The sequence below is a fragment of the Panthera leo genome, chromosome A1, assembly GCF_018350215.1.
Source record: "Panthera leo isolate Ple1 chromosome A1, P.leo_Ple1_pat1.1, whole genome shotgun sequence".
NCBI classification, from domain to species: domain Eukaryota; kingdom Metazoa; phylum Chordata; class Mammalia; order Carnivora; family Felidae; genus Panthera; species Panthera leo.
In genome coordinates, this window is record NC_056679.1 from 92,212,963 (window position 1) to 92,280,183 (window position 67,221).

Here is a 67,221-nt window from a genome sequence, read left to right on the forward strand (position 1 = left end):
AGACAGAATCCCAAGCAGGCTCCACACTGTCCCCACAGAGCCTGATGTGGGACTTGAACCCACGAATCGTGAGATCATGACCTGAGGTGAAACCAGGTTAACTGACTGAGCCACCGAGGTGCCCCACGAACTTTTTATTTTTTACTTCTTTGTTTGTAGTATATGTGAATTGGCTTTTCACCTGTGATCTGCTAACTCACTTAGTAATCCAAGTGAGTTTTTCTTTTTGACATGTTTCTTAGGACTTTTTATGTATACAATCTTATTTGTGAATAAAGGCCACTTTACTTCCTCATGTTTTTTTGTTTTGTTTTTGTTTTTGAAGTAAGCTTTAGAACCAACATGGGGCTTGAACTCACCACTCTGAGATCAAGAGTGATATGCTCCATTGACTGAGCCAGCCAGGTACTCCTACTTCCTTATTTTTAATCTTTATGCTTTCTGTTTATTTTTCCTGACATACTGCTCTAGTTGGCATCTCCAGAGCACTAATGAATAGTATTTGTGAGAGCAGGCATCCTTACTTTCTTCCTGATCTTTGGGGAAAGTCATTCACTATTTCACCATTAATTATTATGTTAGTTGTAAATTTTTTGTAGATGACTTTTATCAGATTCAAGAAATTCCCTTCAACTCCGAATTCACCAAGGTTTTTGTTTTTTTTAAATCATTAATGAGTTTTCAATTTTTTCAGGTATTTTTTCCACATCTAATGAACTAATCTTTAATCTTGTGCCTTTTCTCTTTTATTCTGTTAATGTATTGATTGTTGATATTTCTTTTTTTTAAATTTTTTAAAGATTTATTTGTTTTTCAGAGACAGAGAGACAAAGTGTGAGTGGGGGAGGGGCAGAGAGAGAGGGAGACATAGAATCTGAAGCAGGCTACAGAGTCTGAGCTGTCAGTACAGAGCCCGATATGGGGCTCGAACTCAGAGACCACAAGATCATGACCCGAGCTGAAGTTGGATGCTTAACCGAGTCACCCAGGCGCCCCGACTGGTTGATATTTCTAATTAAAGCAAGCTTGTATTTCTGGGATAACCTGCATTAGTCAGAGATATCCTTTTTGTATATCGCTAGGTTTGATTTGCTAATATTTTTTCGAAAAATGTTGCATCTATGTTCATGAGAAGTTAATGGTCTGTAACAATGCTGTCCAATAGAACTTTCAGTGATGATGTAATAGGTCTATATCTGTGTAGTCCAATACGGCAGCTAATGGGCCTATGTGGCTACCGAGCACTTGAAATGTGGCTAGTGTGACTGAAGAACTGAATTTTACATTTTACTTAATTATAGTTTAATTAGCCACATGTGGCTAGTGGCCACCATTTTGGATGGTACAGGTCTGTAATTTGGTAATTTATAATCTCCTTGTCTTTTAAAATATTTGCATATTCTGTTATCTTATTTTGTTTGTTATCTTATTTTGTTATCTTATTCATTGAACAGGAAAATCATACATCTTTCTGTCTATTCCCTATAGCTACAATTTTCTCTCTAGTCCCTTTTTTTTTTTTTAATTTTTTTTTCAACGTTTTTTATTTATTTTTGGGACAGAGAGAGACAGAGCATGAACGGGGGAGGGGCAGAGAGAGAGGGAGACACAGAATCGGAAACAGGCTCCAGGCTCTGAGCCATCAGCCCAGAGCCCGACGCGGGGCTCGAACTCACGGACCGCGAGATCGTGACCTGGCTGAAGTCGGACGCTTAACCGACTACGCCACCCAGGCGCCCCATCTAGTCCTTTTAATACCTTTAGTTCAGCTTCATCCTGATTGCTTTCTTCATGTGTACCCTCTGTTAGGGTACTTTACGGTCTTTATCCACTTCTGAGGCCTTTGAATTTCAGTATCATTGCAGCAATGAATTTATCTTATTTTTCTTCTGCCTCTTTCCTGAACTCTGACAGATTATGTTTTATCCCATCCTGTTTGCTCACAATTTCTTCCCCACCTGCTGTTATTTCTTTCTTGTTCTAATGCTTCATAGAGGCAATGCTTTATTTTTAATTTTAGAGTAAGATGTTTTTCATAAAGTTTTATCTATTCTGTTACAACTTTTTTTTTAATGTTTATTTTTTAGAGAGAAAGACAGAGTCTGAGCAGGGAAGGGGAAGAGAGAGAGGGAGACACAGAATCTGAAGCAGGCTCCAGGCTCTGAGCTGTCAGCACAGAGCCCCAGGCGGGGCTTAAACTCATAAATCACGAGATCATGACCTGAGCCCAAGTCAACACTTAACCAACTGAGCCACCCAGGAGCCCCTTGTTACAACTTTTTCTAAACATATGCAACTAGCAAAAGACCCCCCCAAATATGCATAGAACAGCAGAACAAGGAGAAATGGACAATTAAAGAATGATAGTTAGACATTTCAAGTCTCAACTTTCAAGAATCAATACAGCAATCAGGCAAAATAGCAACAAAGATATAGAGGACTCAAACAACACTATAATCCAACAGACCTAACAGACATTTATAGAATACTCCAACCAACAATAGTAAAATACACATTCTTTTCAAGCACACAGAGCACATTCTCCAGGACAGACCATATGCCAGGCCATAAATTAAGCTTCAATAAGCCTAAAAGGATTGAAATCATGCAAAACCTGCTCTATGACCACAATGGAAGTTAGATTTCAATAATAGAAAAACATTTGGGAAATTCACAAATACATGGAAATTAAATGTCACACTCCTAAAGAGTTGGTGGGTCAAGGGAGAAATCACAAAAGCAACTAGAAGATACCTTGAGGTGAATAAAATAGAAAATACAACATACCAGGGGTGACTGGGTGACTCAGTCTTAAGGTTAAGCATCTGACTTCAGCTCAGGTCATGATCATGTGGTTCGTGGGTTCGAGCCCCATATCAGGCTCTGTGCTGACACCTTGGAGCCTGCCTGCTTAAGATTCTGTGTCTCCCTCTTTATCTCTGCCCCTCTCCCACTCACTCATACTCTGTTTTTCTCTCTCAAAAACAAGCACATACTAAAAAATATTTTTAAAAAATAAAGAAAATACAACATACCAAAAGTTTTGGAATATAGCAAAAAAAGCACTTAAAGGAAAATTTATAGCTGTATGTTTTGTATTATTTTTTTTTAAATTTTTTTAATGTTTATTTATTTTTGAGACAGAGAGAGACAGAGCATGAACGGGGGGAGGGGAAGAGAGAGAGGGAGACACAGAATCGGAAGCAGGCTCCAGGCCCTGAGCCGTCAGCCCAGAGCCCGACGCGGGGCTCGAACTCGCGGACCGCGAGATCGTGACCTGAGCTGAAGTCGGACGCTTAACCGACTGAGCCACCCAGGCGCCCCTGTATTTTTTTTTTTTAATGTTTATTTTTGAGAGAGAGAACAGCAGAGAAGGGGCAGAGAGAGGGAGAGAGAGAGAGGATCCCAAGCAGGTTCGGTGCTGTCACTATAGAGCCTGATCTCATTAACCATGAGATCATGACCTGAACTGACATCTAGAGTCTGATGCTTGACTGACTGAGCCACCCAGGCACCCTTTTATGTTGTGTATTCTTTTATGAGATGGTCAGTCAGGTATGACCACCAGAGGAGACATAGGGGAGGCTCCAGAAAAAAACAGTCACAGGTCCTAGAGATGGGAGGCTGCGCATGACATGTAGGGTCACATGGGAAAGACACCAGTGTGGTCAGGAGACAGAAGACAGGAGTGAGGGGAAAGTATTAGGCCAGAGCCTCTATCAGGATTTCCATTGGAAAGTCAAGGCAGGACTGGGTGAACAGTTGAAGAATAATTTCAGTGGGTTTTGGGCTTTGGAATGGTCTCTAGTTGTCTGATACCTGGCCCTGGGGTGATTAAGTCGGAGGAATATTGCCTCCTGGGTATACAGGCCATATAGAAGAGGTATGGCTCTGGACTAGTTTGCTTATCAAAGTTATGCCCAATAATTGGCTAGTCCAGAAAGGGGCAATCTCTCCTAACCAGAAAGGTTTGTTAAGGTATCAAAACATCATAAGATACAGAAAATGTAAAATATTTACAATACACTTTGAATGCCTATATGAAAAGCAATCTCTGTTTGTAGAAGGCATGATCTTATATATAAAAAATCCTATGAAATCCACTGAAATACCATTGGAACTAATAAACACGTACATCAAGGTTAGAGGATACAATACCAAAACAGAAAAATCAGTTGTATTTCTACACACTAGCAGTGAACAGTCCACCAAAGAAATTAAGAGAATAATTCCATTTACAATAGCACAAAAATAATAATGTCTTAGGAAAAACCTTGTGCAAGACTTGGAACACTGAAAACTATAAAACATTACTGAAATAAATTAAAGAAGCTCTAAACAAATGAAAAGACATTCTATGATCATGGATTCTTAATATTGTTATGATGGCAATACTTCTCACATTGACTTACAGATTCAATGCAATCCCTATCAGAATCCCATCTAGCTTGTTTGTAGAAATTAATAAGCTGATTCTGGTGTTTATTTGGAAATCCAAGGAACCCAGAATAGCCAAAACATCTTGAAAAAGAACAAAGCTGGGAGGGCCCACACTTGCTGATTTCAAAGGTTATTACAAAACTTTTAACAAAAGTTATTACAAAACAAGACAACCTGGGGGGCACCTGGCTGACTCAGTCAGTAGATCATGTGACTCTTGATCTCGGGGTTGTAAGTTTGAGCCCCATGTTGGGTATAAAAATTACTTAATTTTTTTTTTTAAATCTGAAAAAAAAGACAACATGGGACTGGCATAAGGATAGACATATATATCGATGAAATAAATGATAGAGTCCATATATAAACTCATACACTTGTGGTCAATTGACTTTTTGACAAAAATGCTAAGACAAAGGTGCTAAGGATATGAAACAATTGTAACAAATGTGGAAAGAATAGTCTCTTCAGCAAATTGTGCTAGGACAACTGTATATCCACATGCAAAAGAATGAAGTGAGACCCCAACCTCACTCCATGCACAAAAATCAAGAGCTAAAACTATAAAAGACCTAGATGAAAACAAAGGACAACTTCTTTTGTGGCAAAGGTTTTTGTGATATGACACTAAAAGCACACAACAAAATACAAGATAGAGAAACGACTTCACCAAAATTTAACAACTTTGTGCACCAAATGACAACAATGAAATATAAGCACTCTTAGAAACATCTTTTACACATGTACATATATTTATGACAGTGTGATTAAAAAAAGAAAGTGAAAAGACAACCTAGAGAATGAAAGAAAATATTTACAAATTTCATATCTGATAAGCGACTAGTATGCAGAATACACAAAGAACTCTTACAATTCAACAATAAAAAGGTAAACAACTTTATTTACTTATGTATTTTTTAAGTAAGCTCTGTGCACAATGTGGGGCTTGATCTCACCACCCTGAGATCAAGAGTTGCATGTTCTACTGACTGAGCCAGCCAGATGCTCTGGTAAATAACCTAATTTAAAAGCGGGCAGGGTGCCTGGGTGGTTCCGTCAGTTGAGCACTGGACTCTTGATTTTGACTCAGGTCATGATTCCAGGGTCATGGGATTGAAGCCCCAGTTGGGCTTCAAGCTCAGCTCAAGATTCTCTCCCTCGCCCTCTGCTCCTTCTCCCCACCACTTAAAAAAAAAAAAAAAGTGTACAAAGACTCTGGAGAACAGTATGGAGGTTCCCCAAGAAGTTAAAAATAGAACTACCCTACAGTCCACCAATTGCACTACTAGGTATTCACCCAAAGGACACAAAAATACAGATTCAAAGAGGTACATGCACCCCAATGTTTACAGCACCATTATCAACAATAGCCAAACTATAGAGAGAGTCCACACATCTATCAGCTGACGAATGGATAAAGAAGATGCGACATATATATATACATGAACATATATATATATATATATATATATATATATCCTTTCCTTATCACACTTGTTCTTATCTGCCTTTTTTAAAGTTTTATTTTATTTTATTTTATTTTTACACACACACACACACACACACAATGGAATATCACTTAGCCATCAAAAATGAAATCTTGGGGCACCTGGGTGGCTCAGTTGGTTGGGCATCCGACTCTTAATTTCAGCTCAGGTTCCAGCGCTGCATCGGGCTCTGTGCTGATGGTGTGGAGCCTGCTTGGGATTCTGTCTCTCCCTCTGCTTCTCCCCTTCTCGCTTTTTCTGTCTCTCTCAAAATAAATAAATAAGCTAAAAAAAAATGAAATCTTGCATTTGCAACAATGTGGATGGAGCTAGAGTGTATTATGCTAAGTGAAATAAGTCAGAGAAAGACAAATACTATATGATCCCACTCCTATGTGGAATTAAAGGGGGAAAAAAACAGATGAACATATGGGAAGGGGGAAAAAAAGGAGAGAGGGAAACAAGCGACAAGAGACTCTTAAAGATAGAGAACAAACTGAGGGTTGATGGGGGGGGATGGGCTAGATGGGTGATGAGTACTAAGGAGGGCACTTGTTGTGATGAGCACTGGGTGTCATATGGAAGTGATGAATCACTGAGTTCTACTCCTGAAACCAGTATTGCACGGTATGTTAACTAAAGTTTAAGTAACAGAATAAATAAAAGTGAACAAAGAATCTGGGTAGATATTTCTCCAAAGAAGCTACACATACTGCCAGTAAGCTCATGAAAAGATACTCAACATCATTAGTCATTACGGAACAACAAATGAAGCCCATGATGAGATACCACTTTACGCCTATTGAGATGTGGCTATAATAAAAAAAGGCGTGGGTTGCCTGGCTGGCTTAGTCAGTTAAGCATCTGACTCTTGATTGCGGCTCAGGTCATGATTGTGGAATCGAGTCCAGTGTCAGGTTCCATGCTGAGCATGGAGCCTGCTTGGGATTCTCTCTCTCTCTCTCTCTCTCTCAAAAATAAATAAACTAAAAAAAAAAGGCAGATAAGAACAAGTGTGATAAGTAAAGGATGTGGAGAAATTAGAACCCTTGGACATTGATGATGAAAATCTAAAATTGGTGCAGGTGCTTTGGAAAACACAGGCTCTGGGCTGATGGCTCGGAGCCTGGAGCCTGTTTCCGATTCTGTGTCTCCCTCTCTCTCTGCCCCTCCCCCGTTCATGCTCTGTCTCTCTCTGTCCCAAAAATAAATAAAAAAAAAAAAAAAAAAAAAAAAAACGTTGGAAAAAGGAAAACAGTTTGGCAGTTCCTCCAAAAGTTAAACACAGGGTTGCCATTTGATCCAGCAGTTCTGCTCCCAGGAAATTGAAGACAAGTATCAAATAGACATGTACACACATGGTCACAGCAGCACTATTTATGTTATGTCTGTGAACCCATATGTCCGTCAGTGGATGAATGGATAAACAAAATGTGGTACGTCCATACAACAGAATAGTATTCGCTTGTAAAGAGGAACAAAGTACTGATACATGTTACCACGTGGATGAAACTTAAAAACATTACGCTAAGTGGAAGATGCCAGTCCCCCCAAACCACATATTTTATGACCTAGTGATTATGTGAACTATTCAGAATAGATAAGTCTAGAGAGACAAAATATATATTATTTGTTGCCAAGGACTGGGGAGGACAGTGGTGGGAAAGTGAAGGAGGGACTGTTAATAGATAAAGGGTTTCTCTTGGGAGGCATGAGAATTCTAATTCTAGAATTAGATTGTGTAATGGCTGCACAACCTTGTAAATATCGTGAAAACCACTGAATTGTATACCTTAAATGGGTGAATTGTATGGCTGTTTAAATGAATTCTATCCCAGTAAAGCAGTTAAAAATTGCACAAATCGGGGTACCTGGGTGGCTCAGTTGGTTAAGCATCTGACTCTTGATTTTGGCTTAGGTCATGATCTCATGATCTCGTGGTTCATGGGATCAAGCCCTGGTATCAGCTCTGCTCTACTATTGAGAAGCCTGCTTGGGATTCTCTCTCCGTCTCTTCCCGCCCCTCCCCAACTTGTGCATGCTCTGTCTCTATTTCTCTCTCTCTCTCTCTCAAAAATAAATAAATAAACTTTTAAAAATTGCACAAATCATCTAGAGAGGTTAAAATACAAGTGTGATTTACTAAGGCTGTGGTAAGGAGACAGTTTGAATAGTAAGGGGATTACATACAGTTCTTTCCTCCAGAAACTTACATGTCCAGGAGGCATATGAAACAAACACAATATGGTTAGTAAAAAGGAGGTGAAGTAAGTTACCCTCCAAACTTGAGGCAAGACCCCAAGAATAGAGACTGATTCTTGGAAGAACACATGAGGATAGGTTAGTTACTACAGCCACTTTAGGAGGCATCTGCCTGAGGAAATCTGCAAACATCCAACCCAACAGGGCAGGTGTGTCCTTAGGAACTCTGCGTTTAGCCAAGATTGAAATCCAATCAATTCTGAGACTTAAAGAATAGCTGTGTTTAAAGACGGGGTCTTAGGGGCACCTGGGTGGCTCAGTTGGTTGAACGTCTGAGTCTTGATGATTTCGGCTCAGGTTATGATCTCATGGTTCGAGGGATCAAGCTCTGAGTTGGGCTCTGCATTGAACGTGGAGCCTGCTTAAGATTCTGTTTCTCTCTCCCTCACCTCCTCTCCTTAGCTCTTTCTCTCTCTCTCTCTCTCTCAAAATAAATTTTATAAAAAATGTTTAAAGAAGGGGTCTTATTTATACTCAGCAAAGCAGAGTCAGATAATCAGATCATGTTATTGTCCCTGGCAGGTCTGTCCCTGCAGTAAGATGGTGGTGGCACCCTGTCTGGGCCTGATGACCTTTGTCACTGAGGGTCGATCTGGCTCAAGCAGCCTTCCAGGAATCGTTACACTCTCCCTGGGGACTCTCCTTTAAGGAATTTGTTAACTGTTCACTATAAATTACTGTTTTGGTGTCTCGTTTACCCGTTTGAAGCCATTCCTGAGTTCTGGACTCAAAGTTGAGACTCCGACCATGAATCACAGGAAACACAGCAAGCGGTGTCCTCTGAGAACCCAGCACCTCTACACAAATGGTAGCTGTAGTTCATTCTCTCTTTCTTTTTTTTAAAGGTTTATTTTTGGGACAGAGAGTGTGAGTGGAGGAGGGGCAGAGAGAGAGGGGGACAGAGAATCCAAAGCAGGTTCCGCGCTGACAGCAGCCAGCCCTATGTGGGGCTTGAACCCATGAACCCTCAGATCATGATATGAGCTGAAGTCGGATGCTCAACCAACTGAGCCACCCACGCGCCCCTGTACTTCATTTTCTTTATTAGAGCTCAAAAGAAGACTCTAGGCTAAATGCCAAAAGAGAGACAAAGTGTACCATGAGTTCAGATGTCTGTGTTCATACTGTACTAGGAGTGATCATCAAAAGCTGGGCTAAGGAGTTTGAAATTGATCTTATAGATGACCAGGAGCAATTGATGATTATTTTATAAAGGGGAATCATATTTTTTTGTTTTGTTTATTTATTTTGCGAGAGAGAGAAAGCACAATCAGGGGAGGGGCAGAGAAAGTGAGAGAGAGAGAGAATCTTAAGCAGGCTTCACAGAGCCAGACACTCTGCCAGACACAGAGCCATGACTGTGAGATCACGACCTGAGCTGAAATCAAGAGCCAGATGCTTAAAGGGGAATCATATTTTATTTTTATTTTTTATTTTTTAAAGAAAATTTTAAGTCTATTTATTTAGAGAGAGAGAGTGGGGAAGGGGCAGAGAGAGAAAGGGAGAGAGAAAATCCCTAGCAGGCTCTGCACTGTCAGCATGGAGCCCAACTCAGGGCTTAATCCCACAAACCGTGAGATCATGACCTGAGCTGAAATCAAGAGCTGGATGCTTAACCAACTGAGCCATCCAGGTGCCCCTAAGTCACTGAATCTTAAAGGTCCATTCTCTTTTCCAAAATGATATCTAACCAAAAAGAGGCTGAGACCAACAGAGGAAAAGAGTAGAATTAAAATGCAAAGTTCTAGAAAAACAGTCACAAGGGAGTCATTGGTTTGAGTGTAATAAGCTTATTACCTTGCAAACTTTTGGCTGCATCATCTTTTAAGACATCGGAGGAATCATTAAGATACTTTTTATAAGCAAAAACATTGCAATGTGCCTTCAGTGGGACTGTGCATAAATAGAGAGCAGAAGCTGTTCCTCTGTGTCCTATTCCTGGGGAACAAGAATTGTAATTAACACAGGGATGATACTCAAAACAAGCTCTCCTCCTGATGCCTCCTAAAGAAACTTCCTCGGACTTCTCCAGGGAGGTAGAAAGGAGCTGGCCCTGTGACTTTTTTAGGTGTTCTTTGCAGCTTGAGGGAAAGGGGAATCAAGACAGTTGATTCAGGCACGCTTAGCAAGCTGTCTGTAAGAGGCCCCGAGCTCCACACTCATTAACAAGTTGTGCCCACACCTTCCTCTCCACCAATTTGGGCAGCAGCTGGGGTGAGAATTCCGCTGCCACCCACCCCTCTCCCCCAGCACCTGCTCCTGCTCCCCACCCTCCATAGGAGTTTAACCCTGTGCCTACAAATTTTTAACGATCCTGTCTCAAAGCTGCTACTATCTGGCCTCAGATCCTGGTGGGAAGAGAAGGTCTGGCCAAACCCACCACCTAGAGGCAGCCCCAGTCCTATTATTCTATTCTCCACTTCATCAACCTGGCTTATCAGAGCTGGATAAACCAGCTGTCACTCCCTGAAATCAGACTGTGTTCAAGTCGTCTCTCCCCCCGGCAAGAATGCAAGCCTCGGAGTGTAGGGACTTTGTGTTTGCCTTGCCTTTTTTTGGGGTGGGGGGCACCGGGGTTGCTCAGTTGGTTGAGCATCCGACTTCGGCTCAGGTCACGATCTCACAGTTTGTGGGTTTGAGCCCCACGTCAGGCTCTGTGCTGACAGCTCAGAGCCTGGAGCTTGCTTCGGATTCTGTGTCTCCGCCTCTTTCTGTCCCTCCCCTGCTCGCGTTCTGTTTCTCTCTGTCAAAAGTAAACGTCGAAAAAACTTATTTATTTATTTATTTATTTATTTATTTTTGAGAACGAGAACAAGCAGGGGAGGGGCAGAGAGAGAGGAGAGAGACAATCCCAAGCGGGCTCTGCACTGACAGAGACCTATTTATTTATTTATTTATTTAAAAAAAAAGTCTTTTTAAAGGGGTGCCTGGGTGGCTCAGTTGGTTGAACGTCTGACTCTTGATTTTGGCTCAGGTCGTGATCTCATGGTTCAGGAGATTGAGCCCCACATCGGGGCTTGGGATTCTCTCTCCTCCTCTCTCTGCCCCTCCCTCAGGCACTCTCTCTCTCCCTCTCTCTGTCAAAATAAAGAAATAAACTTAAAAAAAAAAATCTTTAAGTATTTAAAAATTCTGTATATTTTCACAGCAAATTGTATCATCTTCTTTCAACCACAGAGAATTAGCCTTCGGGGTGCCTGGGTGGCTCAGTCGGGTAAGCCTCTGACTTTGGCTCTGGTCATGATCTCATGGTTTTTGAGTTCGGGCCCCATGTTGGGCCCTGTGCTGACAGCTCAGAGCCTGGAGCCTGGAGCTCTGTCTCTCTCTCTCAAAAATAAATAAACATTAAAACCCCCCCCCCAAAAAAAAGTAGTAAAGTAAAATGTAATAAAGCTTTAAAAAATAAATTAAAAAAAACATTAAAAATTTAAAAATATAATTAGGCCTCTCCTATAGGAATGTGGAAACAACTTCAAATTGTAACCCTCAGTGCTCCACATTCCACCTGGTCTTAGGGAGTAATAAAGGCTGACCAAAGTGCCTGGGTGCTTGTCCAGTCAGGTCTGGGGAGACCTCTTCATGCCTCCTAGTCACTGAAGCTTTCCCACTGCCCTTTCCTTTGTCAGCCTCTGCACAACTCATGAGCTCCATATTCTGCATCTAGAAATGGCCTGCAGAAAGCGACCATGACATATGCTCACACAATGCCATCCAGAGGCAGAGGGACTGTCTCTATTCACTGTCACAGAAGAGAGAAGCTTCTTTCCCCAAAGCCGAGAACAAGCATCTCACAAATCATTTGCCCAAATTAGGTGATAATGCTTCATCTGAATCCATCTTGGTGGCCGGGTCAATAGCATATACAGATTAGCTTGGACTGATCAGAGCCTATCCCTGGAGCTGACCGTGGGGTCAACTCAACTCAAACCACAAGACTGAGAGTAGAGGGTGCATCCCTAAAAGAAATCCTGGATGTTGTGAAAGGTGGAAGGGAGAAGGGTGTTGAGGGGCCGATACACAAATTGTGCACTATACCTTTTTGTTTCATGTTTATTTATTGAGTTTTGAAAGAGAGAGCCAAGGAGGGGCAGAGAGAGAGGGAGAGAGAGAATCCCAAGCAGGTTCTGAGCTGTCAACACAGAGCCCAATGTGGTGCTCGATTCCACAAACAGTGAGATCATGACCTGAGCTGAAATCAAGTCAGACACTTAACCAACTGAGCCACCCAAGTGCCCCTGCAATGTACCTTTTCCACTGAAGGTCGGAGGGTCTTCACACAGGTTGTGTGATTTCCCAGTCCCGAGCCCCTGAGGTGGGACATACTTTAGGCCTCCCAGTATGATTTTTGCTACACCTTCAAGCATTTTAGATAACTGAGTTACCCTCTTGCTTAAGACTCAGGATTCAGCTTGTAAAAGACTCTCACTGGGTCTGCTTTTCATGAAGAAATTTCAAATGACAATGAAGGGCAAGCCACAGTCAGAGAAAAGGGCTTTTTTTTTTAAATGTTTACTTACTTATTTTGAGAGAGAGAGAGATAGACAGCAAGTGGGGTAAGAGCAGAGAGAGAGGGAGAGGGAGAGAGAATTCCAAGCAGGCTCCATGCTGCCAGCTCAGAGCCTGATGTGGGGCTCGATCCTACAAACTCTGAGCTGAAATCAAGAGTCCCATGCCCAACCGACCAAACCACCAGGCACCCCGCTCCTTCTCTTTCAATAAAGAAAATAGTCGAGAGTCAGAAGTAAACAGGATCAGAACTGGGATAGGTAGGACATAAGCAGGTCTGGAACACGTGGTGCCCCCTTAGAGGTTCTGCCACCCTTGGTTGCTGGGGTACTTTACAGGAGGTACATGGGTTAGTTGAAAAGTACAGAGTCAGGGGGACACCTAGAGAAGTGTCCTTTTTATTTAAAAGAGTAAAGGGTGGGGGCGTCTGGGTGGCCCAGTCAGTTAAACATCTGACTTTGGCTCAGGTCATGATCTCGTGGTTTGTGGATTCAAGCCCTGCGTCGGGCACTGCACTGTCAGTGTGGAGCCTGCTGGGGATCCTCTCTCTCTCCTTCTCTTTGCCTCTCCCCACTCTTACACACATGTATGTGCCTTGTCTCTCAAAATAAGTAAGTAAACTTAAAGAAAGAAAGAAAGAAAGAAAGAAAGAAAGAAAGAAAGAAAGAAAGAAAGAAAGAAAGAAAGAAAGAAAGAAAGAAAGAAAGAAAGAAAAGTATAGAGACTGGACTGGAATCCCAGCCTCCCATCACTCTCTAGTGGTAGGGACCTTATCCTCCCCGAACCTGTTTCCCCATCTACAAAGTGAGGGGTCTCCTGGTGCCCAGTCACTGAAACGTGGTAGTTGTTGTTATTACTCATGAGAATGTACAAAACAATCCCCTAAAAGTAGAGGTCCGGGTTTGGACCTAAAAGTCACAAATAGCTCATGTTCTGATCTCAGAATTTCCCTAGTCATCTGAGCCAAACTTAGCAATGTCTTCCCTTTTGTGCTTGGCTCATCCAAATTGTGTAAGTCAATAGAGGAGTGTGCTGGCTCTGAGCTATTCTGGGTGAGAAAAAAAGAAGTGTCTACACACTTTAATTCTCTACAGCTTTGGGGTGCCTGGCTGGCTCAGTCAGAAGAGCATGTGACTCTTGATCTTGAGGTTGTGAGTTCGAGCCCCATGTTGGGGGTAGAGGTTGCTTAAATACATCCATCCATCCATACATACATACACTTAAAAAAATTCCCCACAGCTGTGATAGTACCTTGACTAGCAGAAGCTGTGCTTGGACGCAAGAAAATACATCTTAAAAAATGCTTTCTTAGTCTCGCATCCATGAAATACAGCCAGACCAACACTAAACCAGTCTGCACACCTAAAAAACTGATTTGAGGCTTAACACAACAATCTGCACAACCTGACCACAGAACTCAGCAGGTACACGGTGCAGAGAGGTGAATTGGGGAAGAGAGAAGCCACGGAGGGCAGGGGGCTGTTTTTGCATGCAGAGAGAGGACAGAGATGGGGAGAATATGGGAAACCCCCCCCCCCCACCGAAAAGCAGCTAGAGAGAATGTTGAAAAGTGGAAACAGCCACAGAACTGAACTAAAGAGGGAGAAAGGAGAAAGGAGAGGGTTTAAATTCCATTAAGACTGTAAACTGGGGGAGCACAGAGTCTGCAACTCCACAGCTCAATACCTGGTGGTGCTCTGGTGGGAAGGGCAAATCCCCAGGAGCAGAGTGAGGTCTGGGAGGTTCTCTGGCCACACAGGGAAAAGCAGTTCCACTGCTGGAAGGACATTTAGTAGAGACTGTTGAAGCTACCTGGTCCCTGCAGACCCCAGAGAACGGCCACATTCACTGGTGCTGGAACAAGGTTGCTGGGGGTGAAGACTGGTGTCAGATGTGTGTTGTGATTTTCCATAGTCCCTGAAACGCTGATGCTACAAGATCACGTGAACTTTTTCTGGGATGGTCTGGCACCTGGCCGCAGTCTCTGGGCATCGGCAGCACCACAGTCCTGTGAACGTTCCTGGGTGTGGCCAGCACCTGGCCATTGCTCGGTGAGACCCTCCTGCAGAGGGGCGAACAGGTCAGAGCCGCGGTCCCTCAGAAGTGAGGGGTCAGGGAAAATAGCTGCATCTGAGATAAAACTCAGGAGGTAGGTGCCGCCTGGCAACCTGACGGCTTGGTCACAGACAGTGTAAAAGCAGGGAGTGGACAGAAGCCGGAGACAAAGGACAGGTGCTTGATTGCTGATCTGGGAAAACAGAATTCGATACTAGAGACCAGGTAGCTGGGTGACGCCATTTTCACCACTCCCGCGCATGCGCATACACACCTAAGAGCGCCACAACACTCCACCCCAGTAGGCTAGCAGCGCCATCTAGTGGATAACGGAGTTGTTACACTAAGCCCTGCCCAACTGGGCCAACCTCGCTCTTCAGGAACACCACAGATCTCTCTGCCTGCTTAGTTTACGGACTATAAAGTACTTAATAGTTTGACTTCTAGGGCAAAACGATGTAATTTCAATTGTACTTCAGTCTGTTTGTTGGTCCATCTATTCAATTTTCTTTCTATCTTTTTTCTTTGTCGTTTCTTTTCTTTTTCTTGAATACAGAAAGACAAAAAATTTATTTTTATTTTCAATTTTTATTAAAAATATTTTTTCTACTATATTTTTTACTTTTTTGTACATTTTTCAAATTCTATTTTACTTCCATCATTTCATTTTATTCTATTTCATTGTATTCGTTTTCTCAAATTTTCAATCATTTTCCTTTTTTTCTTTTTTCCCCTCCCCCCCTCTTTTTTCTCTAATCTATCAACCTCCTTTCAATAACCAGACCAAAACATACCTAGGATCTAGTATCATCTATTTGATTTGTGTGTGTGTGTGTTGTTTTTAATTTTTTAATTAAAATTTTTTTACCTTATTAATTCTTTTTCTTTCTTCAAAATGATGAAATGAAGGAATTCACCCCATAAGAAAGAGCAGGAAGAAACGACAGTCAGGGACTTAATCAACCCAGATACAAGCAAGATGTCTGAACTAGAATTTAGAATCACGATAATAAGAACACGAGCTGGGGTCGAAAATAGATTAGAATCCCTCTCTGCGTAGATAAAAGAAGTAAAAGCTAGTCAGGATGAAATAAAAAATACTATAGCTGAACTACAATTTCGAATGGATGCCATGGTGGCAAAGATGGATGAGGCAGACCAGTAAATCAGTGATATGGAGGACAAACTTATGGAGAATAATGAAGCAGAAAAAAAGAGGGAGATTAAGGCAAAAGAGCACAATTTAAGAATTAGAGAAATCAGTGACTCATTAAAAAGGAACAACATCAGAATCATAGGGACCCTAGAAGATGAAGAGAGAGAAAAAGGGGTAGAAGGATTACGTGAGCAAATCATAGTGGAAAACTTTCCTAACCTGGGGAAAGACACAGACATCAAAATCCAGGAAGCACAGAGGACTCCCATAAGATTCAACAAAATCCAACCATCAACAAGGCATATCATAGTCAAATTCACAAAATACTCAGGCAAGGAAAGAATCATGAAAGCACCAGGGGAAAAAAGTTCTTAACCTACAAGGGAAGACAGATCAAGTTTGTGGCAGACCTATTCACAGAAACTTGGCAGGCCAGAAGGGAGTGGCAGGAGATATTCGATGTGCTGAATCAGAAAAATATGCAGCCAAGAGTTCTTTATACAGCAAGGCTGCCATTCAAAATAGAAGGAGAGATTAAAAGTTTCCCAGACAAACAAAATTTAAAGGAGTTCGTGACCACTAAACCAGCCCTGCAAGAAATTTTAAGGGGGACTCTCTGAGGGGAGAAAAGATGGAAAAAAAAAAAAAAAAGACCAAAAGCAACAAAAACTAGAAAGGACCAGAGAACACCACCAGAAACTCCAACTTTACAAGAAACATAATGGCAATAAACTCATATCTTTCAGTACTCACTCTAAATGTCAATGGACTAAATGCTCCAATCAAAAGACATAGGGTAACAGAATGGATAAGAAAACAAGATCCATCTGTCTGCTGTTTACAAGAGACCCACTTTAGACCTAAAGACACCTTCAGACTGAAAGTAAGGGGATGGAGAACCATCTATCATGCTAATGGTCAACAAAAGAAAGCCAGAGTAGCCATACTTATATCAGACAATCTACAGTTCAAAATAAAGACTGTAACAAGAGATGAAGAAGGGCATTATATCATAATTAAGGAGTCTGTCCACCAAGAAGACCTAACAGTTGTAAACATTTCTGCTCCAAACGTGGTAGCACCCAAATATATAAATTAATTAATCACAAACCCATTGATAATACCATCATAGTAGGGGGCTTCAACACCCCACTTACAACAATGAACAGATACTCTAAACAGAAAATCAACAAGGAAACAATGGCTTTGAATGACACACTGGACCAGATGGACTTAACATTTCATCCTAAAGCTCCTAAACAATATACATTCTTCTCCAGTGCACATGGAATGTTCTCCAGAATAGATCACGTACTGGGACACAAATCAGCCCTCAACAAGTACAAAAAGATCGAGATCATACTGTGCATATTTTCAGACCACAACACTATGAAACTCAAAATCAACCACAAGAAAAAATTTGGAAAGATAAGAAATACTTGGAGACTAAAGAACATCCTACTAAAGAATGAATTGGCTAACCAAGAAGTTAAAGAAGAAATTAAAAAGTACATGGAAGCCAATGAAAATAAAAACACCACAGCCCAAAACCTCTGGGACACAGCAAAGGCAGTTATAAGAGGGAGTTATATAGCAATCCAGGCCTTCCTAAAGAAGGAAGAAAGGTCTCAGATACACAACCTAACCCTACACCTTAAAGAGATGGAAAAATAACAGCAAATAAAACCAAAACCAGCAGAAGACAGGAAATAAAAAAGATTAGAGCAGAAATAAATGCTATCAAAATCAAAAAAGCAGTAGAACAAATCAATGAAACCAGAAGCTGGTTCTTTGAAAGAATTAACAAAATTGAAAAGCCACTAGCCAGTTTGATCAAAAAGAAAAAGGAAAGGACCCAAATAAATAAAATCAAGAATGAAAGAGGAGAGATCACAGCCTACACAGCAGAAATAAAAACAATAATAAGAGAATATTATGAGCAATTATACACCAATAAAATGGGCAATCTGGAAGAAATGGACAAATTCCTAGAAACATATAAACTACCAAAACTGAAACAGGAAGAAATAGAAAATTTGAACAGACCCATAACTAGTAAAGAAATTGAATTAGTAATAAAAAATCTCCCCCAAAAAACAGTCCAGAGGCAGATGGCTTTCCAGGGAAGTTCTACCAAACATTTAAGGAAGCGTTAACAAGTCTCTTGACATGTAACCTATTCTCTTGAAGCTGTTCCAAAAAATAGAAATGGAAGGAAAACTTCCAAACTCTTTCTATGAAGCCAGCATTACCTGGATTCCAAAACCAGACAGAGACCCCACTGAAAAGGAGAACTATAGACCAATTTCCCTGATGAACATGGATGCAAAAATCCTCAACAAGATATTAGCCAATCGGATCCAATAATACATTAAAAAAATTATTTACCATGACCAAGTGGATTTACCTGGGATGCAGGGCTGGTTTAATATCCGCAAAACAATCAATGTGATTCATCACATCAATAAAAGAAAGGACAAGAACCATATGATCCTCTCAATAGATGCAGAGAAAGCATTTGACAAAATACAGCATCCTTTCTTGATAAAAACCCTTAAGAAAGTAGGGATATAAAGATCATACCTCAAGATCATAAAAGCCATATATGAACGACCCAATGCCAATATCATCCTCAATGGGGAAACATCCTTAAAGGGGAAACTTTTCCCTCTAAGGTCAGAAACAAGACAGGGATGTCCACTCTCGCCACTGTTATTCAACATAGTATTGGAAGTCTTAGCCTCTGCAATCAGACAACACAAAGAAGTAAAAGGCATCCAAATCAGCCAGGAGGCAGTCAAACTTTCACTCTTCGCAGATGACATGATACTCTATATGGAAAACTCAAAAGATTACACCCAAAAACTGCTAGAACTGATCCATGAATTCAGCAAAGTGGCAGGGTATAAAATCAATGTACAGAAATCGGTTGCATTCCTATACACCAACAATGAAGCGACAGAAAGAGAAATCAAGGAATCGATCCCATTTGCAATTGCAACAAAACCCATAAAATACCTAGGAATAAATTTAACCAAAGAGTTGAAAAATCTATACGCTGAAAAGTATAGAAAGCTTATGAAATAAATTGAAGAAGACACAAAAAATGGAAAAAGATTCCATATTCCCTGATAGGAAGAACAAATATTGTTAAAATGTCAATACTACCCAAAGCAATCTACATATTCGATGCAATACCTATCAAAATAACACCAGTATTCTTCACAGAGCTAGAACAAGCAATCCTAAGATTTGTATGGTACCAGAAAAGACCCCGAATAGCCAAAGCAATCTTGAAAAAGAAACCGAACCAGAAAGCATCACAATCCCGGACTTCAAGCTATACTACAAAGCTTTAATCATCAAGACAATATGGTACTGGCACAAGAATAGACACTCAGATCAATGGAACAGAATAGAGAACCCAGAAATGGACCCACAAACCTAAGGTTAACTAATCTTTCACAAAGCAGGAGAGAATATTCAATGGAATAAAGACAGTCTCTTCAGCAAATGGTGCTGGGGAAATTGGACACCAACATGCAGAAAAATGAACCTGGACCACTTTCTTACACCATACACAAAAATAAACTCAAGATGGATGAAAGACCTAAATGTAAGACAGGAAGCCATCAAAATCATCGAGGAGAAAGCAGGCAAAACCTCTTTGACCTCGGCCGCACAACTTCTTACTCAACATGTCTCTGGAGGCAAGGGAAACCAAAGCAAAAATGAACTATTGGGACCTCATCAAAATAAAAAAGCTTCTGCACAGCGAAGGAAACAATCAGCAAAATGAAAAGGCAAGTGACAGAATGGGAGAAGATAGTTGTAAACGACATATCAGATAAAGGGTTAGTATCCAAAATCTATAAAGAACTTATCAAACTCAACGCCCAAAAAACAAATAATCCAGTGAAGAAATGGGCAAAAGACATGAATAGACACTTCTCCAAAGAAGACATCCAGATGGCCAACCAACACATGAAAAAATGCTCAATATCACTTATCATCTGGGAAACACAAATCAAAACCACAAAGACATACCACCTCACACCTGTCAGAATGGCTCACATTAACAACTCAGACAACAACAGATGTTGGCGAGGATGCGGAGAAAGAGGATCTCTTTTGCATTGCTGGTGGGAATGCAAGCTGGTGCAGCCACTCTGGAAAACAGTATGGAGGTTCCTCAAAAAACAAAAAATAGAACTACCCTACGACCCAGCAACTGCACCACAAGGCATTTATCCAAGGGATACAGGTGTGCTGTTTCGAAGGGGCACATGCACCCCAATGTTTATAGCAGTACTATCAACAATAGCCAAAGTATGGAAAGAGTCCAAATGTCCATCGATGGGTGACTGGATAAAGAAGATGTGGTAGGTATATACAATGGAGTATTACTCAGCAATCAAAAATAATGAAATCTTGCCATTTGCAACTATGTGGATGGAACTGGAGGGTATTATGCTAAGTGAAATTAGTCAGTCAGAGAAAGACAAATATCATATGACTTCACTCATATAAGGACTTTAAGACACAAAACAGATGAACATAAGGGAAGAGAAGCAAAAATAATATAAAAACAAGGAGGGGGACAAAACATAAGAGACTCTTAAATATGGAGAACAAACAGAGGGTTACTGGAGGGGGTGTGGGAGGGGGGATGGGCTAAATGGTAAAGGGGCACTAAGGAATCTATTCCTGAAATCATTGTTGCACTATAGGCTAACTAACTTGGATGTAAATTAAAAAAAATAAATAAATAAATTTAAAAAATGCTTTCTCATTTTTCAGGAACAGTAAATCACCCTGTGTCCTAGGATATGTCAAAAGTAATTAACAAAAATTTTTAATGTGTATTTATTTTTGAGAGGGAGAGAGACACATTGCAAGCAGGGGAGGGGCAGAGAGAGAGGGAGACACAGAATCCGAAGCAGGCTCCAGGCTCTGAGCTGCCAGCATAGAGCCCAACATGGGGCTCAAAGTCCTGAACTGCAAGATCATGACCTGAGCCGAAGTCGGCTGCTTAACTTACTGAGCCACCCAGGTGCCCCTGTCAAAGGTAATTAAACTGAGCACCTATTATCTGTGCTAGGTACTTCATAGTTACATCATGCTATTTAACTTTCTGGATTTGGAGACGGAAGCTTGGAAAGGGAAGGAAGCCACACAGCTAGTGAATGGTGAGGTTGGGGTTCTACACTACTCAGCACTACTAACATTTTGGGCCAGATGATTCTTCGTTGTGGGGACTGTGCTGTGTGTGACAGGGCATTGAACAGCATCCCTGGCATATTCCCACTAGATGCCAGTCGCATGCCCATGGTTATGACAACAAACATGTCTTCAGATTTTGTCAAATGTTCCTCCGGAAACAAAGTCACCCCAGGTTGAGAAATGCTCATCCGTGAGTTACACAAGCACTTTCACTGGGGCTGATTCAGAGGAGGCCTTTGGGCCAAGGTCAATGCTGGTAGATCTGTAGTAGGTGAAGAATTGCTTGAAGTCTGAGACTCTCATGGAAATAATTTCTTTCAGTAATTCATCTTCTTTACCTACTGAAGTGCCTTTACTAATTACTGAGGATAAGTAATTACCACATGCCCTTTTTAAATCTGCATTAGAAGGTTGGTTGGAGTTATAATGGCCTCTGGAAGTCTCTGGAATGAGAATTCATAAAAATTGTGGGCTCTCAGGAAGATGTAGAAAATTTGAACAGATTATCAGCAAAGAAATTGAATCAGTAATCAAAAAACTCCCAACAAACAAAAGCCCAGGACCAAGTGAATTCTACCAAACATTTAAAGAAGAGTTCATACCTATTCTTCCAAACTCTTCCAAAAAACAGAAGCGGAAGGAAAACTTCCAAATTCATTCTATAAGGCCAGCATTACCCTGATACCAAAACCAGATAAAGACACCACACAAAAAAGAGAACTAACTATGCGCTATTATCCCTGATGAACATGGATACAAAAATTCTCAATAAAATGCTAGCAAACTGAATCCAATAATACATTCACTGGGGTGCCTGAGTGGCTTAGCTGATTAAGCGTCCAACTTCAGCTCAGGTTATGATCTTGCGGTTTGTGAGTTCAAGCCCTACATCGGGCTCTGTGCTGACAGCTCAGAGTCTGGAGCCTGCTTCGGCTTCTGTGTCTCCCTCTCTCTCTGACCTTCCCCCTCTCATGCTCTGTCTCTATCTCTCAAAAATAAATAAACATTAAAAAACAGAAAAGAATCACTCACCAAAATCAAGTGGGATTTATTCCTGGGCTGCAAGGGTAGTTTAATATTCACCAAGCAATCAATATGATACACGACATTAATAAAAGAAAGGATAAGAATCATGTGATCATTTCAATAGACACAGAAAAAACATTTGAGAAAGCACATCCATTCATGATAAAAATACCTAACAAAGTAGGTTTAGAGGAAATGTACATCAACATAATAAAAGCCTTATATGAAAAACTCCCAGCTAATGTCATTCTCAATGGGGAAAAACTGAGAGCGTTTCCCCTAAGGTCAGGAACAAGACAAGGATGTCCACTCTCACCACTTTTATTTAACACAGTACTGGAAGTCCTAGCCACAGCAAATCAGACAACAAAAAGAAATAAAAGGCATCCCAGTTGGTAAAAGTGAAACTTGTTACTATACATAGATGACATGATACCATATATAGAAAACTCCAAACACTCCACCAAAAAACTGATAAACAAACTCAGTAAAGTCGCAGGATACAAAATCACTGTACAGAAATCTGTTGTATTTTTTTAAAAAATTTTTAATGTTTATTTTTGACAGAGAGAGAGAGAGACAGCATGAGCGGGGGAGGGGCAGAGAGAGAGGGAGACACAGAATCCAAAGCAGGCTCCAGGCTCTGAGCTGTCAGCACAGAGCCCGACGCGGGGCTTGAAACCACAGACCGTGAGATTATGACCTGAGCTGAAGTTGGACGCTCAACCAACTGAGCCACCCAGGCGCCCCAAGAAATCTGTTGTATTTCTATACACCAAAAATGAAGCAGCAGACACAAAAATTAAGAAAACAATCCCATTTACAAGTACACCAAAAGTAATAAGGTACCTAGGAATAAATCTAACCAAAGATATGAAAGACCCATACTCTGAAAACTATCAAAAACTGATTAAAGAAATTGAAGATGATGCAAAGAAATGGAAAGATACTCCATGCTGATGGATTGGAAGAACAAATATTGTTACAATGTCCATACTACCCGAAGCAATCTACACATTTAAAGCAATCCCTATCAAAACACCAATAGCAGTTTTCACAGAACTAGAAAGAACAAACAGCCCTAAAATTTGTACGGAACCACAAAAGACCCTGAAGGGCCAAAGCAATCTTGAAAAAGAAAAGCAAAACTGGAGGCATCATAATTCTGGACTTCAAGCTATATTACAAAGCTGTAGTCATCAAAACAGTATGGTAGCAGCCACTCTGGAAAACAGGATGGAATTTCCTCAAAAAGTTAAAAATAGACCTACCCTACAATCCAGCAATTGCACTACTAGGTATTTAGGCAGAGGCTACAAAAATACACCTGTGAAGGGATATGTCCACCCGAATGTTTATAGCAGCATTATCAACAATAGTCAAAGGGTGGAGAGAACCCAAATGTCCATCATGTCCATTGATGAATGGATAAAGAAGATGCAGTAGATACATACAATGGAATGTTTTTCGCCATAAAAAAAGGAATAAAACCTTGCCATTTGCAACAACATGGATGGACCTAGAGAGTATAATGCTAAGGGAAAAAATACCATATGATTTCACTCATATGTGGAATTTAAGGAACAAAACAGATGAGCAAAGGGGGAGAAACACACAGAGAAATAAAACACGATAACAGAGTCTTACCTAGAGAGAACAAACTGATGGTTACCAGAAGGGAGTGAAGTGGAGGTTACCAGAAATGGAGGGGATGGGGGGAATAGGTGATGGGGACCAAGGAGGGCACTTGTCGTGATGAGCACCGGGTGAATAAAATAAACCTTTGAAAAAACATTGTGGGCTCTGCTTCCTTATTATTTATTCCCTGATAATTCAGCTTAGCCTGATTCAAGTTTCTTTCGTTATGCTCTCAACCTCCAAATGCAAAAAACAACAACAAAAACCACCACGACTCCAACAACAACAACAACAACAACAACAACAACAACAACAAAAAATAGAGGAAAACATTTTCCCAACAGAGGCAGGAAAATTGGCTTTCCAATCAAATAAACTAAAGTTGAATTCAATTCAGGCCCTCACTCTCAGGGTAGATAACTGAAGCAAGTCACTTAACTATAGTCTCAGTTTTTCCTATAATGTCTAATTTAGGAAGGAAGGAAATACAGATTTAATAATGCCATTATCTTACAATATCTAGCTTATGGTGTTCTACTTATTAAACTAGACGGGATGCATACAAACAGGCTTAATAGTGACTATAGCTACTGTTTATTGAGCATTACCACATGCCGGACATTGACATGGGTCTCCATGCAGCGTTTGTAATACTCAAAGCCTTGTTGCAAAGCAGGTAATGCATTTTTGAGATGAGGAAAATCTCCATTTTGCAGATGGAGATTAAGCAATTCACCCAAGGTCAGAAAGCCTGCAGTGTGCATTAAAGTCCCCTACATGTGAGAGATGGCCATCCTCAATGATATTCCTGCAATTCGTAGAAAACTTTTTGAACAGGACCCATCTGGTTTTACCAGCCACCTTGGGTTAATCCTTGTATGACAAGTGAGTCTGATAATTTATAAATATCTGGAAAGGGGTGAACTTAATTTGGATAGACATTATTTTTTTTAAGTGTCAAAAAAAAAAAAAAAAAAGAAAACAGTACAGAATCACCCAACAATAGCAAATTATACATTCTTCTCAAGTACATGTGGAAACTTCTCTGGAGGAGACCGTGTGCGAGGCCAGTATACTGGAAAGCACCTTCTCTGACCACTATAGAGGGAAATTAGAAATTAGTAACAGAAGGGGATTTGGAGATTTCACAAATTAAATAACACATGCTTATATAACCAATTAGCCAGAGAAGAAATCACAAGAGAAACTAGAACACAGTTTGAGATGAATGGAAGAGAAAATGTAACATGCCAAAATTTATGGTTGTAGCCAACACACAGCTCCAGGGAAACCTATAGCTGTAAACAATAAATATTAATAAAGGAAAATATTTCAAATCAATAACCTAACTTTGTACATGAAGACACTGGAAAAAGAAGAGTGAGATATCCAAAGTGAGCAGGAGGAAGGAGATAATTAGGATTAGAGTCAAAATTAAGGATATAAAGAATAGAAAAATTGAGAACATCAATGGAGCCAAGCCTTGGTTCTTTGAAAGGACTACCAAAATTATCAAACCTTTAGACTGATTGGGGGAAGGGGTTGAGGGGGCATTAAGAGAGAAAGAAGGAGAGGGGCACCTGGGTGGCTCAGTGGGTTATGCATCTGACCCTTGATTTCGGCTCAGTCATGATCTTGCGGTTGGTGAGTTCGAGTCCTGCATCCGGCTCTGTGCTGACAGCTCAGAGCCTGCTCGGGATCCTCTCTCTCTCTCTCTCTGCCCCTTCCCTGCTCACGTGTGCTCACTCTTTCTCTCAAAATAAATAAATAAAAACTTAAAAAAAAGAAATTAAAGACGATATGGACAAATGGAAACATACCCTGTATTTGTGGATTGAATACTTAATATCGTTAAGATGGCAGTTCTCCAAATTGACATACAGAATCAGTGTTACTCCTATCAAAATTCCACTTCTTCCCCCAGGCCTCTGAAATTGATAAACTAATCCTAGAATCCGCATGGATGCCAGGGACCCAAAATAGCTAAAACAATCTTGCAAAGAACACAGCTGGAGGACTCGCACTTCCCAATTTTAAAACGTACTATAAAGCTACAATAATCAGAACAGAATGGCACTGGCATGAGGACAGACATATAGAATTGGGAGTCCAGAAATAGAGTCTTACCTCTAGGGTCAATTGATTTTCAACAGTTGTCAGCCAAGACAATTAAATGGCGGAAAGAATAGTCTTTTCAACACACCGACGCTGGGAAAACTGGATGTCCATATGCAAAAGAATGACATTGGACCCCTACCTCAGACTGTTATACAAAAATTAAAATGGACCGCAGACCTTAATTTAAGGGCAAAAATGATAAAACTCTTAAAAAAAAAACCAAGGTGTCACATAAACCTAGTTGTAGTGGAAAGGGGTTTAGTTTACATTTATGGCTCCTTGAGAGATTTCAGGAGCTCTTGAGGATAAGAGACCAAATATTACAACAAAAGATGGTCCCAATCCTCTTATTACTCAGGAAATGCCAAAGGTTTTTATGAGCTGTGTGAGCCAGGAACCATGGAACGAAGGCCAGATATTTGAGAAGAAATATCTTTTGGTCATCTGAATATGTATATTTCTTTTTTTTAAGTTTATTCATTTATTTTGAGAGTGTGCATGCATGTGCATGTGCGTGTGAACAAGCGGGAGAGGGGCAGAGACAGAGAGAGAGAGGGAGAGAATCCCAAGCACTGACAGTGCTGAGCCCGACATGGGGCTTGAACTCACGAACTGCGAGATCATGACCTGAGCCGAAGTAGGACGCTTAACTCACTGAGCCACCCAGGTGCTCCCCAAATGTATATATACTTCTGATAAATCGCAATATCCCAAGCCCTTCACATAGGCGTCATAGTTATTTTAAATGTCCTGAGGATTCCAAAATCTGTGTCATATCTGAGTTTGGTGCTTTACCAAACCTTTACCCAGCAAGACAGAGCCTGATGCGGGGCTTGAACTCATAAACTGTGAGATTGCTACCTGAGATAAAGTCTGCCGCCCAACCTACGGACCCACCCAGGTGCCCCAGGGTGTATTTTTAAATGGTAACTTTCCCCTCTCTTCTGCTAAAGACAGGAGGGGACTTTCCATGGCTCTTGGCCACACTCCTCAGCCTTCACCGATTGGTCAAAATTACAACAAAAGTACCCCTACCAAACTGTGGCCCCAGCAGCTTTGCTCTAGGTTAGCCGATCTTGGCTGTATTTGCCAGTCTGTCCAGATTTGGAGGGTGGCAGTTTGCGTCACTTCTCTGCTGGGTTCAAGAAAAGTGGTTGCTTTCTGGTTTGTTCCTGTTGTGAAGGTGGGAGTGACGGACCTCCCCAAACCCCTTCCGAGAGGAAGCTGAAAGTGAAGTTGCTTTTCCTTTGGTTTGTCCTTTAAAACAAAAACAAAAACACACACAAAAAAAGCCCTCAAGGCATGAGGGCTGAGAGGGCAACAGGGCTAGAGATCTCCATTTGGCCTTTTGGGAAAGAGTGTGCGGGGAGGCAGACCCTCCATGAAGGAAGGGCTCAGTCTGGCTTCATCATCCCTTTTTTAATTTTTTTAAAAACTTATTTTGAGAGAGAGAGGGAGAAGGGATAGAGAGAGAGAATCCCAAGCGGGCTTTGCACTGTCAGCACAGCCGTGCTCAAACTTATGAAATGGGGGATCATAACCTGAGCTGAAATCAAGAGTCCGATGCTCAACCAACTGAGCCCCCCAGGCACCCCAGGATTCATCCTCTCTTATTCAGCCTAAGTGCTCCCTCCAGACTCCATCCTCCAACCCCCTGCACCAGCACCCAAGGATCTTTCTGTAACAGAGACCTAACCATAACTGTCTCCTTGCTCAGACCCTCCCCTGCTTGGAAACTCCTGCACCTGCGGAATAATGTACGCGGTGCTCAGCGTGGCCTTCACAGATCCTCATGGGTCACCTTAAGCTTTCCTCTGCCACCCACCTCTTCTGACTCCTATACTGTATTGGGGTACCAGGGACACCCCAAATTGCTTCCAAGCCCCTCAGTGTGACACACTGCCCCGGTGTCTCTGCCTCGCACTTGCTGATCCCTCTGGAACCCTTCCCATCATGACTGCAATGACTTCACCAGCAAGACCCCGCCTCCTTGGGGAGGCCTTCCCAAAGCCCCAAGTATATTCCTCAGACACAGTGCCATGCTGTGGATCATGCTGATGCTCCAAGGGACCACTCCAGCAGCCAAATCTCCATCTTACTCCAGGCAGAGGATGCGTGGGGCAGACACTCTGTCTCTCCCCCAAGGCTCTGCTTTTGTCCCAGGGCGGGGAGGGGTACCAGATCTCATTGGTCAGCCCTCCCCATCAGCCCTCCCCAGCTGGGAAGAGGAGGAGGGAAGGTCTGGAAGGGAAGGAGCCTCTGTGCATTGGCAACTGCTGTACAGGCCAGGGATGAAGGAATCTGGCTCTGAAGCCACGGTCGTGGGGTTCAGATCCCAAGCTCCATCAAGTATCACCTCTCTGACCCTGGCAAGCTACTTATCTCTCTATGCTTCATCATTGTCCTCCACAAAACAGGTTAATAAATAGGACCTAGCTTAGCTAGAGGGAGGCCCCATGAGATAATGCAACATAAAGAATCCTGTACGTGGTGAATGCTCGACTAGTGCCTGCTTGTTATAGTTGCTATTACAGCCACCAAGTTGGACAAGTGCCGTGGCAGGTATTGCTACATCCAGGGCTGATCTCATCCACGCCCTGGCCAGCAACACGGGGATGTTAGTCCCCCTCCATGGAGCCACGGAGGCACCAAGATGCTCTGGCATTTGCAGAGCTGTCTGCTTCTTCCCCCTTTGCCAGGCACCGCTCAGTCCTCTCCTACTTTCCTGGAGAGACCCCCCGGGGGGACACCTGGGCTGGGGAGGGAGGGAGGCTGTGGATTCAGGCTGCAACAGGCCCGGGCTGGGTGCTTACAGGCTCCTTGAAGGAGGTGGTGGCAGTGACCACAGGGGGTGGGGGACCACACGGTTGGAGTTGTGCCCCAGTCCAGGCTCAGGCAGTGGATCCTGCTTTTCTTCTGTTCATTCTATGCCCTCCATGCAGATGGCGAGGAGGGTCTCCTCATCCTTTTAGGTCTTGCTACAAGCCAGGGAGAGAAGTGTGCAGAGCTGGGGGCTTTGACGTCACATCCATTCACACCAACACCAAAGAGGCTGCTGTTCTGCCTCCACGCTATGTTAAGTCCAAGATGATGCAGCCGGGGTTGTCCAGAGACTGGCACACAGGGAGCGGTTCGTTCCCCTCTCTTGGGCCTCAAGGTTGAGAAAGCCCCTCCCAGCACCCCTGCACTGTAATTAGTCCATCTGCTCCTCACTGTACTGAGGGAAGCTGAATTGCTGGGCGAGGTCAGTTGAGGATATGGAACCTCTGTTGTACATCTGAACAGATACACTACTCCATTATGCTGTGCTCAGGTGGTGCAGTGCGCATCACACACAATGGCACCCAGCAGCACTGAGATCACCCTCTGAGGGGTAGTCATTTTGGAGCACAGCTGTTGAATCCATCCTCCTGAACTTTAGGACTTCAATCCCTTCCTCTAGCATTTAGGGTGTCCTATTTATTGTTAACCAAACCACCCTTAACCAGTCCCCAGATTCCTTTGACCACTGGCCCAAATCTTTGGCAGTCAAATGCCTTGAAGGAATGATCTGCCTTGCAGAGCCCCTCACCTCCCACTCTCGTTGGCCCCCGGCTTCCCTCCAGATAATTCCTCCAAGGTCACTCCCCAGTTCCATGGTCTCCCTCGGCTCCCCTCCTTCACCTCTCCCGGACATCGTGTGATCAGTGGTAATCTGCCCGCATGCGGGGAACACTGCAGGATGCTCCTGCCTTTCATCTTCTCCCTCTCGCCTCAGAAACGTGGTCCTCCCACCCTCAAGCTATGACCAAGTCCTTGCCACCACATTTTGCCTACCCCGAGTCCAGTCCTGTGGGTCTAGTTCTGTCTCAGTGTGGTAGAATGAAGCCACCCCCACCCCAGAGTCAGAGCCCACCACGGCCTGAGGGGGGCAGACTGCCCAGAAGGGCAGCGAAGCCTGGAGGGCTGTGGGAGGTGGCAGGAACCTTGGCCTTCGGCGTCTCTCCCACCTGAGCCTCCCCTGACCTTGGCGTCCCCAGCCCTGCCCTACCCCCCTACCAGCTTATAACTAAGAGAGGTGCCATCTTTTTCCCCCGTCCCCTTCCGCTCAGCCCCAGGTGACAAACTGGTGGTCCATGACACATTTGTTCGGCCCGCCACACTTTTCTGAAGTTTCAATTAGCTGCTATCATTTAAAAACGAACCGATTTCACTCAGGAATCCAGAATTCAAGTTTCTTTTTGAGAACTCAGAAGATCTGGCCCACCCCAGGCCGGCATTCCTGCATGGCGATAGCCAGAGAGAGCTGGTCTCAGCTGTTCCCTTTCTGTGGGGCTTGCACAGAAACCTGCAGTTTTAACCCTCTGCATTGTCCTGGCCACCCATGTCAGCGGCCTGGCTTCAGAACTGCATCTTGGCATGAAGCCGTCCGTCCAGGGGAAGGAAAAGCCCTTAGGTGTGGGTGCGCGAAGACGGGGAGAGCAGGGCGAGCAGGAAGGCGGGGCGGACAGTCCCAGGTGAGAGCCACGTCCCAGTCTCTCTCCATCACTGTTTATTGCTAGCAGCGTCCCAGGCACCCTGTGTGTGTCCTGTCCTGGCTCAAGCCCACCTCTGGGGGCTGGGCTGCTGCAAATGTGCGGCTTGCGATCCGCTGCTTCAGGCCACCCCACATCCTAGGGGAGGTGGGCCCCGGGGCCTGAGGCTTTATCCAGAGCCTGAGTAAGCAGTGTGGCCTGTGGGCACAGGCTTCCTTACTGTTCAGCTGGCTCAGCCAAATGTGCACCAGGGGGTGGCAGCCTTGTCACAGTCCAACATGATGTTGAGAACAGTGCAGGGGGCCCCGCCCACAGACAAGGCTGTGCGGGAATCCACACGGTACTTCACGGTGTTCAGGCCTCCCTCCCGGTCCACCTTGAACTGCTCCTGGGGAGGACACGGAGAGAGAGCATGCACTCAGGGCTTTGAGGCCCCCGGCTGTCCGCAGCTGCACCCCACCAGTAAGCAAGAGGGCTGAGATCGTTCAGGTGGGCTAATATGGCTCCTAAAGAAGAGGCTGTTTGGGGGATGGTGGTTCCCGTGTCACAGGTCCGCCTGGGACGCTGGCACCGATAGCTGAGGCCCTCCCCTGCTCCCTGCCTGCATGGACGCCGAGGTCTCAGCTTACCCACGTGGCCAGGTGCCCATAGCGGCCACCGGCACAGGGCACAGTGCCCAAGCAGAATGCCCAGAGACTGGCCTGGGCCACGCAGGGGAGGGCAGGGCCATCTGGGCCGGAGGAGAGATTGGTGAAATGCTTGGCCCTGTTGCTTCCCCACATCACCACCTAACCATCCCCAGTCAGGGGACCAGCCAGCACCTGTTTTTGAGCTGCGATGCGCTTCTGGTCCCTCTTCCGCCAGGCTGGGTCATGCAGGTGGCGAAATGTCTTGTACCCAGTTGTGATTCCCGAGGGGCGGAAAAGCTAAGAAGGCCAAAGAAGTTGGGTCAGGCCGCCCTCCTGGAGCCCCGGTCCTCACCGCTAGTCCTCTGGGGTCCCACCGCCTGCCACGGGCCACGGGCAGGGGCCTGTACTGCCATTCTGCAGTAGAGGTGTGCCTATCGGGGGCCAGGCTGAGATCGGAACTGGGGGTGTCATCCCTAAGCCCCAGGAATGTCATCTGAGGGCAGGGAAGGGAACCCTGGGGCAGCCCCGATGCTGAAGAGGTGGGGAGCCCTGGGGGGAGTATTACCTGCAGCCCGGCCCCTTTGATGCGACGGTAGAACTCGTCATCTTCGCGGCCCCAGCCCCAGAAGCGGTTGGACATCCCGTTGCACTGACACAGAGACAGGGAGAGTCACTTGCCCCATCCTCCCAGGGTGCTCCCTGGTCTCTGACCACCCAGGAGTAGGCCAAAGCCCCCTTTCTCCTCCTCCTCCCCTGGAGGTTCTAATGTGCACCCAGAGGCTTATAGTTCCCGCAACCTCTGAGCTACTGGGGGACAGCCATCACATGCCAGGCCCCTTGCCTGTTCTCATGGGGCCTTGAGTCTGTGTGACACGATTGGTTTCTCAAAAATGTCTGACTGGGGGCCCCTGGGGGCTCAGTCAGTTGAGTGTCACTTCTGGTTTCAGCGCAGGTCATGATCTCATAGTTTTTGAGTTTGAGCCCCGTGTCGGGCTCCGTGCTGATGGCACAGAGTCTGCTTGGGATTCTTTCTCTTTCTCTCTCTCTCTGCCCCTCCTCTTCTCTCTCTCTCTCTCTCTCTCTCTCTCAGAATAAATAGATTAAAAAAAAAAAAAGGCTGACTGGTGGAAGGCACCTCTTCAGGGCAACTGGCAATGGGCAGAAGTGCCAATCCTGCTTGATTTCTGCCTGCCCGATACCCCCTTTTCTCCTGGGAGGCTCTGCCCTGGTCTCTTCCTGTGGGGACAGGGGCAGCTGGGCCCTGCGACAGACACCTATTAGCCACCCAACTCAGGGCTTCATTTCTGTAAAGCTGGCTTCAGCTGCAGCCTGAAGAAAAGGGCAAAAGACCAGTGTCTAAGCCACTCGGTCCTTCCCACTCTCTCTCCTCACCCTCACCTACTCCCCAACCTCCCTCCACCTTCACTCCCTCACCGCCCCCCCCCTCCACCTCCAGCCACAACAATGGACTCAGGGGTAGCCCCCTCTCCCCCACCCCTACTCAAGTCAGGCCAATCAGGAGCCAGGGTGGTGCAGTTCTGGGACTCCTGTCCTGGCTGCTGGGGAAGAGACCTCACCGTCCACTGAACCCGGGCCTGGGTGCACGCAGCGTGCAGCCAGGACGGCCACCGTGCACCTCATAGGCCTGAGAACAAATCCACTCCAGAGAAAGCCGAGGTGAGAGACGTCCTTGGTGACGCTAAGAGGCCTGGCAAGCCACCCCTGAAGCCAGCCCAGACTGTTCCATTGAGAACCAACGAACCCCGAGTCTCCCGAAGCCAGCTCACAGGGGGTTCCCGCTACTGCGGCTGAATCCTCGCTGACTGGCTCGGTCCCGCTCCCGGACTCCCTTGACCGGCCAGGGCAGGACCCTCTCATCCGCCGGGCCCGGGACCGTCCCTCCTACTGCCCATGCCCGCCCCAGGCGGCCCCCCCGCCTCACCAGCTGGTAGTGCTGCTTGGAGAGCAGCAGGATGCCGCCCACGTAGGTCTTGTAGTGGTAGAGCGGGTGCAGCTCCGGGGAGGCCACGTGGAAGGGTCCGGCCTCGGGGAAGCCATAGTCCAGTTCCTCGTTGAGGGGGAGCAGGTCCACGTCGTGCATGGCGATGTAGTCCGTGCTGTTGCTGCTCTCCAGGAAGCCCACGTTGATGAGGGCCGCCCGGTTGAACCTGCACGGGTGGGGGGCGGTGAGGTCGCTCTCCCCAAACTGCGTGACAGCCTGTCCTCCGTGGCGCCCGCCCCCCCTGCGCCTGTGCTGCCTTCCCACCCGACGCCGACTTCCCTGTGGGGCTGCCCGGCTGCCCGCCTGCCGTCTGCTCATCACACAGACGTCCACCGACTGCCAGCTATGTGCCAGACACCGTCCGGCCCACTGGGGCTACGGCCGAGAGAAATCAAAGCCCTGCCTTCGAGGAGCTGAGGTTCTGATAAGAGGAAACAGAAATCAATAAGTGTATATGTAACCAGCCAGCCAACGGCAAGGGCTACGGAGGAGAGAAGCGCGCACGCGGTTAGGAGGGGAGAGCATGCTGGGGGGTAGGGCAGGTGTTCTTGCAGACAGGGCCAGCAGGAAGGCCAGGGTAATGGTGTGACCTGTGAAGGCCTGAGGGAATGAGCCAGAAGCGGGTAGAGGGAGTGGGTCTCCAAGGAGAGGGGAAGGCAATTGCCAAGGCCCGAGGCAGGAGCGGACACCTGTGTGACCAAGCAGGGTGACCAGGGGGGCTTCAGGGATGAGGCCAGTGGGGGACTGGCCCCTGACAGGCTTGGGGTGTGACCCCGGGTACCACGCAGGAGCCCCTGCAGGGCTGAGAGCAGAGCCAGGATGTGCTGTGACTTCCAGTTTAACAGGATCACTCTAGCTGGGGTGTTGAGAAGAGAAGGGAGGCTCAGGGTTGGAAGGCTACGATCATCTGGGTGGGAGACGATGGTGATTTAGCTCAGGGAGGTGGTGAGAAGTGGGCAGAGTTGAGACACATTCCGAGGGACGGGGTGTGCTGAGGGAAAGCGAGGAGGTGACAATGACTCGAAGGCTTTTTGGCCTGAGCAACCGGAAGCGAGGAGCTGCCATCTCCTGAAATAGGGAAGAGGGCGGGTGGGAAAGCAGACATTCAGCCTTGATCATGTGAAGCTTGGGATGCTCGGGACCACCAGACGGAGGGTTATGTGGTGCCCAGACGCAGGGGGCTGGAGGTCAGGAGAGTGGTCTAGGCCGGGAATACACAGACTTGGGGGCCACCAGGGCACAGAAGGGGTTTAGTGCCACGAGGCCGGATGACATTCCCAGGGAGTGACTGCAGCCGGAAAAGAAGATGCCCAAGGACTGAGCCCTAAGAGCGCCAGTCGAGAGGTCAGAGAGGTGAGGTAGAACGGGCAAAGGACTTAGCAGAGGTGAGGAAGGAGGAGAACCGGAGTGCTGTCTCAGAAGTCAAACGGAGGTGTTTCCAAGAGGAAGAAGTAACCCACTTGGCCAATGTTACCTGGTGGTGGAAGACTGAGAACAGTGCTTGGATTAAGGAGGTGGGCTCACTGGTGACATCAGTGAGAGTTGCTTCAGCGAGGGGGGTAAACATCTGAGTGGAACAGGTTCCAGAGAGAGTGAGAGGGGAGACAGGAAAGTTCTGCTCTGAAGGGGCTCAGAGGAATGAGGTGACAGGGGTGGGCAAGGGGTCACGGGGGCTTTTCCTTCTCTTTTTAGACAGGAGCTATTTCAGTATGTTTGCTGATGCAAATGCCCCAGAAGGGAGGAGAAACCAATCCAGGAGGGAGAGAAAGGAGTGGATGGCTGAAGCAATGTCCTTGAGTAGGAGAGCGAGAAGGGGACCCAGCGCCAGACCAGAAGAGCTGGCCCTGGAGGGGCTGGGGCAGTGCATCCCCAGCATGGTGGGAGCCTAGTCCGTGAGCACAGAGGCTGGAGGGTTCACTTTCTTCCTGTTGGCTCGACTTCTCAAACAGGGAGCAAAGTCATCAGCCACGGCTGATGAGGAGAGGGACAGGAGAAAGGGTGCCGGGCTGCCTCAGAGGAGGAGAGGCAGCAGGCCAGAGGGCCCTCTTGGGCCAGGGCTCATCGCCTGGGGGGGGACAGCCAGCTGCCCCAGGATAGGCATGGAGCAGCCAGCAGCAGGTGGGTCAGGGAGGTGAGAAGTGCGAGATGACAGATGTTAATGATGGACCGTGGACTCCAAGGTGGGTGAGGAGAAAGTGAGGACGAGGAGGGTGGGCTGTGAAGACTGGGCGGTACTGTGGCCTAAAGGGCCTGGCGGGGTCCAAGAGCCTTCGGGTCTGCCTCCCAGAGGAGCGAGGTGGAGGGAAAGGAGGTGGAGGTGGAGCGTGAGATGTGCGCACTGGCTCATGGAGGGGAGCGGCGCGTGGTAAAGGGCAAGGACCCCAGGGTAACAGTAGACTGTGAACAGCTTCGAAGCTGTGGCCTTGACCCTGCCTTTCCCGAATCCCCACAGCCAATCCACTGGAAAGCTCGGTCTGTGCTTCCTCCCCCTCACATCACTCCACCCCTGCTCCCCTACAGCCAAGAGGCCCTCCCGTCCAACAGCCCAGCAGGCCTCCCAGCCCTGCCCCATTCTCCTGTTCTGGTAAAAGGTATTCCTCCTACGACAGCCATGGCGATCCTTTCAAAATGGGTATCACACCAGGACTCTCCTTAGCCCCAATCCTCCCCTCAAATTCCCGTCACACCAGCGAGAGGGGTTTACTGTTCCCACCCTCCCGCCACTGCGCTGGGTGGTCTTTCCCAGGCCAGAGGCACCCCTGGCACTGGACCCCAGTGGGAGAGGGAGCAGCCGAGGGGCCTGGGCAAGGGGAGGCCTTGGAGAGGGGGGGCCGAGTTGGGAGGCCGTCCCTACCTGAAGTGATCCACCTGGTTGAGCACATAGATGTGGTGCGGGACCTTCTTCCTGCTTAGGAAGCGGTGCATGTGGGGCACAAAGACCAGCAGCTCCTCGAAGCGTTCACGGAAGGGCACCAGCACTGCCAGGCGGTGGGGACCCCAGGACGCGTCTTCTTCCCAGTGCTCGGGAGGTGGCTCCGGGGGGCAGGAGTGGGGTGGGCCTGGGGTCTCCTGCCCTTGTCCCCGGGCTGCCCGGGCTACATCACCAGAGCAGCTGAGCTGCAGCCAGAGCAGGGAGAGGAAGCCCAGTAAGAGACAGGCAACGAAGAGGTGGAAGACGGAGCATTTCCGGGGAAGGCTGCTGGGGAGCAACCTGGACCTGGGACAAGAGCAGGGGTGGGGTCAGAAGGGAGAGTGGAGCCAGAGCCCTTTGGCAGACCCCTTCTCTGGCTTCCCCACTGGTAAGGTGCACATGACTGGTCTGCCCCACGCGCCTGGCAGTTAGTGCAGAAGCAACGTCAACGCTTTTGTTCATGCTGCTACCACACATCGGAATCCTGCTTACTGCTCTAGGCCCAGGAGGTGTCACTGCACCTCCAGGAAGCCCTCCAACTCCGGGTCAGAGCTGCCCCAGTTCCTTCACGCCCTCTTACTTTCTGTAAGTGAGTCTGGGTCAGACCAAGAGCTGCTGGAGGGCAGGGGCAAGACTCCTGGTCTCTGGTACCTGCCGTTCTCCAGTACGGTGGCTGAAGGGTCTGAGCCTGAGCCGAGGGCAGGAGCCCTGCCTTAGAGATCCCACCCACCACCTTCCAGTCCTCCTCCTCTGTAAGTTTACCCCCAGTATAAACCCTCACTTCAGTCCTGCTTCTCACACCAGAAAGGTCCTCAAGGCAGGGGCCTGGCATCAGTTCCAGGGAAAAGACCAGTGTTTACCCTGGGGAGATCCAACCTACCCCCAAAACAATGCAAGACCCAAACTGACAGTCGCTGTTCACTGAATGAGACTCCAATCTTCAGTCCAAGAGGCAGCTCATGTGACAAGGGAGGAGAGATGGGACAGGGAGAGAAAGATCAGGGCTAGGTATGGAAATCAGGCTCCGTTTAGAAGCTGGAAGTGCATCTGAATCGCTTGGACACCGAGGTCGTGCTGGGAGAGATCGCTGTCTGGGTTAGAGAGGTGGAATTTACCAGATTTCTCTGCTGAGGACAGAGAAGGAGCTGAGGAACCTAAGACAAGGGAAGCTCTCTCTAGTCTACCCCCCTGAAACAACCTGCAAATCACTTTGCTTTATAGCCTTTGGGAGTCACCAGTTAGCTACAAGGTAGTATACATTTTGCCTGCACTCGCCCCCCACCACTCACCCAGTGCCACACACTGGGTAACCCAGACCTTCACCACTCACCATGTTCCTTCATGCTCCAGCCCTGACACAGCCTGCCACTTCAGTCTGAGATGCCCTCTGATGATCCTTCAGAGCCAAACTCCCATGTCATAACCAGCAACGTCCCTCTACCTCAACTCCAACGTCAGGGCCAGCACTGCCCACCCTTAACGTGCACACAAACGGACATGCATGCTCTCTCCATGGTATCTGGTCCTTCCTTCTTCGAAGCATTCAGAGTTCTGTAATCCCTTGTGTCCCTGCTGGTCGTCCCCCTAGATAAGCCATTCCTGTCTGCGGCCCCAGAACAGTTTAGACAGCAAAGGGCTTGCTTGGTGAGTTACAGGAAGGGTTCAAGCAGTCAGGGCATGCTTTAAGTCACACGCCAGAGCCAGACCAACTCCTGACTTTCTCTAACACACAACTGCCAACCTGGAAGCCAGCAACCCTGAAGCTGGGTCTCACACACAGCAGAGGGGTGGCCAGCTAAGACTTACCCCCCATTGTCCTGTGGTGGGGGTTTCCGCTGGGGAAGAGCGGAGCCCAATTCTGCCAGTGGCCTGGGAAGGCTGGAACCTCTACAGATTCTCCCTCGCCCCCTGGGTTCTTTCTGGGGCTGGGGTGGAGACCGGGGACATGGACATGAGGAAATCTCCCACCTTTGGGAAAAGAAGCAGTGACCATCATCCAGGGGTATGGCATGGATTGGGCATTCCGTGCATTGTCACACGCTATTGCTTCAGCCCAGCTTCCCTTTGCAGGATCACATTCTCATAGGCAATCTTATCCTGGGCTTTAAGGGCCCAAATGGCTGAGCAACTGAATTCAGAGCCAAATGTCAATTCCTCAGGACAGCGGACACCGAGAACTCCTGGTGCCGCCTGGTGGCAAACTCCAGAACTGCAGTCCCAGCTGCTCCCAGGCCCAGGGCACCCTGCTCCGAGGGGCCGACTAAGTGAGGTTTATCTCCATCAACCTGTGCCCAGGGCTAGAAAAGGCAGAGTCAAATCCAGCTGGGCTGGCTCCAGAGCTAGCACTCTTAACTGCTACGCTAGCCTGAATCTGTTGCCTGGACCTTTGTACCCCTGTGTCAAAAGCAGGAACTGACAGCAGTAACTTTTTCTGGGAACACAGGTATGTACCAAAGGTTTACGGAAAGGGATGTGGAAATGGAAATTCTCCTCTATTACCTTTTGTTTCTGCCCTTACACAAATCTTAGTGATATAGATTTGAATATCAGCTGTTCTGGTTACAGCACCTCGCAACTGCAAAGGTAGATACCTCCTGCCTGCCAGGCACAGTGTCAAGAGTGTTACATACGTGGCTTCTTTTAATCCTTATACAGCCCTGTAGAGTAGATATTATGATCCCTGTTTCAGAGATGGAAAAGCTGAGGTCAGAAAGATTAAGTGATCTGTTCCTGGTCACATGGCTGTTAAAGAGGATTCCTGCCCAGGGCTGACTCCACACTGTCCAGGCTTTCTTTCTATTACATTCCTGTCTTCCTGCTTCAACACCAAGTCTGCAAAATCCCCCAAACACAAGCCTTTTGCCCACTATGTTCCCGAATCTTTTGGCACCTGGCAAACTTAAGAGACATACGGGGGAAGAGGTGATATTCACTGGGCGGAGACCCACTATCTGGGTGTGTGTGCCGGGTGAGAAGAGTTTTGGGGGCACATCTCACAAATGAAGTGTGGGTGTTCTCCCAAATCTAGAAAGCCGAATAACTCCCCTACCCCAATACTGTTTAGGAAAACATCATCAGCTAAGGTCTGGATCAAGTTCACACCTAACACATGCAGGAGGTCCCACTCAAGTACAACTGCACCGGAAATGAACCAGCATTACGTGTGAGGAGTGCCTAGTTCGTGCCAGTCAGTGGCCTACCAGGCTAGCATAAAGATTCTTTCTGGTGTGTTCTTCTGGGCGGTCAGCAAAGGATGGGGAAGCCTGAAGGAGGATGGGGTCTGAGGTTACACGGATGTGATGGGGGGAAGTAGAGACCAGAGAAAAGGAATAAAGACCCTTAGAGGCCGGGTGCAGGCAGAAAGACAGAGATCCACTGAGAGAGGTCAACGCAGTCAGAGACCCGCACGAAGACAGATGCCAGCGGAGAAACACAGACACAAAGAGACCCGCACCGAGGGACAGACTCGCAAAGAGAGGGACAGAAACTCACAAAGGGAAGTCATCGGAGAAATACAGACCCGCGAAGTGGCGGAGACTGGTAGAGACAGAGACCTACACGGAGAGACAGAGACCCGGTATACAGAGCGAGCCAGTGGCCCACTGGGAGAACCACAGACCCTCAGAAAGCCCCGCAGCCGGGGACGCGACGTCCTCGGGCTCCTAGATTCCGCGGGGCGGCCCGGAAAGGATCGGCACCCGGGAGGACGGGGCCCGGGCCGGCCGCCGCCGCTCACCTGCCGTCCTCCCAGGGCAGCTGCGCCGCTTTCCTCCGGGAGGGGAACATCGTGGGGGGAGGTGGCGGCGCATGGGACTCGAGCTCCCAGCCGGGCCGGCCCGGCCTCCCGGGCCTACGCGGCGCCTCCGCCTCCCGCCCCGCCCCGGCCAGTCCGCCCCGCCCCTCGGTCCGCCGGGTCCGCCGCTCCAGCCGCGCCGTGTGCTCCCGGGAGCCGCAGCTTCAAACGTTCCGCGTTCGAGGACCGCTTGAGTGCTCCTGTCGCCGGTCCGCTAACTGCCCACTGGGGAACTGCTTGTTCTCCCGGGAAACCGAGACCTCAGAGGGGGCTCACGTCACTGGGCCGGTACTGTACTTAGACTCCAGATTTCCAGCGCTCTGGCATGATCTGTATCTCCGTCCTGCCGCCCCTTCCTCCTCCCTTCTCGGTCCCAGGTGGTGCATGCTTCCTCCCGTAGCAAGATCGGAGGGTGGCAAGGCCAAGCTCTGGACTCCGACTTGGGTTCAGCCCAGACCCCACGTAGTGGTTAGGAGCCAAGCACTGCAGACAGACTGGATTCGAAACCTGATTCTGCCAGTTCGGCTGTGTTTGGGGGGCAAGCACAATCTCTTGGCATCTTTCCTCACTGGCATGTATAAATAGTTCCTGAGCTACACGTTGCTGTGAGGGTTAATGGAGAACGTAACATGCAAGGATACTTGGCACAGTGCTGGGCACATAGGCAACGCTATGTAAACGATGGCCCTTACACAGAAGAGGGGTACTTGGGTGGGGTTGTTTGAAGGGGGAGGAAGATTGGGTTCTTAGATCCGTCCTGGCACAGTGTGAACCTAGCTGGCTGGGCCAGCCTCCCACCTGGGAGAAGACGGCAGCAGAGTCCTTAGGCTTGATCTCCGCTCTTCGGAAAATGTGAAGTTCCCTCATAAATAGCTAACATCTATTGAGTTCTTACTATGTGCCCGTCATTGTTCGAAGTTGCTTACTGCTGTTCTCTCATTCAGTCCTTATGGGTAGTGTACTTACTATGCCCACTTTAAAAATGAGGAAATGAAGACACAGGCAATTCAGGGTGTAAACCAAGATACTTTGCACAATCTACGGCCTCAACCACTGTTTTTCCAAAAGGACTTTACTGTGAGAAATTAATCATCCCCAGCGATGCCCATTCTCACTTAAACCCAGCATAAAACCGACCAAAGAAGGACCTTACTGCTGAACTCTGCCATTGCACTGCACTCTGTTACAGAACTTTGGCAAATCCAGCCCAGGTTTGGCTGGTGACAAAGGCAAGGCTGATCCCCTGAAGAGACCAGTCAGTGGGGTGAGGCCAATAATGGAAGCAGGGAGGTGGGACTGTGACCTTTGAAAGCACAAGCCCTTCTAAAGGGGAACAGCTGCCCTTCAGTCTTGCTAATTGTTGTTACATCAGAATGAAGCCCCACTAGCGTCAGATCTGATTTGCCTCAAGAAATCAGATTTCACATAAAAATCCTAATTAGTTTTAAACAGTGACACCCACAATCATGTTAATAATAAGTACCCTTGGTATGATGGGATGAGAATGGCACCTTTATGGTCTTTCAAAAACCCAGAATTCCAGTTCAATCATGAGAAAAACAGCAGACAAATCCCAATTGAGGGAATTCTACAAGATACCTGAACAGTACTCCTAAAAACTGTCAAGGTAATAAAAAACAAGGCAAGTCTGAGAAACCGTCATAGCCAAGGAGGGGTGAAATGTAACTTGTCCTGGATGGGATCCTGGGACAGAAAAAAGGGCATTAGGCAACAGCTAAGAAAATCTGCATACTCTATGGGCTTTAGTTAAAAATAACATATTGGGAGACTGGCTGGCTCAATAGCGTGCAACTCTTGATCTTGGAGTCATGAGTTTGAGCCCCATGTGGGGTGTAGAGATTACTTAAATAAAACTAAGATAATGTATCAATACTGTTTCATTAACTTGAACACTTGTACCATACTGGTACATGACAATAATAGGGAGAACTAACATCATGAATTTTCTGTAACGCTAAGGCTATTCTAAACAAGTTTTTTGTTTTTATTGTGGAAGAGGTCTAGGAGGTAGTATGAGGTCAGACCATATCCCCTTGTCAGTTCAGGTAGTCCACAGCCTGGCCTCCCCAGCCTGTCTCTTTCTCACACCCTGCTGGATTCACCTTCCTCAAATTTATCTCCGGTTCTAGTACCCAAAACTGTGTCAAACACTGGGTAATATGCGAGTCTCTTCTAACTCTAACCAACCTCCCTTAATGGCTTCCTCAGCCCCCTCCCTAAACTCCAGTGGAAACCACGTCCACCCACCTCCATGCCAGCCATCTGCCAGGGCTTCCAACCACGGCTGCTCTGCCTTCTTACATCCGAATCCTTCTCCTTCAAGGTCCTCCTGAAATCCCATTCTGTTGGTTAAGACCATCTACATCCTCATCCCCGCCAGCCCAAGGATTTCTGTTCTTCCCAAACCCGCAGTGCTCTTCTGTTCAATGCACACTACCTTCCTGAACAAGGCACCAACCCCCCACCATTCACTTGTTTTATGCTCTTGGGCAAACCCACTATCCCCTGCTACAGAAAGGTATAGAGGGGAGGGAAAGAATGAACTTCACAGGTGGGTATTCATCTTGGAATGTTAAGTGCTTTGCATAGAAGAACTGACGTTCCCTGAGCACCTCGGTGGCACAGTCACTTTATGTGGGACAAGCGAATTTTTTTATTTTTTATTGGGAAACCAATGTAACAAACCTAGACTTGTTGAAAATGAAATCAGTAACTAAGACTTTGCAGGCCCCATCCCCAGCCAGCACCAAGGCCTCTGCCTGGCCTGACCCCAGTTCCTCAAGCCCCCAAAAGGACAACCATGTTGAGAAGCTGAGGTCAACCTCAGGGCTAGTTTCCCACACTGCAACCCCCTCAACCCCACCCTCCATTGACACACATACCCTGGATCTGCAGTCTGGGTCTAGTCCCAAGGAGGGTACAGTGAGGTTCCCAGGGTGGCAGGGAATCACGGCCACACCCCAACCTGCTCAAATCCCAAGTTAGCAAAGGAAGACAGAAAAAAGACTGGCGTGCCTACCCACTCCCCCCTCCCCAGCCACCCCAGACAACAGCCTCACATCCCTGATCAGTAACACTGTGATTCTGAGGTGCCAATGGGGCTCCCAGTGGCTTCACCAGACCCTGGGTGATTACTGCAAAGGGCTTAGAGCCCAGGGGAGGGGACAGGCATTGCCCCACCACCTGCTCAGTACTAGCCAGCCAAGCTCCTGCCCTAAACTTGTGCCTGGGGTGCCTGTAGCCCCTTTCCCCTCCAGACATCCATGGCTCGGAACCAGTCCTCCTGCTAGAGAGAAATCAGTTCCAGGAGGCCCTTTCTCCCCCAGCCCGGGAGGAAGGATGGCCTGTGAGCTGGCTACACCAGCTTCTTCGCTTCAAAGAAGCTCTTGAGGTGTCGCATCTGCCAGACGCCGATGGCTACGAGGATGAGGGTCTGCAGAATGGACCACCACAGCACCCGCTGGTTGGTGCTCTCGCTGGTCTGCCGGAAACGTTCCTCTCGCCACTGTGAGAGGGGAGAGCGGAAGAGGAGCTTAAGTTTGCTGGGCACCACCTGGTGCCAGTCTAACTGCTGGGTTCCCTTTGCAGAGGATGCCCCAGAATCAAAGAGCTATGCCCAGGTTCCAATCAAGTGTCTGCAAAGAGCCAGAGACCCCACCTGGGGACTGTATTCATCCTCCCCAGCCAGGTGACCTCCAGGAACCCACTCATTTAAGTCTGTTTGCTTGGGGGTGCCTGGCTGACTCAGCTGGTAGAGCATGCAACTCTTGGGGTTGAAGCTCCACATTGGGCATGCAGCCTACTTCAAACCAACCAACCAACCTCTGTCTGCTCATGTGTCAGGTACAGCCCTCCCCTGGTCCTCTCCTGGAGCCAGTTGGGGGGGGAGGAGGGGAGGTGAAGTGCCAGTAGTATCACCCCATCAGACAGAGCTGCCCTATAGCACTCAGGAGTGCACGTGCTCTAAGCTCTCTGCCCAGGTCTTCCCCAACTGCTCCTCGAGGATTGTGGGCACAAGTTGCAAACTGGTGGCCCAGTGACTGGATGTGTTTTGCCAATAGTTAAAACCTGGTAAAAATTCACATCAAAATACTTGGATCTCTAGCTTCTCTTAAAAGCCAGGGCTAGCGTATCTATCTGCAAGGCTACCCTGGGTTGACAATTAACCGAGACCACTGAGGATTAGACACACAACAGTCCTTATAGTCACAGATTCATTCATGGTACCGCCTGGCTCCTGGACACAAATGAGTTTGAAATAGCTGGTCCTGGAAGCACCTGGAGCCATGGAAATAACACCCAAGGTATTAATATCAATTCCCGCTCTGTCACTGTGTACATGTAACTGGGATTTAGAGCAATGATGGCCTCTCAAGAGCCTGTCTCCTTGGTTACACACTGGAGTTAGTGATCCCCACCCCACCTTTTAGACTTGCAAAGCGGCACAGTTAAGTCCCTTGGCTTTCATAATGAATCTGACACACATGCCACTCCTGGCTGAGCGAGGGGAAGGCTTCTGGGAAGAAGCCCACCCAGGAGCTCCTGGCCCAACCACATACCCGTTGGTAGTTCTGCTCTTTCTGGATCTGCTCCACTTGCTCCACCAGCTGTCTCACTCGTAGCTGCAGCTCACTCAACTTGTCTTTGGCGGCAATTTCTGCATAGTCGTTGGCGTGTTCACCCACCTGGATGTCCAGGTGAACTCTCTGGGGACAGACAAGGAAGAGAAAAAGAAATCGGGCAGCCCTGCTCCATCTTCATGCCAGGCACTGACAGCTGGTCCCCCTACCTTCCTTCATTTGTGCATTTCGTCCAGGGCTGAGGCCTCCACAGTGTCCAGCCCTATGGGGCTCTAGGCAAACAGGCATGAATAAACTTGGCTGACACTTGGACCAAGGCACATACAAGGAGTTCAGGGACTGTGCCCAGATGTTCAGCGGAAACCCAAAATTATTAGGAGACACAAAATCCGACACACTCATCTCACACCCAAAGCACCGCCAGTCTCCAGGCCCCACCAGGGTTTAGAGGTTGAAAGCTACGAGTCCCATGTGGGTCCACTCACCAGCATGCCTCCAGCAAAAAGGGAGAACTTGGTGGAATTGGAGTGAAGACAGATCTGATGTTCGCCGGGGGTATGGGAGGTGAAAGTGAACCTGCCTTCAGAGCCATACTGCCGGGCCAGGATCACCTGGAGACAAAAGCCTTCAGTGAGTGTTATAGAGAGGATGGGGCTGTAAGGAAAGAAGTCTTAAGGCTCTCTGAGCCTCAAAAGTTAGCCAACAGAGACACAGGCACCCCACACACTAAAAGCTCCAAAGCTGCTCCGCGGTAGTTGCCAAAGCTTGTCTGAGAACTTCTGGGGGCAGGGGTGAAGAATCTAAAATGAAGCTGACGTGGGTCTGCGGTTGGAAAGGGCTCTTTATTCAGAGCTCCTGCCATTTCAACTCTTTTTTGTGTGTGGTTCTTTTTTTTTTTTTTTTTTTTTTAATGAAAAGTGACAATCAATGATTTTTTTTCTTTTGCTTTCCTTTAATATCCTTATCTGGTGAAATTAACAGTTGCTTCTTCGTTTTGGAAAGCACTCTGTCCTGTGAAACCTTAAAGTCTGGATGCCACAGCGTCAGAGTTGACAAAATTCTTTGACTGCCAGCACCACAATTAAGGCACCAACCACACCTGTAAGATAGGTGAGTTTCCGTTTCACAGACCAGGAAACCGGCTCAGGGAAGCTCAGTGACTTGGCAGAGTCACGCAGCAGTCGGTAAGAGGTTGACAGGAGCCGCTAGCACTGCAGCAGCCCAAGCTTGGCCTAGAGCGCAAAGCCGGGCGCGATCTTCTCACAACATCCAACTGTCTTCAGCAGTTCAGCAGATGCGGCAACTACGAGGGGAAGTACCAGCACCTGCCTGGTCTGGCGCCTAAGCGCAGGGCGGAGAGCTCCGCGCGCGGGCTTTGGGGTCGGCTCACCTTGTCCTCTGGGTCCTTCACCTCCACGAACATGCCGAGCCCGGGGGTGGCCGGCTGGTACTCCTCCCGCTGCTTGTCATACAGCTGCGTCCGGTAATTTCCTGGAGGGAAGTGGGGCGAGTCCAGGTCAGATGAGCGCGAGGTGGCGCGGAGTCGGCCCACGCCAGCACGCGGCGAGACCGGCTGCTTCCCTTTCTGGAAGAGGTGACTCTCCCGCACCCCCCGCCCCAAGACCAAGGTCTTTTTCCAAACTCTCCCCCTCCGCCCGCACCTATAACCATGGTCTCGTCCGGGATCTCCTCAATAAAGCACTTCTTTTCGGTCTCCCCGATGTGGAAGTAAAGCGCGCCTCCGCGGGCCACAAAACACAGAAGCAGCACGAGGGCCCGAATCACCCTTCCCAGTCCCCCTCCGGGCCGGGGCCCGACGACCCTCACGCCTTGCTCCGCAGCCATCTTGCTCCACCTGCCGGCGCAGTCGCAGCCCGCGGCGCCACGTAGCCCTGCCGCCGCCGCGGGGCCTGCCGGGACAGCGAGTTCGACTGGGTGGACTACAAGTCCCGAGATACCCCGCGGCCGCGGCGAGGCAGTACCCGATTGGGGAGCAGCTTTTGCCTGCTTCCGAATTACGGCCCAAGAATTGAAACCTTTTTTTTGTTAATCGCCCTGGCGGCGGGGCGACTACTAGTGTTTATAAAATTTTTACAGATGCTCCAAGTAACGCAGTTTGGTTGCGGTCGCAGTGAATAACGAGCAGACACAGGATTGAAACCGAGGATCCCTGACTTTCCTCGGGATTGCATCCGACACTCTGGGCTTTCTTCTATTTTTAAAAACTAAAAAGTGACACAGTGCACCAACTTATCTTGGAAAAAAAAAATTAAAGTACAAAAACAACAACAAAAAGCTGAGGTCTCATTTTACCACGTCTTTGCCACTTGAAACCCAACCATTGGTAAATCTGGTCTACCCTGGTCTGTATGGTCCCTGGTATACCCCCCCGCACTGTCATCAGTACCGGACATCATCCACGCGAGTGTTGCTGCCGGAGCACTGCCCTGATGACTTCTCTCCGAAGGTGGTTCGGTGCCCCAGGGGTCCGCTAGTAAAGGAGTATTGGGGGTCTTGGGCCAGGGTCGCCCCGTTTTGGAGGTCTCTGCGCGCAGTGTGAAATGAACAGAGGTCTGAGTCTGCCCTTCGTGTCCTTCCTGGGTTTGATCCATAGTCTAGTGTATTGTGGCAGCAGTTTATGACTGTGTGCCTCGTCAAGGTTTCGTAGAAGTTGGAGGTTTTCTCTCTACTTCGGCTTCTCTTTGTTATTTCGTTTGGCCCTGTGGAGGGAAGTTTAATGGCAATCTGTTGACATTTCCCCCTCATTGTAAGTCTTGATCTCCTTTTTCTTAACAGTAACAATATAATGTAATCTTTGCTCATACAGTACCTTATTTTTAAACCATTTCTCTGATGAAAGTGGTTAAGATTTCTTTTCCCCTACTATTTGCTCTTACATTTATTGCTGCAATAAATACTCTTGTTCATTTTCTAAAAGAGCATTACTATAGGACATAGTTTTTTGATGAAGTCACAAAATTGCCCTTTCAAACTTCATGTCAATTACAGTCTCACCAGCAGTGTGTCCTAATGCTTATTTTCCACACTCTGGTCTAATGTTCTCAACCTTTTTTTTTTTTTTTTTTTAATGTTTATTTATTTTGGAGAGAGAGAGAGATCATGAACAGGAGAGGGGCAGAGAGAGAAAGGGAGAGAGAATCCCAAAGAGGCTCCACACTGTCAGCCTCCAACGCAGGGCTCCAACCCACCAATTTATTAGGTCATGACCCGAGCCCAAATCAAGAATCAGACGCTAAGCTGACTGAGCCAGCCAGGTGCCCCTGGTTGTGTCTTTCTAAATGCTATTATAACTACATGCTATTAGTGTTGATGTAACCATCACACAGAATTAACAAATGATTACAGAATTGATGAACAATAACATTTTATAATAACAGTTTATAGTATTTGTAAAATTAAACTTTTTATGTTGAGATAACTATAGATTCACATGCAGTTGCAAGAAACAATGCAGAAAGATCCAGTGTACCAATTACCCAGTTTCCCCCATTGTAATATCTTGCCCAAGTATAATGCAATATCACAAACAAGACATTGACATTGATAGTCAAGACACAGAACTTTTCCATCACCATAGGGATCCCTCATGTTGTGTGTTAAAGCCACACTCACTTCCCTATTCTTTCATCCTTTCCTTTTTAAAAAAAAAAAAAAATGTTTATTTGTTTTTGAGAGAGGATGTGTGAGAGTGGGGTAGGGGCAGAGAGAGAGAGGGAGACAGAGGATCTGAAGTAGGTTCCTCACTAACAGCAGAGGGCCCTATGTGGGGCTTGAAATCACAAGGCATGAGATCATGACCTGAGCCAAAATCAGGAGTTGGACGCTCAACCAACAGAGCCACCCAGGTGCGCTCCTTGTTTTTTTAAATTTTTTTTATTTTTAAAATTTTTATTTTTGGGAGAGAGAGAGAGAGAGTGCGTGGAGGAGTAGAGAGGGAGACAGAGGATCTGAAGCAAGCTTTGCATTGACAGCAGAGAGCCTGATGTGGGGCTCAAACTGAAGAACTGTGAGATCATGACCTGAGCTGAAGTCAGCCACTTAACCAACTGAACCATCCAGGCACCTCTTTTTCACCGTCTCCTTAACTTCAGACAACTGATCTGTGTTCTTCATTTCTATAATTTTGTCATTTCAAGAATGTATAAATGGAATCATACAGTATATAACCTTTTACGATTGGCTTTTTTCACTTAGTTAATTCTCTGGAGATTTAAGCAGTTTATTGGTTGTATCAACAATTATAGCAAAAAAAGTAACTACTACATACGATGTGTATACATATAATTTGTTTGATATCAGTCACAGAAAAGGGTGAGAACAGAGCTAGCTGTTAAAAGGAGCAGAGAGTTTTTGGGTGTTACTGAAGGTAAACTGGTATAAATTCAAATTGGAATGTTTTAACTTTTAGGATATTAAATGTAACCCCCATGGTAACCACAAAGAAAATAGCTGTAAAATATACACAGAAGAATGTGGGAAAGGAATTTACATGTTTAACTACTAATTTAGAGGAATTTAGGGACCCCTGGGTGGCTCAGTCGGTTAAGCAGCCAACTTCAGCTCAGGCCATGATCTCGCCGTCGGTGGGTTTGAGCCCCGCATCGGGCTTTGTGCTGACAGTTCAGAGCCTGGAGTCTGCTTCAGATTCTGTGTGTCTTTCTCTCCCTCTCTCTCTGCCCCTCCCCTGCTCATGCTCTCAAAAATAAATAAACATTTAAAAAATAAAAGCTTTATAGTTTTATACTTTATATTTAAATCTATATTCTATTTTGAGTTCATTTTTTTAATAAAGTGTGAGGTATAAGTCAAGTCTTGTGTGTGTGTGTGTGTGTGTGTGTGTGTGTGTGTGTGTGTGTGTCAAAGGATGGCAAATAACTATAGCATCACTTGTTGAAAAGGCTATCTTCAAGGGGTGCCTGGGTGGCTAAGTCTGACTTCGGCTCCGCTCATGATCTCATGGTTTGTGAATTCTAGCCCCTCATCAGGCTCTGTGCTGACAGCTCAGAGCCTGGAGCCTGCTTCAGATTCTATGTCTCCCTCTCTCTCTGCCCCTACCCAACTCACGCTCTGTCTCTGCTCTCAAAAATAAATGACCATTAAAAAAAAAATAGAAAAGGCTATTTTCAAGAGAATGAGAAGCCAAGCCATAAATTGGGAGAAAATCTCTGTAAAGGATGTATATCAGAAATAATTGCTATCCAAAATATACAAAGAACAGACAAAGAACAACAAAATATACAAAGAACCCTTAAAACTCCACAGTAAGAAATGAATAACCCAATGAAGAAATGAGCAAGAGATCTGAACAAACTGTTCAGCAAAGAAGATCATACATGGCAAAAAAAGCATATGAAAACCTGGTTATGATCCTATGTCATTAGGGAAATGCAAATTGAAACAATGAGATACCACCAGGGACTTATTAGAATGATAAAAATCCAAACACCGACAACACGAAATGCTGGCAAGGTTATGGTGCAACAGGGACTCTTATTCATTGCTGGTGAGAATGCAAAATGTTACAGCCACTTTGGATGATAGTTTGATAGTTTCTTATAAGACTAAACATACTCTTACCATGTAATCCAGCAATAGGGCTCCTTGGTATTTACCCAAATAAATTGAGAAGTTATGTCCACACAAAATCTTGCATAAAGATATTTGTAGCAGCTTTATTTATACTTGCCCAAACTTGAAAGCAACCAAGATGTCCTTCAGTAAGTGAATGTACAAATAAAATGTGGTACATACAGATAATGGAATATTATTTAGTGCCAAAAAGAAATGGGCTATCAAACCATGAAAAGACATGGAGAAACCTTACATGCATATTGCTAAGTGAAAGAAGCCAATCCAGGGGCGCCTGGGTGGCGCAGTCGGTTAAGCGTCCGACTTCAGCCAGGTCACGATCTCGCGGTCCGTGAGTTCCAGCCCCGCGTCAGGCTCTGGGCTGATGGCTCGGAGCCTGGAGCCTGTTTCCGATTCTGTGTCTCCCTCTCTCTGCCCCTCCCCCGTTCATGCTCTGTCTCTCTCTGTCCCAAAAAGAAATAAAAAACGTTGAAAAAAAAATTAAAAAAAAAAAAAAAGAAGCCAATCCAAAAAACGTTGTTACTGTATGATTCCAACCATGCAACATTCTAGAAAAGGCAAAAGATCAGTGGTTGCCAGGAAGGGAGGAGGAGGGATGAATAGGCAGAGTGCAGAGTATTCTTAGGGCAATGAAACTATTCTATATGACATTATAATGGTAGATACATGTCCAAAACCATAGAATGTAAAACACCAAGATGGACTCCCAATGTAAACTAAGGACTTTGGGTGAAAATAATGTGTCAATGTAGGTTCATTGATTGTAACAAATGTACTACTTTGGTGCAGGATATATTCTAAAAGTTTTTATTTATTTTGAGGGGGGGGGAGAGAGAGAGAGAGAGAGAGAGAGAGAGAGCGCAAGCAGGGGAGGGTCAGAGAGAGAAAGGGAGAGAGAATCCCAAGAAGGATCCACACTGTCAGCACAGAGCCCAATGCAGGGCTTCATCCCACAAATTGTGGGATCGTGACCTGAGTCAAAATCAAGAGTTGGACGGTTAACCAACTGAGCCACACCAGTGCCCCTATAGTTTTGATTTTTTGACTAAGGCATACAATGTCTTGAAATCAGGTAGACTGATTTCTGCCACTTTATTCTTCTTCACGAATGTTTTAGTTATGCTAGTTCCTTTGCCTCTCCATGTAAATTTTAGAATAATATTGTCTATATTTAAAAAAAAAAAAAAACAAACTCCTGGGCGCCTGGGTGGCTCAGTCAGTTGAGTGTCCGACTTCAGCTCAGGTCATGATCTTGTGGTCTGTGGGTTCGAGCCCCACATCGGGCTCTGTGCTGACAGCACAGAGCCTGGAGCATGCTTCAGATTCTGTCTCCTTCTCTCTCTCTGTCCCTCCCCTGCTCATGCTCTGTCTTTCTCTCTGTCAAAAATAAATTGAAAAAATTAAAATAAAACAAAACTCCTGGTGGGACTTTGACATGAATTGTGTTAAACTTGGGTAATAGTTTGGAAAGAATTGCCATATTTACTATGTTGAGTGTTCTGATCTATGAACACAGTATGTCTCTGGATTTATTTGGTCTTCTTTGAGTTTTTCTTCATCAGAATTTTGTAATTTTCAGCAAACAGATTTTATGCGTATTTTGTTAAGTAATTCATTTTCTATGAACTGACTGTAAATCATATTGTGTTTTTAATTTTGGTTTCCTTATATTTGTTAGTATGTAGACATGTGATTGATTTGTACATGTTGCTCTTATGTTATACAAACTTGCTGAATTCATTTATTAGTTCTAGGAAATCTATGGATTTCTTAGACTTTTCTAAATATATAATCATGTCATCTACAAATAGGGACAGGTTTATTTCTTCCTTTCCCATCCGCATGCCTTTTTTTTTTTTTTTAGCCTTCTTACAGTTACTAGATCTTCTGATACAATGTTAAATAAGAGTGGTGAGAGGGATACCTGGGTGGCTCAGTCGGTTAAGACTCTGACTCTTGATTTTGGCTCAGGTCATGATCTCACAGTTCGTGGGATCGAGCCCCACATCAGGCTCTGAGCTGACAATATGGAGCCTACTTGGGATTCTCTCTGTCCCTCTCCCCTCTCTCAAAATACATAAAATAAAATTTTAAAAAGTTTTTTTTATTATGAATTATATCAAATCTACCAGTGTTTGAGTGGAAATTAAGTCTTTATGTAGTTTTATATGCTGTAATATGTCTTCAAATAAATCTCTCCTATTAAAAAAAACCCATCAAATTCTGAGGTCTTGGGTGAACCACAGATGGGGCGAGTAGATGTAGCACCCCAGTGTCTTCTTTTAATCTTGCAAATGGCACCCAGGTTCAGTGGTCTTGGCAGCAATTGTGGAACGAGCTTTTTGTCAAGTGGGAGGATTGCAGACTGGTGGGTTCACTGCTCTTATGTTCCTAGCCTCGTCATCGATCAGAAATAGGTTGCTCTATTTTTAACAAAACACTTTTACTCCTTGGGCAGTCATATTCCCCCTTCTTAATGTCTGGATTTTGGGCTTTAGAATCTCACTGGTGCACTATCTCCTTACATGTATTTTGATGCAAGCATTTTCCACTTTTTACTCTTTGGGGGATTTCTGTGAGTAGTCTGATCAATGGACCACTTCCACGCAAGACTGGTTACTCATAGTGGAGTGTGGGGGCTGCCACTGGTCCATCCATGTTTGTTACAGGTCTGCAATGATTTAAGTACAGAAATTGAGTTTTTAGAACCTTTTACAGAAGTTTAACATTGATGTGATATCCAAGCACATGATTAGTTTCATTTTTAATTGTATTTTATAAGAGTATTGGCTTGTGAGGGATTGCAAATTTTATTGGAAACAAAACAAAGCCAATACTTTACTCCAGGTGGTGGTAGTGCTGTTCAGAGAACAATCAGGACCAAGGACAGCACCCCTGTCTCCCAAACCTGAGTCCTCACTTTTCTGCCTTTGCTCCCAGCTGTAGCTACATTCCCTGGTAGACAACTAGTTCCCAAATCAACAGATGCTTTTCAGCTCTTGTTTATTTGGCCTTTATAAAGCGTGACTGTTATTAATATCTGAATCTGTCATTTTTGTTTAATAGTCATTCCAAATGAGGAAGTAAGAAACACTCTCCTAGGATTGTCAATGAGCCACACCATTAAAATGAAGGGACAATTCCGGTAACTAAAATATATTATCAGTCTTAAAACACTGTATTGTAATTGCTCATTTTCTTTCAGTGGGCCCTTAGATGGCAGATGACAGGTCTAATTCATTTTCATGTCCAACACGTGTCATAACACCTGGACCAGAGTTCGTGTCAGCAAATGCCTGCCACTTATCAACTGGGTGATCTTGGGCAAGTTTTTACTCAACTTTGCAGCTGTTTCCCTCTCTAGCTATTAAACTGGAATAGCATTAGAGCCTGCCTAACAATTTTTAAAAGATTAGTTCACTTAGTGAACTTAAAAAGTGATTACAGGGACACCGGGGTGGCTTAGTCCGACTTCGGCTCAGGTCATGATCTCATGGTTCATGAAGTTTGAACCCCACATCGGGCTCACTGTTGTAAGCCTGTCAGTGCAGAGCCTGTTTCTGACCCTCTGTCCCCCTTTCGCTGCCCCTTCCCCCCTTGTGCTCTCTCAAAAATAAATAAAACATAAAAGGAATCAATTTAAAAAAAAAGTGATTACAATAGTGCCTGGCATTAAAGAACAAAAAAGATGATCATCAGGGTGCCTGGCTAGCTCCAGTTGGGAGAGCATGTGACTTTTGATCTCAGGGTTGTGAGTTCTAGCCCCATGTTGGGTGTAGACATTACTTAAATAAATAAAATCTTATTTAAAGGGGCACCTAGATGGCTCAGTTGGTTAAGTGTCTGACTTAATTTCTGCTCAGGTCACGATCTCACAGTCATGAGATCAAGCCCCATGTTGGGCTCTGTGCTGGGTGTGGAGCCTGCTTAAGATTCTCTGTCTCTCTTTCTCCCTCCCCTGCTCAAACGTGCTCTCTCTCTCTCTCAAAACAACTTATTTTTTTAAAAAATTCTTTTGGGGTGCCTGGGTAGCTCAGTCGGTTGAGTGTCAGACTTTGGCTCAGGTCATGATCTCATGGTTCATGGGTTCCAGCCCCGTGTCGGGCTCTGTACTGACAGCTCAGGGCCTGGAGCCTGCTTTGAATTCTGTGTCTCCCTCTCTCTCTCTGCTCCTCCCCTGCTCACACTCTGTCTCTCTCTCAAAAATAAATAAAGATTAAAAATTTTTTAAAAATTTATTTTAATGTCTATTTACTTTTGACAGAGAGAGAGAGCGAGAGCGAGCTGAAGAGAGGCAGAAAGAGAGGGAGACAAAGAATCCGAAGCAGGCTCCAGACTCTGAGCTGACAGCACAAAGCATGACGCGGCGCTTGAACTCATGAACCACGAGACCATGACCTGAGCCGAAGTCAAACACTTAACCTATTGAGACACCCAGGTGCCCCTCTCAAAAAAAAAAAAAAACTTATTAAAAAAAATCATCATCATCACCACCACCACCACCACACGTTGCAGAATAAACTAATGAGCATCTCTTAGCACCACAGGCACTAGGTGGTGGAAGACTTCATCCCACTACCTGGGTTGAACTACATCTTTCTACTGACATGTTTGGGTCTACACTATTCTCACAGGGCATTGTAGGCTTTGGAATTCTCTAGATTTGTTTTTTCTCCGCTCCCATTTTGTCATGTTGGCTCCACTCTCCCACCCCTTTCGGTTGTGTACTGCTATCCTTTTCCAGTGGCTTTCCTGCTATCTTCTCTCCCCTCCAGGCTCACCCACAACCTCTTCCTGGTTCCTAGTGCAGACGGAAGTACACTGGATGAAGGGCTCCCCTATTATGTGGGCCTGGCACCTCCTGTGCCCTTAGATTCGGCCCAATTACCTTCACCCTCAAAGTTCCTGTAACTTTTCTTCCCCTAGTTCCTTAACTGGCCTACTGGCTGCTAGGCAATCCTAGGCCCCCCTGCCTAAATTGTTCTTGTCTCTCGCTGCTCAGGGAGATCTTAATCATCCTTCAAGGCTTGAGTCAAATCTACTGCTTCCACGAAAGCCGCGACATTTCCCTCTCCCTTTCCTGAATTGCTGCTTCAGCCTCTAAACCCCACAGGGCTTCTCTTCTCATTCCATGTCACCATGTCACCCCCTCTCCCCTAATCAACCCTAAACTCTTCTAGGTGGAAGCCCAGGTCATAAACGTCCCGTTATCCCCATCCTTTCAGCACACATCTGGGGTGGCTGCGCCGCATGTTGCAGAGGGCAACCCCCCGCCCCTGAAGCTATTACCCTAATCGGCAAGATGGGCTAACAGCAGCTACGCCTCCCCGGGTTTCTGCGTGGATTAAGAGATGCCCGGTGGCGGAAAGCGCTCCAGAGCGTTCCTCCAGGTTGTTGGGGGCGGGGGGGGGGGGGGGGGGGGGGAGCGGTGTCTCGCTTGGCCCCTCAGCAGCGTGGGTCGGCGGGAACGCGCCGGGGGCGGGGCCACGCGAGGGCTCCCGGGAGTTGTAGTCCGTACCCGAGTTTAGAGTCTCCGCAGGCTCCGCGCAGAGACCGGAGGACTCGCCCGGGAAGGTGGCGGGGGCCTGCGGGGCGCGAGGAGCTGGGCCCCGGGCTGGCCCCGGGAGGGGATGGGGCACAGCGCGGGCAACCGGTATGGCCCTGCCGCTGCTGCTGGGGCAGCTGCTGGCGCTGATGGGCCCCGGGGACGCGTTCTACCTCGAGGTCCGCGAGCTGGAGGAGAAGTGCTTCATCCAGGAGATCCCCGATGGTACCGTGGTCATAGGTGCGCGTCTCGGCCAGTCCTGGCCTTGCCCTCCCTGCACCTAGAGTCCTGAGAGGGGAGGGAAATGGGTGGCACCAGCTCAGTCCCATATCTTCCCTCCCCTGCCGGGGGTAGGGCTCAGAGGGATGGGTGGACAGCAGTCTGGCCAAGGCATCCTTTCTCTTGCCTGTGCCGGGGATGGGGGCGCCTAGGAGGCTAGTCTGAACGAGACTGGAATGATGGCAGAGAAGTGGGGCTGGAGAAGAGAGGAGAGGCCGAGGGCCGTGGTCGGTCTCCTCAGACTCAAGATCTTCCTGTTCCTCCCCTGACCACTGGGACTCCATCATGGGTATGGATGGGATTGCACCTCCGTTGCCTCTCCATTAGGTAACTACAAGACGGAGCTATACGACCCTGCTATGGAAAAGTACCAGCCCTCCCCTCAGTGGATCAATTTATTCGTGTTTGTGAAGGACCCGGAGAACAAGGTGAGGCAGGCCTTTACTCCTTGCAGCCTTCCACCGGGCCCCCACCCCCAGGCCCCCAGAGTCAATGTGTAGCCTTCTCTAGTCCTTCATTTCTCACAGAAGGATGTCTTCTCACAGGCAGGATAGCTTAAGGAGGGCCATGCTCTTTGCAAACTGTACTCTGTATTGGCAATGCTGGGATCTGAGAATTTCTGGCCAAACTGATGTCATTTCTTTCACACTGTCCCATCTGGCCTGTGGGGGTGTAGACCTGGGATACCCCCACAATTCTCCTGGAAGCAAGTGTATGGCTAACATCTCTGTGCTCACTGGAGGCTGCTTCCTCTAGAACCTTCTGGCCCGTCAGTACGGCCCTCAGGGCAGCTTCACCTTCACCTCCCAGTCTCCAGGAGAGCACCAGATCTGCCTCCACCTTGAGTCTATCCGGTTCGCCCTCTTCTATGATGGCAAGCTGGTGAGTGTGGCAGGTGGGAGGTCCACCGTCCCCAGGGACTCAATTTCTCTGCCTCTAGAGTGAGAAGGGTGCAGTGGGTGGTGCCTGTTGAGTAGGGCTGGGACTCTACATGAAGTGAGCACATGGGGAACAGATCTTGAGGATAAAAGGAGACCTTGGGAGGGAGTTACCGTGACTTAAAATCCTTCCTCGGCTCCCTGACCCATCCCTAGGATACATACTGAGCTTCACCATGTGAAATTCAGAGCTGTTCTGCTGATTGCTGCAGGCCTCTCCATTGTCATCTCCCAATACAGGACTTTTAGTAAACTGCCTCAGAGTCTTACCTCTGTTTCCTTTGCACATGTTGTCCCTATCCTTGGTGTTTTGAATATACAACTCCACACAAGCCGAGTCCTGATCTGGTGTTTGGACGCCCAGAGCAAGGCCAGTCAACAAGTTGGTGTGTGAGGAACAGTGTCAGGCCCAGGCTGGGATGCAGAAGCTAGATTTCCAGCAGGTCCATGGAGCTAAGCTCCCTGACTTCCACTCTTGGCTCCCCCGTTCCAGGCCATTCACTTGGATATGCAGTTGGGTGAACGCACCAACGATTACGCGGAGTTTGCAGCCAAGGACAAGCTGACCCAGCTGCATCTGCGTGTCCAGCAGCTTGTGGAGCAGGTGGAGTTGATCCAGAAGGAGCAGGAATACCAGAGGGTGAGGGGCTGGGTTGGGCTGGCACAGTTGGGACGGGGGATGTGTCACCTCCTGGGAAGGGAAGCTTCCCGCTCTTCCCCCAGAGTGGGTGGGGGTGCAATTCAGTTCCGGACACGTATCTACTCCCTTCTTCCCTCCCACAGTGGCGAGAGGAGCGCTTCCGGCAGACCAGCGAGAGCACCAACCAGCGGGTGCTGTGGTGGTCCATTCTGCAGACCTTCATCCTCGTGGCCACAGGTGTCTGGCAGATGCAGCACCTCAAGAGTTTCTTTAAAGCCAAGAAGCTGGTGTAGGTGGGCCCCAGAAACCCAGCCCCAACTCATTCCCCTTCTGTTCACTGATGGGAAGTGGCCTGGCTTGGTCTATTTCCTGGTTCCCAACCCCCCAACCCTGCAGGGCTTCCTTGCTTACTGGCAGGGGGACAGAGGACTTCTTTGAACTGGTTTCTCAGCCAGCACTTGGGAAAGGATGGGTTTCCCACTAAACACTTGGTCGGGGAGCTGAAGGATTCTGTGTGGCTCTGTGCTGCTGAGGAGGGTGACGGTGCCCCCATCCCCAGGCTAAACCAGATGGATGAACTATCCCAAGATGGAGAATTAAGAGTGAATTACAAACTGCAGACTCTCTGACCTAAGCATTTATTGCCTCCTACTCTGCAATTCATTCCAGTGTTTTGTTTCTAACCAGATATTGACAGGTGTGTGAGGCCCCACATGTACTGGTGGGTGCTGATCCCAAAATGGATGGGGTGAAGGAAGCTTGTACTCCAAAAGCCTTAGCAACTTGTGGAGTCCTTTCCAGAAAAGTCCAATTTGGGTCCATCTTATGGGTAACCTGAGTGCTTGTGCGGATCCTCTGTCTCTTTCTGGGGTTGGGTCAAGTTCATGTGCTATTCTAGCTGCTCGGACTGCTGGGTTCTTCCAGGAGGTCAAGTGGGCACCTCTGTCTTCCTACTATTTTCTGCCAATCTGTGTCTCTCTTTGTGATGTCACTGGTTGATTTTTTTCAGGAGATTCTTTTTCTCTTTTCTTTCCTTCTTCCCCCTCCTTCCCTCCTTCCTTTCTCTCTTTGTTCCTTTTTCTTTCTTCCTCTTTCTTCCCTCCTTACTTCCTCTTTCCCTCCCTCTCTCTTCCTTCCTTTCTTTTTCTTAAACAAGATTCGAAGTAATTGTTTCCATTATATTCAGCATTCCTGTGGCTCAGCCTTCACATGCGCACACAAGTATAGATAACCAGGCATCTATGTACCCACTGCATCTGCCTGATCTAGCCCACATTTTACCAAGCCCTCTGCTGGTTGCTCTGTTGGAATATAGTCAGCGCTCATATGAATCTGATGTTTTCTGTCATAAGGAAGCTCACTCATCAAGAAAATCAAGTCCATGGGGCGCCTGGGTGGCGCAGTCGGTTAAGCGTCCGACTTCAGCCAGGTCGCGATCTCGCGGTCCGTGAGTTCGAGCCCCGCGTCGGGCTCTGGGCTGATGGCTCAGAGCCTGGAGCCTGCTTCTGATTCTGTGTCTCCCTCTCTCTCTGCCCCTCCCCCGTTCATGCTCTGTCTCTCTCTGTCCCAAAAATAAATAAAAAACGTTGAAAAAAAATTAAAAAAAAAAAAAAAAAAAAAAAGAAAATCAAGTCCAAATCATCAAGGCCAAGGGAGACTCCCCATTAGGAGGGGGAAGTTGTGACAAACCCTGCTCTTGGCCCCTGGGACAGACACAACCTCCCCTAAGATACTCTTGAGGGACACTGCAAGCCTTGGAGATGTTGCTCATTTGTGGGTGTGGTCATGACTGGCCTCTGGAAAGTATGAATGGACTGAACTGAAGGCTGAGGGAAACCACTAGAGAGTAACCAGAGTATGTGATCATAGGGTCCATTACCCTTACTTGAAGCTGGTGCATATGTGTGCGTGGGGGGAGGGGGGGTGCTCTGCTGTCTGCCACAGGAGAAGCAGAGTGATCCAGAAAGGCACACTCTTGCACACGGAGCCTCTGGTCTGACACCAAATGAGGCAGGGCTTGAACAACAGCTAAGGGTGATGCATGCTTCTGAGAAGAAGGCTGTGCACTAAGATTGACATGATTGGAACTCTAGCCTAGTCTAGATGGTCAGGAAATGCTGCTTTTTAGAATTGCATTCATGATTAGGAGTTAGCTGGAAGAAGTGTGTTCTGGCCAGAGGGAATAGCACCTACAGAAGCCCTAAGGCAAAAAAGAATATGGCAATTTGGGGAAACTGAAAGGAGGCCACTATATCATAATCCCGACTCTAAGAGAGACCACAGGACAGATATGGTGTTTGCTGGGGGTATGGGAGGTGAAAGTGAACCTGCCTTCAGCCATACTGCCCCACCAACATGACCTAGAGAGAAGGGGCTTCAGCGAGTGTTACAAGGAGGATGGGCCTGGAAGGAAACAGGGCTTAAGGCTCTCACTGCCTCCAAAGTTAGCAAACAGAGCCTTAGGCACTCCACAACACTAAAAGGAAGGTCCAGAGATGCTCAGCAGCAGTTGCCGAAAACTTATCTGACAGGGCGCCTCGGTGGCTCAGATGATTGAGCAGAGGATTCTTGATTTCCGCTCAGGTCATAATCCCAGGGTCATGGGATCGAGCCCTGACACAGGCTCCACGTTGAGCATGGAGCCTGCTTAAGATTCTCTCTCTGTGCTCCTCTCCCCCTCTCTTGCAGGGACACACTCTCTAAAAAAAAAGAAAAGAAAAGCTTATCTAGCAAGGGAGAAGAGTCTGAGAAGAGGCTGAGATGTGACTGCTTCTGGGAAGGGCTTTCCTTCATTCAGAGCTCCTGCTCTTTCAACTCTTTTGGGGTGACTCCATTGTTAAATGAAAGGGGACAACTAAAGATTTGTTTTCCTTTGTTTTAATATCCTTATCTGGCGAAACTAACAGTTGCTTCTTCGTTTTGGAAAGCACTCTGTCCTGTGAAACCTTAAAGTCTGGATGCCACAGCGTCAGAGTTGACAAAATTCTTTGACTGCCAGCACCACAATTAAGGCACCAACCACACCTGTAAGATAGGTGAGTTTCCATTTCACAGACCAGGAAACCGGCTCAGGGAAGCTCAGTGACTTGGCAGAGTCACGCAGCAGTCGGTAAGAGGTTGAGAAGAGCCTCTAGCACTGCAGCAGCCCAAGCTTGGCTTAGAGCGCAAAGCCGGGCGCGATCTTCTCACAACACCCAACTGTCTTCAGCAATTCAGCAGATGCGGCAACTAGGAGGGGAAGTACTAGCACCTGCCTGGTCTGGCGTCTAAGCGCAGGGCGGAGGGCTCCGCGGGCTTTGGGGTCGGCTCACCTTGTCCTCTGGGTCCTTCACCTCCACGAACATGCCGAGCCCGGGGGTGGCCGGCTGGTACTCCTCCGCTGCTTGTCATACATTTGCGTCCGGTAGTTTCCTGGAGGTCAGATGAGCGCGAGGTGGCATGGAGTCGGCCCACGCCAGGACGCGGCGAGACCGGCTGCTCCCGGCTCTGGAAGAGCTGACTCTCCCTACCCCAAGGTCTTGTTTCAAACTCTCCCCCTCCGCCCGCACCTATAATTATGGTCTCGTCCGGAATCTCTTCAATAAAGCTCTTTGTGGTCTCCCCGATATGGAAGTCAAGCCCGCCTTCACTGGGCGCAAAACACCCTTCCCACTCGCACTTGGCATCCACCCTACTCTTGTCTCTGCAGCCGCTGCAGGCGGCGCGTGGTAACCTTGACGCCGCCGCGGGACATGCCGGGATAGCGAGTTCGACCAGCTGGACTACAAGTCCCGAGATGCCCCGCGGCCTCTGCCGGGCATTACCAGAATAGGGTGCTGCTACCGCCTGGGGTCGAATTGGCGCTCATGAATTGAAACCTTTGCGTGGATCTTTTTGGTGATCCGGCAAGTGGTAGCGATTCTCAGCTTTTTACAGATGCTGCAAGTATCTGCAGTATGTTTGTGGTCGCAGTGAATCATGAGCTCATACAGGATTGAAACCGAGGATCCCTGACTTTCCTCCGCATTGCAAGAGTGCACGAATTTATCTTTGAAAAAAAAAAAAAAAAAAAAAAAAAAAATATATATATATATATATATATATATATATATATATATATATATATATATATATATATATATATATAAAGAGGGGGGCACCTGGGTGGTTCAGTCCTTTAAGCATCCGACTCTTGATCTCGGCTCAGGTCATGATCTCACGGTTTGTAGATTTGAGCCCCATGTCAGGCTTTACGCTGACAGCGCAGAGCCTGCTTGGGATTCCCTCTCTCCCTCGCCTGCTTGTTCTCTCTCTGTCTCTCTCTCAAAATAAATAAACCTAAAACAAAACAAAACAAACAAAGCCTGGGAGACTCTCTTTACCATTTCCTTGCCTCCCAAACCCATCCATTCCTAAATCTCATCTACTCTGGTCTGTATGGCTCCAGGAACCAGCACCCCCTTCCCAACCAGGTAAAGGAGTATTAATGGGGGTCTTGGGGCAGAGTCACCCGTTTTGGAGAGCTCTGTGCTCAGTGTGAGATCAGCAGAGGTCTGAATACCCTGGATTTACTGTCCTTCCTGGATTTTATACAAATTCTACCGTATTTTGGCAGGTCTTGGAGTTAGCAGTTTATGATTGTGCCATGTCAAGGTTTCACAGAAATCATAGGTGTTCTCTCTAATTTACATCCTCTTTGGTGTTTTGTTTGGCCCTAAGAAGAAAATTTGATGAGAATGTGTTGACATTTCCCCCTCATTGGAAGTCTTTACCTCATTTTTCTTTTTTCTTTCTTTCTTTCTTTCTTTCTTTCTTTCTTTCTTTCTTTCTGCTTATTTATTTATTTTGGAGGGAGGGAGGGACAGAGAGAGAGAGAGAGAGAGAGAATCACAGGCAGGATCCCCATTGTCACTGCAGAGCCCGATATGGGGCTGCATCTCAGGAACTGTGAGTTCATGACTTGAGCTGAAATCAAGAGTTAGATGCTTAAGTGACTGAGCTACCCAGAGGCCCCACCATTTTTCTTAACAGTAACAATATAACATAATCGTGATTCATACAGTACCTTATTTTTTTAACCATTCCTCTGATGAAGTAGTTAAATTTTCTTCCCCCCTAATTATTTGCTCTTTTGTATTGCTGAAATAAAAATTCATGTTCATTTTCTAAAAAAGCATTACTGTAGGACATAGTTTTTTGATAAGAGATCACAAAATTGTCCTTTCAAACTTTGTGCCAATTTACAGTCTCACCAACAATGTGTCCTGGTGCTTATTCTCCACCCTCTGGTCAAACATTTTCAAGCTTTTTAATCTTTGCAAAATCAGTGGATGAAAAGTTGTATTTCCCTTTATTTACCACTTACTTCCTTTCCTTCCCACCCTTTTAATTTTTCTCTTTTTTGTTTATTTATTTATTTTTGAGAGACAGCACACACAGACGGGCAGAGAGAGAGGGAAACATAGAATCTGAAGCCGACTCCAGGCTCTAAGCTGTCAGCACAGAGCCTGATGTGGTGCACCAACCCATGAACCATGATATCATGACCTGAGCCGAAGTTGGCTGCTTAGCCAACTGAGCCACCTCGGCTCCCTCCCGTCCTTTTAATTTTTGTTTCCTCAGATACTGAGTATGTCTTATTGGTCATTTGATTTCTTCTGTGAATTGCTGATTGTGTTTTTCTTGGTGTCATTACAACTACATGCTATTAGTGTTGATGTAACCATCGTTCAGAATTAACAAATGATTGCAGAGTTAATAAATGATAATATTTTATAAGAGCTTATAGTATTTGTAAAATTAAACTTTTTATGTTGAGATAATTATAGATTCACAAGAAACAACACAGTTGCAAGAAACAACACAGAGAGATCCAGTGTACCAATTACCCAGTTTCCCCCATTGTAAATCTTGCCCAAGTATAATGTAATATCACAAACAAGGCATTGACATTGATACAGTCAAGACACAGAACATTTCCATCACCACAGGAATATAATATTGACCTATTGTAGCCTACCTTCCTACTCCTTTACCCCATCTTTAACCCCAGACAACGAGTCTATGTTCTACATTTCTATGATTTTGTCATTTCAAGGATGTTCTATAAATGGAATCATACAGTATGCAACCTTTTGAGATTGGTCTTTTCCACTAAGCATAACTCTCTTGAGATTTATTCAATTTATTGCATGTTTCAACAGCTTCTTTTTATAGGAAAAGTAACCATTACACACAATGAATAAAGTTATAATTCTGTGATATCCACAACGGATAGGTAAGAACAGAACTGTTACAAGAGCAGAGTTTTTGTGTGTTACTGAAGGTAAACTGGTATAAATTCAAATCCGAGTGAGATAACTTTAGGATGTTAAATGTCATCTCGGTGGTAATCACAAAGAAAATAGCCATAGGATATACACAAAAGGAATTGAGAAAGGAATTTAAATGATTCACTACTAAAAAATTAACTAAATGCAAAGAAGACAGTAAATGTAGGAAGTGGGGGACAGAAAAAGCTATAAGGCAAATAGAAAACAAAATAGCAAACAGCAGAAAGAAGTCCCTCCTTATCAGCATTTACTTTAAATTTTTTTGAGAAGCCGGGGGAGGGCAGAGGGAGAGGGAGTGAGAGAATCTCAAGCAGGCTCCACGCTCAGTGCAGAGCCCAATGCAGGGCTCGATCTCACAGCCATGAGATCATGACTTGAGCTAAAATCAAGAGTTGGACACTTAGCTGACTGAGCTATCCAGGCATCCCCGTATCAGTAATTACTCAAAAATTTCTTTAACGTTCATTTATTTTTGAGAGACAGAAATAGAGTGCCAGCGGGGGAGGGGCAGAGGGAGAGGGAGACACAGAATCAGAAGCAGGCTCCAGGCTCCAAGCTGTCAGCACAGAGCTGGATGGGCTCGAACCCACAAACTGTGACATTGTGACCTGAGCCAAAGTCAGATGCTTAACCGACTGGCTACCCAGGCACCCCTCAGTAATTATTTTAAATGTAGATGCATTAGGGGCATCTGGATGACTCAGTCAGTTGAGCTTCCGACTTCAGCTCAGGTCATGGTCTCGCAGTTCATGAGTTTGAGCCCTGCATAGGGCTCTGTGCTAACAAACAGCTCAGAGCCTGGAGCATGCTTTGGATTCTGTGTGTGTCTCTCTCTCCCCCTCCCCTGCTCATGATCTGCCTCTCTCTGTCTCTCAAAAATAAATAAATGTTAAAAAAAAAAGTTAAATGTAGGTGCATTAAATTCTTTAATCAAAAGACAAAGGTTGGGAAAATGGATAAAATCATGACCCAACTATATGCTGTCTATAAGACACTCACTTTAGACCCAGAGACAAAAATAGGTTTGAAAGTGCAAGAATAGAAAAAGCTATGCCACATAAACAGTTACCAGAATAGAGCAGGGAGACTATACTAGTATCAGACAAAATAGACTTTAAATCAAAAAGGTTACAAGGTATGGTAATGGTACAAAAAGAACTACATAGATTTATGCAACAGGATAGAGTCCATAAATAAACCCACATTTATATGGTCAACTAATCAACAAAGGAAGCAAGAATATATAATGGAGAAAATAAATCTCTTCAATAAATGGTGTTGGGAAAACTGGCAGCTATATGCAAAAAAAAAAAAAAAAAAAAAAAAAAAGTGAACCACTTTCTTACACCATACACAAAATAAACCCCAAAGGAATTAAAGGCCTAAATATAAGATCTAAAATCATAAATCTTCATGGGAAAAGATATTTGCAAATGACATATCGGACAAAGGGCTAGTATCCAAAATCTATAAAGAGCTCACCAAACTCCACACCTGAAAAACAAATAATCCAGTGAAGAAATGGGCAGAAAACATGAATAGACACTTCTCTAAAGAAGACATCCGGATGGCCAACAGGCAGATGAAAAGATGCTCAACGTCGCTCCTCATCAGGGAAATACAAATCAAAACCACACTCAGATATCACCTCACGCCAGTCAGAGTGGCCAAAATGAACAAATCAGGAGACTATAGATGCTGGAGAGGATGTGGAGAAACGGGAACCCTCTTGCACTGTTGGTGGGAATGCAAACTGGTGCAGCTGCTCTGGAAAACAGTGTGGAGGTTCCTCAAAAAAATTAAAAATAGACCTACCCTATGGCCCAGCAGTAGCACTGCTAGGAATTTGCCCAAGGGATACAGGAGTACTGATGCATAGGGGCACTTGTACCCCAATGTTTATAGCAGCACTCTCAACAATAGCCAAATTATGGAAAGAGCCTAAATGTCCATCAACTGATGAATGGATAAAGAAATTGTGGTTTATATACACAATGGAGTACTACGTGGCAATGAGAAAGGATGAAATATGGCCCTTTGTAGCAACGTGGATGGAACTGGAGAGTGTTATGCTAAGTGAAATAAGCCATACAGAGAAAGACAGATACCATATGGTTTCACTCTTATGTGGATCCTGAGAAACTTAACAGAAACCCATGGGGGAGGGGAAGGGAAAAAAAAAAGAGGTTAGAGTGGGAGAGAGCCAAAGCATAAGAGACTCTTAAAAACTGAGAACAAACTGAGGGTTGATGGGGGGTGGAAGGGAGGGGAGGGTGGGTGATGGGTATTGAGGAGGGCACCTTTTGGGATGAGCGCTGGGTGTTGTATGGAAACCAATTTGTCGATAAATTTCATATATTGAAAAAAAATAATAAATCTTCTAAACAATGGGGCACCTTGGTGGCTCAGTCGGTTAAGCATCCTACTTTGGCTCAGGTCATGATCTCGCGGTTCGTGAGTGCTGACAGCCCAGAGCCTGGAGCCTGCTTCGGATTCTGTGTGTCTCTCTCTGCCCCTCCGCTGCTCTCTCTGTCTCTGTCTGTCTGTCTGTCTGCCTCTCTCACTCTCTCAAAAATAAATAAACACTAAAAAAAAAAAAAAAAAAAAAACTTCTAAAGGATAACATAGACAGCAATCTCTGGGGCATTGATCTTAGAAACATATTTATGAAAGGGAAAGCAAGGGAAACAAAAGCAAAATTAAACTGTTGGGACCGTGTCAAACTGAAAAGGTTTTTGCACATCAAAGGAAACCATCCATAAAATGCACAGGCACCCTACTGAATGGGAGAAAATATTTGCAAATGATGTATCTGATAAAGGGTTAATATCTAAAATATATGAAGAGCTCATACAATTCCACACCATCAAATCTCACAAGAACAAACAACCCCCCCCAAACAATATGACTAAAAAGCAGATAGAAGGGGCGCCTCGGTGGCTCAGTTCTCGTCCAATTCTTGATTTCGGCTGAGTCTGCTTTGGATTCTGTCTCTCCCTCTCTCTCTGCCCCTCCCATCCTCCCTCCCTCTCTGTCTCTCAAATTAAATAAATAAACATTAAAAAAATAAAAAAATAGACAGAGGACCTGAATAGACATTTTTCCAAAGAGACAAACAGATGACCAACAGACACATGAAAAGATGCTCAACATCACTTATCATCAGGGAAGTGCAAAACAAAATCACAATGAGGTATCACCCCCCAGGAGTCAGAATGGCTAGAATCAAAAAGACAAGAAAAAACAAGTGTTGGTGAGGATGTGAAGAAAGGCAACTCTTGTGATTATTGGTGGGAATGTAAACTGATGCAACCTCTGTGGTAAATGATATGGAGATTCCTCAAAAACTTAAAAATATAAATACCACACAGTCCTGTAATCCCACTACTGGGCACCCAAAGAAAACGAAAACACTAATTTGAAATCCCTATATTCATTGCATCATTATTTTGAGAGAAAAATAGAGAGCGAGCAGGGGAGGGGCAGGGGGAGAGGGAGACAGAATTCCAAGCAGGCTCTAAGCTGTCAGTGCAGAGCCCA

The 67,221-nt window shown here is 46.4% G+C and overlaps 3 protein-coding genes across 5 annotated transcripts; 1 reads left to right on the plus strand and 2 right to left on the minus strand.

The window, feature by feature from the left end:
• Positions 1-30,108: 30,108 nt before the first annotated feature.
• On the minus strand, positions 30,109-39,851 carry B4GALT7 (beta-1,4-galactosyltransferase 7). 3 transcript variants are annotated; one of them, XM_042933203.1, is made up of 7 exons: positions 39,701-39,851; positions 37,771-37,932; positions 35,908-36,270; positions 32,994-33,219; positions 31,617-31,700; positions 31,244-31,348; positions 30,109-30,810 (listed from the first exon to the last, which is right to left on the minus strand). In XM_042933203.1, exons 1-7 carry the CDS (start codon positions 39,748-39,750, stop codon positions 30,655-30,657), a joined length of 1,146 nt encoding a protein of 381 aa, XP_042789137.1. In that variant the 5' UTR covers positions 39,751-39,851; the 3' UTR covers positions 30,109-30,654. The 3 variants fall into 3 exon arrangements, with proteins under 3 accessions (XP_042789137.1, XP_042789147.1, XP_042789155.1); XM_042933213.1 differs by lacking the exon at positions 37,771-37,932 and adding an exon at positions 39,165-39,227; XM_042933221.1 differs by lacking the exon at positions 37,771-37,932.
• A 2,573-nt stretch (positions 39,852-42,424) lies between these two features.
• Positions 42,425-46,244, minus strand: TMED9 (transmembrane p24 trafficking protein 9). Its single transcript, XM_042933233.1, has 5 exons — positions 46,020-46,244; positions 45,749-45,849; positions 44,844-44,969; positions 44,338-44,484; positions 42,425-43,283 (listed from the first exon to the last, which is right to left on the minus strand). The coding sequence occupies exons 1-5, from the start codon at positions 46,201-46,203 to the stop codon at positions 43,134-43,136; spliced, it is 708 nt and encodes a 235-aa protein (XP_042789167.1). The 5' UTR covers positions 46,204-46,244; the 3' UTR covers positions 42,425-43,133.
• Positions 46,245-55,509: 9,265 nt separating this feature from the next.
• On the plus strand, positions 55,510-57,982 carry LOC122216423 (transmembrane emp24 domain-containing protein 9-like). Its single transcript, XM_042933246.1, has 5 exons — positions 55,510-55,753; positions 56,120-56,220; positions 56,549-56,674; positions 57,224-57,370; positions 57,514-57,982. The coding sequence occupies exons 1-5, from the start codon at positions 55,624-55,626 to the stop codon at positions 57,661-57,663; spliced, it is 654 nt and encodes a 217-aa protein (XP_042789180.1). The 5' UTR covers positions 55,510-55,623; the 3' UTR covers positions 57,664-57,982.
• The last annotated feature ends 9,239 nt before the right edge of the window (positions 57,983-67,221 follow it).

Excerpts from the sequence above, each read along its gene's own strand:
- TMED9 (XM_042933233.1), bottom strand. The coding sequence starts at position 46,203 with ATGGCTGCGGAGCAAGGCGTGAGGGTCGTCGGGCCCCGGCCCGGAGGG. Across the intron at positions 45,850-46,019 it reads GGACGAGACCATGGTTATAG|GAAATTACCGGACGCAGCTG; the intron begins GTGCGGGCGGAG and ends ACTTCCCTCCAG. Across the intron at positions 44,485-44,843 it reads TTTTTGCTGGAGGCATGCTG|AGAGTTCACCTGGACATCCA; the intron begins GTGAGTGGACCC and ends GTCTGTCCCCAG.
- B4GALT7 (XM_042933203.1), bottom strand. The coding sequence starts at position 39,750 with ATGTTCCCCTCCCGGAGGAAAGCGGCGCAGCTGCCCTGGGAGGACGGC. Across the intron at positions 37,933-39,700 it reads CTGCCCTGGGAGGACGGCAG|GTGGGAGATTTCCTCATGTC; the intron begins GTGAGCGGCGGC and ends CTTTTCCCAAAG. Across the intron at positions 30,811-31,243 it reads GCATCGCAGCTCAAAAACAG|GAGCAGTTCAAGGTGGACCG; the intron begins GTGCTGGCTGGT and ends TGTCCTCCCCAG.
- LOC122216423 (XM_042933246.1), top strand. The coding sequence starts at position 55,624 with ATGGCCCTGCCGCTGCTGCTGGGGCAGCTGCTGGCGCTGATGGGCCCC. Across the intron at positions 55,754-56,119 it reads CGATGGTACCGTGGTCATAG|GTAACTACAAGACGGAGCTA; the intron begins GTGCGCGTCTCG and ends CCTCTCCATTAG. Across the intron at positions 56,221-56,548 it reads TGAAGGACCCGGAGAACAAG|AACCTTCTGGCCCGTCAGTA; the intron begins GTGAGGCAGGCC and ends TGCTTCCTCTAG.